At 39.5% G+C, this 53,140-nt stretch overlaps 1 protein-coding gene across 1 annotated transcript; it reads left to right on the plus strand.

Annotated features, from left to right (window-relative positions):
• Positions 1-1,195: 1,195 nt before the first annotated feature.
• On the plus strand, positions 1,196-30,417 carry MARCHF11 (membrane associated ring-CH-type finger 11). The gene is made up of 4 exons (XM_054381902.1): positions 1,196-1,501; positions 3,085-3,240; positions 23,006-23,198; positions 30,095-30,417. Exons 1-4 carry the CDS (start codon positions 1,196-1,198, stop codon positions 30,415-30,417), a joined length of 978 nt encoding a protein of 325 aa, XP_054237877.1.
• The last annotated feature ends 22,723 nt before the right edge of the window (positions 30,418-53,140 follow it).

Raw genomic sequence — 53,140 nt, forward strand, 5'->3', positions numbered from 1 at the left:
TGAGCTCATTGAGGTATACCCTCATCTTAAGACTTACACAGGAAGCAACGGATGAAGAATATGGGTGATTTGATCACACTTTGAATCTAAAAGTGGCTATTGAAGAGCATATGGCTTAACAATTGTTTTTTGATATTTTTTCTTTTTCTTTCCCCACACAGGCTGTTGCTGTCATTTTCACCAACTGAAATGCACACTGATGTTATACTTGATGCTAAAATTCACACCTTCCTTCAGCAGCCCCAGCCAAACTTTAAAGAACTTCTAAGCACAGTAGTGTGGGGTTTTTTAGAAGATACTTGATTGTGATGTTTTTAGCAAATTTAATTTTGAAAATGAAGTGATGTAATGGATACATATATATATATATATTTTTTTTTTTTTTTTTTTTTTTTTTAAAGAAAGCCAGTCACCAAAGACATGGAGGACTGTTTCACAACCAAAGAACAACTGTTGAACATTCCTTCTGTTGTTGTAAGTGCAGTGAAAAACCCAGTAAAGTAAAAAGAGTCCGTTAAAGGACTGGCTCCTCCACTGGCATGCCAGGTTTGAGAAACCCTGTGAACACTGGGGTGCGGTGACGAACAGTGGGATCAGGATTTACGTGGCCGAAGAGAGGAAAACAACAAACAACACACCACTGTTACGGCTGAGGCGAAACACAGGAGCACTCGGATGGCCGCAGGGGAAAGGGCAGTGAGCAATGCTAAGCCGTCCCGGCGAGGGGGTAGGGGTGCCGTGGCCGCTGGCATGTGGGGGAAGCCGGTGTTGATGGGAGGGACGCAGGGAGCCGGCAGAAAGGCATGTGCGACTGTGGCGTCCGGAGGCGGGGAAGGGTTTTCCCCGGGCCGGGCCGGCGCCTGGGTGCTGGCGAGGGTGGGGGCTTCCCAGTCCCGGGCGCCGGCCCGTCGCGCGGCATATACCGCACCGGTGCGGGGGAGGTGCCTCGGCGGCTGCGGGTCCGTAGCGGTTGCCGTGAATGATTCTCGCGGCCTCCGCCCCCGCCGTGCTTCACGCCGGGTAACGGTCCCTCGCTCGCGCTCGCTTGGCCGTTTGGGGGCGGCGGTTGGCGTTGTACCCGACCCGCAGCATTGCCGGACCTGCCTCTCTTTCCTCCGCCGCGCCGCCCCGGCGTCCTCCGTCGCTTTGGGCCGTCACCGCCCCGGGTGAGTGGGTGCCCCGGGTCGGCGCGGGCATGAGCTGCGCCGGGGGGAGCGTCGTCCTCCCTCCCGAGGAACCGCAGCGAGACCGCGCCGTCCCACTGGGGCTGCCGGACGGAGCCGGGGAGGCCAGCGGGGACGCCCTAGAGGACGGAGGGAGCGGCGACTCCAGCGCCAGCGAAGGTCGGAGATGCGGCTCGGAGAGCGGCTGCTCCAAGGTGGGGGCCGCCGCTGGCGACAAACCCGACACCCGCTCGGTGTGCAGCAGCGAGAGCGGCAGCGGCAGCCACCTCGGCGGCGCCGGCCCCATTTGCAAGATCTGCTTCCAGGGCGCCGAGCAGGTAAGGAGAGCGGGGCGGCTCCGCTGCGGGACCGACTCCTCAGACTCCACGCCCATACCGCTATCTAGGGCGACAGGCGACTGAGTGACACGGCGGGGCCCGGGTGGGCCGGCGGCGTGGAGATCAGCACCAGGGACAGGGCTCAGCACAGCTTGCCCTGCTCGTGCCGCCACGCCTCTCACCCGGCGGCCTGACCGCGCGGCGGCAGAGCGGCCGAGCGCTGCCGCCCGCTGCCGAGCAAGGCCCGGCGTCCCCGGGCCGTTCCAGCCCCACTCTGTGTCGCGGCCAGATGGGCACAGGAAGCCTCGGCTCCTGAACGTGGTGGTTCTAACAAGCGCTTGGGGCAATTATGAGCTGGTGCAGAGCTTTAGGAAAATTCATCGGTTTGCTGTGGCTACCTTGCACACTGAACATGTTGTCATCATGCTCATTGGCTCACCCCTCAGGGACTTTTAAACAATGCAAATTTCTCAGGCTTCCGTTAGAATTTAAAATGAGTGTCACTTTACAGGTACTGTTGAGAAGACCTCCAAGTGTCTTCTCTTTACATTAGTGGACAAAATATCTGCAATGGGTCTTTAGCTAGTATTTCATAGCTTATCTTGTAGCTTAGCTAAAAAAATCCCAACCCTGCTTTTCAAGGAAGGAAGAGAATAGCAGATTTGCATATTATAGAAATATGTGAACTACTGAGAGGACTACTTAGTTACATTATTTGAGGTCCTGTGTGACAGCTGACTAGCCAGACCATGCAGAGCCTTGCTGCAAGAGCATGGTTCTCTGTGACATCACCCAATTCTTTCCTAGTAATGACTACAAATAACTGTCAGAGAAATACCACTTTAGGTACCAGTTGACGTATTGGAAAAGGCTAATGCTACTGTTGTTTGGTGCATGGTAATCTTTTGCTTGGTTCACGCATGTACGTATGTAGACCATTATGTGGGTTTGACTCATTAGAAGTGCCTGAGGCAGTTTAAATTTTGAGTATTTTTATAGCCAAAATAATAGAATCATAGAATCAATCAGGGTTGGAAGGGACCACAAGGATCATCTAGTTCCAACCCCCCTGCCACGGGCAAGGACACCTCACACTACATCAGGCTGGCCAGAGCCTCATCCAGCCTGGCCTTAAACACCTCCAGGGATAGGGCCTCAACCACCTCCCTGGACAACCCATTCCAGGCTCTCACCACTCTCATGGGGAAGAACTTCTTCCTCACGTCCAGTCTGAATCTCCCCACTTCCAGCTTTATTCCATTTCCCCTAGTCCTATCACTACCTGATATCCTAAAAAGTCTCTCCCCAGCTTTCTTGTAGGCCCCCTTCAGATACTGGAAGGCCACAACAAGGTCACCTCGGAGCCTTCTCTTCTCCAGACTGAACAGCCCCAACTCTTTCAGTCTGTCCTCATAGGAGAGGTGCTCCAGCCCTCTGATCATCCTGGTGGCCCTTCTCTGGACACATTCATGTATCAAGACCCAAACCAGTTCACTGTTACAGACCTCTATATCTTTTGGTGTTGAGTATATATGTACATAAAATATCCCTTTGAAATCAATGTTTTTGTGTTTCCTTTTTAGGGTGAATTGTTAAATCCTTGCCGCTGTGATGGCTCAGTACGATACACTCATCAGCTTTGCCTGTTAAAGTGGATAAGTGAAAGGGGATCATGGACCTGTGAACTCTGCTGTTACAGATACCATGTCATAGCAATTAAAATGAAAAAGCCTTGTCAGGTAATATGTTTGTTTCTTTTTAAAATATGTTTTTCCAGCCATTTTAAAAACAAAATTATTCTTACATTTATTTCAAGTTTTTTGGAAAATGCTGCTTCATTGGTTAGCACTTGCAGCCACTTGAAGTTAATTTTTAAGAGCAGTTTCATATAAAAATGTACAATCATTCGATTCTGTTACATTCCTGTAGTTTTTCACTTCCCATAGAAATGGTCTTCAGAGGTTGTTAAATTCTGCAATTGGATAAATCACACTGAGATATGACAGAACAGTTTGGATCACCTTGATTCACTTCAAAAATGTAAACAGATCTTTGTAGCTTGTTAAAGGCTCAGTCAAAGGTTGATTTCATTTATTCATCAAGAGGTCAAGAGGAGGGAGGCAAAGAAAATTTCTGATGCCTGTGTATTCATTTACTGTAAAAAAAAAATATATCTTGACACAGTCCAAAGTAGCAGAATGCTCTTTAAGTTTTTTCTACCAATAGTTGTTTCAGAAGCTGAAACATGTTGTAATGTTTTTTACACCTTAAAGTTAGAATGTTATAATGTTAGCATGTTCAAGGAGAGGGGAGGGGAAACCCAAAGTTTCAGCAGATCTGTTAAGGAAGCCTTAATACACATTAGGATTCTTTTTAGATTTAAAATTCCATCCTAGAAATTGTGTTTGATAACATCTGAGGAATACATTTAGTAAGATAATTGTATATTTTTGAAATTCTGATTCTAGGAGCTCAGAGGTGATGGAACTCTCAAAGACTGGAGCACTCAGGTCATTTTTCTGCACTCAAGTTTGATTGGAATTTTACAGAAAAAACATGCCTGGATTGTAATGGCAGGTGTTTGAGAGTGATAAGCATTCCTTGGATGTAGGATGTCTGGAGCATTTGCTTACAGATTTTCCAGTTAGGTGCAAGTATTTTCAGAGCCAGTTGTAACTTCAGGTTTTCTTCTTTATGAATCCATAAAGGAAACTTTCTGATAAGCTTTCCTGGATAGGACCTTTATGATATTAAAAAAATAATAGATTTGTAAAATATTCCAGAAAATGAAGGTGGAAGAGCCTATTTCTAAATAGGCTTTGTATGGTGGCTTGGCATGTGATTCTGTTGGATCCTTCTGACTTTTATTTAGCCTTTAAAAAAATCTTTATTTTCTGTATATCCACAGGAATCTCATAATTTTCCTAGCAAAGGTTAGATTATTAATTTGCAATTATAGACTCTGAAAAGACATGACACAGTTGCCTGCAAGGAGGCACCTAGTACTATTTGAAATGTTCCAATGTAGCCAAAATAGCTACAAGGGATAGCAGATAAGACACAACTTACGAGAGGCTCCAACTACAGCCGGAGGTCAAGTGGGATGTTAAAGGACATCTGAAATGTCATTAGACACCTACCTGTCCCTCTTTGGAGGGACACAGTAATACTTTTCTCATTCTACTCTACTGAGTATTCCTCTTGTAGTTACAGAATCTAAGAGAAATTCTCAAATCTGCAATTGTCTGTATTTTTGTAAGGATGATCAGGCTTGATAATGCCCTCATTCCTCTCCCATACTTTTGAGTGTAATGGTATTGGCTGGTTTCTACAACTGGCTTGGTCTTATTGGATATTGTTTTTGTTTAAATTTTAGGGCATGTTCTGAATCATTTGCTTGACTCCACAAAAGGCTTTTTAAAAATACTTTTTCAGTCAGGTTTGGTAAAAAACTAAGGCCATTTCAATATTCAAGTAGTTTACAAGATCTTCATTGGGGGTAGCTAATACGCTTAAAAGTTCCCAATCAAGCAGGGCTTCTTGCATTACATTAGATACTATATTTGGACAGGAACAGTTCACTGTCTCTACAACTACAAGTCAGCCCCAGTTCATGTTCTCAAAATTATCCTCACCAGTCTTTAACTTACTAGACCTGTATAGGCAGTGTTGTAAGAGAAAAAAAGGATGCTCTTCTCTTTTACCTCATGTATTTATGTAATGTAACAATGTGTAGGGAGTTAAGAAATAGGAGTTTTTTTCTGTGTTTTCTTTCAGAACATTAGAGTAGATGTGAATACTCCAAATTATATTTAATTTTTTTAATGGTTTCTGTTGCTTCATGACAGGGAAAGTTATTCCAAAGCGGTGCCTTTTTGGAGGCAGTATATTCAAGCAACAAAATTTACTATGGTAAATGACTACTCCAATAATTTTTTTTCTAGTGTCACTTTGTATGTATATTTCAGTAACTGCTACTTAATTAAATCTCAGGAAGCCACTCTTGTAAACACATAGAATTTTAATACAGGAATAGATTTTAAAACATAAAAAAATGGCAAATTAACCAATGGACTAAGAGTAGGAGATGAGCACATAAACAGACTGATGATATTTAATATAGTGTTTCACAGGGAAATGCAAATTTGGATTCTTTTTAGTATCCTCAAGATCATATCAGAAAGACATCTTTAACTGTGCACTAACTCATTAATGAAAACACATGTTCATGTTGCTGGCCTTGGTCCTTAGGGTGGGATGGAATTTGATCCAACAATAGACAAGTTTCTGTTATTAACTAGAAAACCCCACCAACTATAATGAGGGGAGATGGAACAAATAATCCTTTGGGCGAGGAGTTTTGAAGGGTTTTTGAAACGATTTTAAAAGGATGATAAAAACTTTAAATGTCTGACTTGGAAATTAAACACATTTAAAGCAAATTTCAGATTAACAAAGAGAAAGAAAGAACAAGAAAGAAGAACAATTGGTTTGCTGAGCTTTATAATTTATACAGATTACTGTCCTATGGGAAATATAATAGTTTTATTTTTCATTGGTGATATTTAATTATTCAGCTGTTAGCAAATTAGTTCACTAAATTTGCAGTTAAGCATGAATGTATACTGAAGAATGTCAATTCTCCTGTGAGATTCAGAGATGATTTTTAAAGGTAGAACACGGTTACATGAAGGGTGAGAAAAGATACTTTGGTGCTAAATGTCTCAGTTTAAGGAGTGAGGCAGGCTCTCTTCAACTCTTCTCAAAGTAGTTGAAGAATAAGACGCTCCACACATGGACTGGGTAGAATTGAAGAGTTTAAACGGAAGCGCTATTCATAACTAATACTACAGTGCAAAGCAGATAAAATACACAAAATCCATAGTCTGGGCTTAATACAGAAGCCCACTAAGGCAAAGTTCTCCCCAACCTCCAACTAACCAGGCCAAAAATCCAGGCTTCTGTGCTCCCCACCTCCCCCACCCCCAATGCCTCTCTACTCCCCCCATACCTAAGGTGAAAATGACACAGCTAGAAATCAGCTTGCCAGCTCTAGGCCCCAGCCAGGCTGCTCCGAGCCCAGCTCCCACACAAAGCAAGATAAGGGAGCCAGCTGGGAAGGGAGAGAGTGAGGGAGAAGAAGGGGAAGACGCAGCTTGTGCTGTCCCCCTTATTAAGGCTAGATGCAGGCATTCACCTGCTGCATCTATTTAGCCTCTGGAAGTCTGTAACTCTATGGTTCTTAAAGGCATCCACATCAAACCATGACCCTAAACCTCATTATTTTCTATAAAAGTGAGCAATAAAAATATTTAGAGAATAGCCTTTTCTAGAGTGTTACTATAGTCTGTCATAAAATAGTATTACATTAGATATTTAAGATATCCTATGTTTCTGTTCATTAAAACATTGTATTCTGGTACTTTAGGTGAACTGGGCCTATTCCAAAAGTCATGCAGTAGATTGATGTGCTAATTTAAAAGTGAATTGCATGTCAATTCACCACCTTTTATGACATCAGGAAATTCACAAAACCATTATTAAAAAAAAAAGGTAAATTCCTAACTACATGAAATTTCTTAACATAGACAAAAAATTTGGGTTTGCTGTAGTATTCTTTAAGCAAGTATGTAGTTATTGGAGGTGGTATGTCACTCTTGATTTCAGTGATTTTCAGTCGCCCAAATTATAATTATTAACACTTGAGACATTCAGCATAAAGACTGTTACATTCAACAGTTTCTGTGAACTACAGCTTCAATTTTTCATGTTTTGTTTATGTGAGTAGTCCTCACACTTTCGAGTAATCTCACTGGCATTAATTTGGTAAGCATGAACAAGACTGTAGCAGACTGTGTATTAAAAAGGTCAAAATTCAAGTTCTTCAAATACTTCAACATGGAGGCCAGTGTTAGAAAAAAATATGTAGTAAATGTTTAGTAGATGGTATTGCTAATGACTATGCTCAGCTGGATGAAAACGTTTTGTAGGAATTACTAAGAAGGGTAAAGGGAGAATGCTCAAATCTCCAATTATACTTTCAAACTATGCTAAGTATTAACAGCAATCTATTAATGTTGTCACTGTTACATTGGCTGTAATGAAGATCCAGGAGGATACATTGTGCTATTCAGTATGTCAACACATGCAAAGAACAAAATGGATTGTCCCAGTCTTGGACAATTTATGAAGAAGTTTGAACAAGAGATAAGGGACAAGTCTGTGGGGATATATAAAACCAGTGGCCTCTGTACACTAACCATCTTTAAGTATAGCTGAGGTTTTGGCATTTCAAATGGGATGAGTTTTATGATGTCTCTTGAAAAGAAAATAATGAAACTTTGAAGGTAAAGACAGCATAGAAGGGCTATTAGAAAATAAAATACTTGGCTGAGATAGGTATCATGAACTGAAGAGAGATGAGATTCAATGTCTGAGTGCATTAGAATGCAACATGCCAGTAAAAGCATGGAAGGATGTAAAAAATCAAGTGAAGTATTTTTTTTTATTTGTTGTGATAAGGAAGACAAGAAACAGCACAGTGGAGAAAGAAGGGCAGTAACACCGTCAAACTAATTGACTAAAAAAAGTTACATTTGAAGTTGTCTTGTGGTTGCTGAGAAAATTACAGTTGTCATGAGCCTGAAAGCTGTGTTACAGTAATTGTGATGTAAGATTTAAATAATGATGAGAAATTAATTTTAAAAATATGAATAGTCTTAGATATGCTGCATAGAAAAGCACCTGCAAGTTGTAGAAATATTGTGAACAGGATGATACTGCTTGTGGAGGGCAGGGACATAAAAATTCTAGAGATTTTCATGAACCTTAATGCACAGTTACATCTGTACAAAAGGTGGTAGAAAGAGATGATTATTTTAATCTTGACAAGATAGAGAAGTATGAAACAGAAAAGTACATCAGTCAGTCATCAGCATAGATGCAGTAGTTGCACTTTTCACACTCACTCTTTTCCTAAGCATCTACTTTTGTCTGCTTCTAGGGAGAAGTTATGAGAAAAGACAGACCTTTTGGTGTGATACACTTCAGGTTGTTTCACTGACATGCACTGAGTAGAAGCTGGTGATCATGACCTGTTCTACATAGTGTACTTTATAAGTTTCAAAAAAGGACAGCAGGGCTGTTGGAGTGGACAATGGTGTTAGGTGTGGGGTTTTTTCTTTGGTGGTACTATATACTTCCTGTGTACCTTTTGGAAAAGATATGAAGGTACATGAGACACTGAAAAAGATAATTGAATTAAGCAAGTGGATTAGGAGGAAGGACACTAGAGTAGAGAGATTATAGAAGAAGAGAGGACAGTAAAAATATACTGCCTGATGCTTCTTACTGTCAGAAATGCATAAATAGAAGGCATCAGAGAGAAAATTCTTTGTTTTCTTATAATTAATGCAGAGAGACTCAGAGATAAAAGTAGAGAGTTAGAAAATAAATGCAGAAAAAAAGGTGTGTAGACAAAAATCAGTGAAGCTTGAAATTAACATTTTGTTAGCCTTTCAGAGGATGGCTAACAATGCTCTAATGCACAATGTTGTTATGGGGCAAATGAGCAGACCACTGATGCACTACTAGTATTCTATGAGAAAAATAAACTCTCAGTATACAGAGCTGAAGGAGTGTAAGATGGACATTACAGTGGAAAGGAGGAACAAAACTGCAGAAGGTTTAGAAGGATGGAGAAAATTGGTAACTAATGTCAGAGGATGGAAGAATCATCAGTACCAATAATCTGAAAATCATAAAATAATGAAAACTAGTATGTGAACAAATGAACTGATTCTATCACAGTGATAGGTAGGGGTAAGAACTAATACAAAAGACTATAATAAACCTAGGTGAAAAGCTAATCAAAACAACAAAGGGACATTTGTTGACTATCAATCTGTCTGTTTAAGGTAGAAAAGTATCAGTAAAAAATTGCTTAGGCAAAGAAATGGTGATTATAGAGATTATAGAGAACAATTTTGTACTGACATGGGGATAGTGATCTTAGGCAGTTCTCTTCGACTTGTGAAGTGTCTACTAGGATAATCAAATACATATGCAAAATAAATAAAACTGTATTTTAGAAAAAGTAACATCAAAGGAACATGAGATTGTGCCCCTCCTATGTTAATCGTTTATTTCCTGCAAATTATTAAAAAAGATGTTTATTTTGTGAATGTGTAAATTGTGCCCACAGTAGTTCGCATGAATGGTGTGAAACAATAATTAGCACAACGGAAACTGTGAACTGTACCTGGAAAGAAAGTTTTAATTACAAGTGTCATCCTAATCTGGTGGAAAGATATATAGATATAGGTATTGACATAGACTTAAAGAGTGTCATGTACTTGGTTTATAAAATAGTGGGTTAACTACTCAAAGGAAAAGATCCTCATGGGGCAAAATTACTACCATGAGACATGGTGCCAGGCTGTTTATCAGAACAAATATATTGAATAACAGTTATTGCTGGTATTTCCATTAGAAAAATACATCCACAAGTAAAGGGCAGTGTGAATGGGAAACAACATTGCTACATATACGTAGGTACTGCCATTTTAAATGGTTAGGATATCTAAGTGAAAAATATGAAGCTTAGGGTGTGTTCTGGGACCTGCATTTGGGAACCTTTGAGTCTTTTACCTTCTAGGCTAAAATTAATGAAATTTATTTAGCCATAAAGATTTGTAAGTATTACAAACACAATTTTTTCCTTTTTGTATTATGTCCAAAATCCTGATTATTCAGTCTAATTCCTATCAGCAGAGATTATGAAAAGCATTGTAACCAAGTACTGATTGTTTCAGCATGCTTCTTCTATTTCTTAATATGAAAATTTGTTAATAAATGATAGTGTACTGCTTTTATACCTCATATTGGTTTAGCTGACTGGCCCCACTACCACCGACAAGGGACGGTGGATGGGGCTGTCCATTCCCCCCACCAGTGGCACAGTGCAAGCTGGATCATACATTCTATACCATGCTAACATTGTGCTCTCTGCATGACAGGAAGGGGTTGGACAGGGCTTATTGGACTTGCAGTATATTCTATAGCTTGTAAAGTTTTCTGTTCTGGGTTTTCTGTGTTTTGGTTCAGTTTGGTTTGGTTGGTTTGGTTTGGATTTTTTTCCTCCCAGCTTTTGGGCAAGGGTATGTCTCTTTTTTCTAGTTTCAGTTTTACTGTTTACATTGTACCTGTTCCTCTGCTGCTGCATACATCGATATTTCAGCTTTCTGATATTCCTGCAGTAGAGTAGTAAATTGTCCTTATCTCAACAGCTCTGCATCTGGGGTCTGGGGATGGGGCTTGTGAGAGGGCTGTGTTAATCCAAGACATACCTCTTGTCTACGATTCCTTAGCTCATACTTATTCAGCAATATAAGTAGCACCAAATACTAGCATAACCTCCTGACTTCTCTACCAGGCACAGAATCACAGAATCACAGAGTAGCAGAGGTTGGAAGTGACCTCTGGAGATGATCTAGTCCATGTCCCCTGCAAAAGCAGGTTTGCCTAGATCAGGTTGCACAGGAATGTGTCCAGGTGAGCTTTGAAAGTTTCAGCTGTGAAGTGCCAATGTAGTTTTTTTCCAAAACTGATTGTTTTTGTCAAAGAAAGTTGTATTAAATTAATTTTGAAACTTCTTTTCGTGGCTTCTTGATTTTGCATGTTTGTCAGTTTGCACTGAAGCATTCCCAATGCCTGGCAGTCATGCTAACTTCTTTCTTAAATTGTTCAACTGGGGAGATAGCTTTTACAGCTATGACACATAGATTTTTTGAAACATTTTTCCCATACATAGATTCAAATTGGATGTTTGGTATTAAGACTGAAGACCGTTTCTTATTGCTTCAGCAATGTGCAGGGGGCAGCCCTTACCTCCTTTCATGCCATCAGTATGCCATCAGTGTGACAGTGAAAGAACAATCTGACCTCAGTTCTTTTGAAGTACTTGTCTGAGTCAGAACACCCTCATTGCGAGTTTATCCTGCATGACTCTTTTTCCATCGATTTCCTTGCCTTATGTTTTGTTTCTTTATTTTCTTTATGTCTGCATTTCTTTTTTCTACTTTTCTGCACATTTCAATGAAGCTGATGGAGAAGGAGTATTCCAGTTTTAACCATACACTCTTTTCTTTCCTCCTGTTATTTACCCCCACCCTGATATTTTTGCATATTTTTCTGGCAGTGTCTTTCCTCCAGGGCAGTATTGAACTCTGCCATTTCTGCAGCAAGCAGAAAAGTCATGAACCTTACCATCATGGTGAAACATTTGCTAGCTTCGTGTATATTTACCTACTCTAGTAACACTGGAAACAGATTATTCCAAGCACTAAAAAAATCTTGAAAAAAGCAAATTCCATAAAATTGTCATCCAGGAAACTGCACCTGGAGAAAATAAGAGTAAACTTCAGTATACCTTCTCTTCTTCTTTTTAAGGAAGCTCCCACTGCTCCCTGGGCAAGAATAGGCAGTCTGCTTCTTAATGGAATATTTTTATGTTTCTGAGTAATCTGCAGTTTACAATCTGTAATTTGTGATTACTCCCAGCACATTGTGTTCCGCCTTGGATGAATAAATTGTGAATCTCTATTTTAGGGCTGCTGTTTCATAGGAGAAAAGCAATATGACATATTTTAGTTGAAGGAGCTGGCATAACGGCTTATGTGATCTCACTGATACATATCAGAAGAACATGAACAGGAGTCTTACACTTGCAGCCTTTTCCTGCTCTTGCAACACTGTCCTCCCCATAACCTCCTTCTTTCGTGACCACAAAAATCATCAAAAGCTCCAGTCATTTTATGTCATCTTCCAAAAAATATACTTTACCTGTGTGTGAGTATACAATGATGACTTAAAATCTCCTTGAAACATAATACAGGCGGCCACCTCCTGCTCAAGCAGCATTTACAGAGTATTGTGTATCAGCTCATTGTTTTCTGAATGCTTGCACTGAATAAAAAATTAGTTACCGATGCCTTCTGATATCTGTCAAACTTAAGGGATAAGACCTTCGTATCATCCACTACACTGTGTAAGGTCAGGGACCATCAAATGCTTCATGGGGTGTCCTGGTTTGAGCTAAACCAGAAGCAATTCTCTGTTAATTAATTTTACTTTTCAACTAAGTCTCTTCTAACTGCACTTTCTGAAGTTAATGGCATCTTTTTCAGACAGTAACTGTTTCTAACAGTGATAATGCTTGACGTTTATAGTTACTGCCAAGGATTGGTATGCAGAAAGGCACTTGCTTACACTTGCTCCTAGAGAAACCATGGTCACAGCTAAATATTTTGTGCCATGTTGGAGTGCCGTAAGTAAAACATCACACTTTTGGGAAGGAGCAGACAGGGCAGGTGACCCACACCTGACCAATAGGCATTCAATTCCATATACATCACATTTGGTATAAAGCCAATTGATCACAAGGGTCAAGTCTGTTTTTCAATGACTGCCATCCAAGGAAGACTCTGTCCGGTCTGCAGGGAAGGTGCTCAGCTGGATCTGCTGGTTGTGAACAGCGAAGGACTTGTGGGTGATGTGACAGATAGAGGCCATCTTGGGCACAGCAGTGATGAAATGGTAGAGTTCTCACTTGTTGAAGTAAAGAGAGAGGTCAGAATGATTGCCACCATCCCTGGGGGTGTTCAAGAAATGTGTGGACATGAGCCTTCATGTTAGTTTAATGATCATGATGGTCTTAGTTTAGCAGTGGGACTCGATGATCTTTTCCAACCAAATCAGTTCTATGATTCTATGATGCTAGGAAATGGGACACCCATCTACAAGAAGGGCCAGAAGGTGGATCTGGGGAACTACAGACCTGTCAGTCTGACCTTGCTGCCAGGAAAGTTCATGGAGCAGATAATCTTGAGTGACACTATACAGCACATGGAGGGCAACCGGATGATCAGGCCAAGTCAGCATGGGTTCATGAAGGGCAGATGGGCAGATCCTCCCTTAGGAACTTGATCTCCTTCTATGACAAGATGACCTGCTTAGTGGATGAGGAACAGGCACCAACATGTCTGGTAAACAGAGTCTCCTTTTGGTGTAAGAGCACGTGTACTGGCCACTGCTGCTCCCCAATCAGGTCTATGTTCCTGTCTTTTATGGCCACAACCTGGCAGAGTCCCATTTCATTGGGTTACTGTTTGCTGGCTTCAGCTGCCCTATTGGCCCAATTGAATCTCAGGCAAGTGATAAACAACAGGCTGATTTCTATTTCTATTCCAGTGTCTCACCACCCTCACAGCAAAGAATTTTTTTCCCAATATCTGAATCCTCCCTCTCGGTTTAAAGCCATTATTCCTTGTCCTATCACTAAACTCCCAGGTAAAAGAATCACTCCCTGCCTTTCCTGTAGGCTCCCTTAAGAGGGAAAATAGTTTTGCAGAATGTTTTATGAAATGAAAATTACTTCATAGAATTATAGACTCATAGAATGGTTTAGGCTGGAAGAGACCTTAGAGATCATCTAATCCAACCTCTTGCCATGTGCAGAGACACCTCTCAACTAGAGCAGGTTACTCAAGGTCCCATCCAACCTGGCCTTGAACATCTCCAGGGAGGGGGCATTCACAGTCTCTTTGGACAATCCATTACAGAGTCTTGCCATTGTTAAATAACTTCATTTTAAAACTCAGATTTTTATGGGAATTTGCTTTGCTCCAAAAGAGTAATTAATTTTCATCTTGTGTTTATTTCCATTAATCAAACAAATCAGTTGATGACAATGTCTGTGTATGCTGGAAGAGCATGATCATACCGCTCAGTATGTCTGTGATGCTCAGCCTCTCTACAGGGAGTTGTGGGTCCACAGTAGCAGCTGCATACCTCTCTGTTGGAGAATTCTGCCACTGGACTTTGGTGGACCATGAGCAGGCATTCAAAAGTGACATTCTAAAAGATGTTCTTCTACTGGAAATTTGCTGAGACTTGTTTTCATAGACACAAAAATGTACCAACCTTTCTCCTCCAGCAGGGAGGCTGCCCACTTATTCCCAGTTCCCTGACTGGATAAATCATGCATTTATTCTTTTGATCTGTCTTCTCCCTTAACTTCATTAACTCTGTGAATTGAGGCTAATATGGTAGAAATGATCCACTTCACTACAGCACAGCAAAGGCTGTCTGGTGTCAGTGTCAGAATACTGGCCATTTGTCGTTTTTTTGTTTTGTTTTGTGTTTTTTTAATTACTATTATTTGTGGGTTTTTTTTCTTTTATGTGTAGTTTTTTAGGATATCGAGCCATATCAATAGTCTCTACTTCAAAGTCAGATGCTGGGTAAGTTACAGTCAGTCAGATCTGACTGAGCAAAGAAGAGTATAAAGCCCTCCCCTTACTAGATGTCTGAGACACATTCCATTAGCTCTGTTTGTAGTCACTAATCTTAGATGCTCTGAATTTTCTCAGCTTGTGGTCTTCATGTTTCTTAGAATCTAGTTACTGAGTAGCAAGAATCTGCCTGAGATGGAAAAACTTTCCCTGCTTTCTTCATTAGGGATCATCCTTCTAAGGATAGTTTGGCTATCAGTAATTTTTTGTCGTAATAAAATGGCAGAACCAGGGGCATTTGAAGATCTACTTGCCTGTTTCTATCCATTCCAGAGAGATCAAGAAGAGCAGGAGTCCATGTGCAAATACTTTCCCAAGTGCATAAGAGGTTGTCTCAGGATTTATTCCTGTAGGAACACTAGATTTTTTTTTTCAAGAGTGCCCTAAACTAGTTTCTTCAGAGCTTATGTGTTATAGTTAATATTAAGGAATCCAGAAACAGTGCTGACTGTAGGACAGAGCAATCTGAGAGCTGCTGTTCTGTAAAGATGACCAATACCTCTGTTACATGTAATTAGCAAATGTAAAGAGGGGACTATTGTGTAGAGACAACAGAATGTGACTGTATTTATAAATGTAAACTTGAAAAATGGCAATTTGTAGAACGGTTCCTTGAAAAGTGTGTTTTCCACATGGACAGCATGCACTTCCCTTCTATTCTCTATTCTGCTTCTTAAATTTGAGAGAAAGTGAGGTTGGTTTATGCCTGTGTTTGTACTGTAAAACATGGTACATGGGTTATGTGTAAGTCATAAATGCACTATTAAGCCAAGAACAATTTATAGCTTGGGGATTTTCAAACACAATAATATGAATGGATATTACAGGTTTTGATATTTATAAACATTGCTGCTTGCTGATGCACAACATAACAAGTCAGAAAACTGGCTATTTTCAGTGTTCAAAAGCATCAGTTATATTGTGCAGTTGGATATTTTTCCAAGGGATTTCAGACATATTCATGATAAAGTCAGAGAGAAACAGACTTTCTGATGTACCATGCACTATAAAGGCAACTATTTCCTTTCTTTACAGATAGAGCTGTCATATTTTATGATACTTAGTATGTAAATTGCCATTTTCTGTAATTAAGTGCTACCTCTTACATTTTTTCAGATCTTAAAAATGGAGTCTTGTAACTAACTGGATAATCAAAACCATGGCCACCCCAAACTATTAGAAAAATTTTTATTACTGATTCAAACAAAAACACCTACTGCTCAAGAACTTGTGGTCCTTCTACATGGTGGCTAGTGGCCAGGCTATTTTTGTGGAAGAAGCTTGTTCTCTCCTTCTATGCTGAGCAATTCTTTTATGCATCTTTGGTGAGTGCATTTGGTGAGTGAGATACACAATCATAGCCTCATGCTCAGCACTTTTTTTCCAGTTAAGAGTATTCACCAGTTTTAGCTAGAATTTACAAACAGTTCCTTTCCCAGAAGAGAAGGAAAAAGCAATTCCAGAACCCTTTTTTTGATGCTTTCTGTTTGTCTCCAAAGAGAAGTATGGAGGTGTATATGCAAACATGGCTAACCCTCTGAAGTGACTAGACAGAATGAAAATTGTTAATATCTCCTTCACACATCTCATTTATAATCTTTCTGAGGCTTACATCCTCTGAGTAAATAGAATGTTGTGGGTTTGTGGGTTTTTTCCTCAGCGTTTTTCCAGGAATGTGGATCTATCTATACATAACAATCTACACCTGAGCTAAGTTTTCAGTTTTGTAGATCATCTTTCAGCTGCAGAGAATGAAACAGCTGTGTCAGGCTTTCATGTCCTCCATTCATTCTTATTAAATTTTCAGGTAATGCTATCAAGAGTGCAGCTAAGTTGAAATGAAACTCAGTATTTCCTATAAAGCTGCAACACAAATGGAGCAGTTCCTACTTTACAGTAGAAATAGTAATTTTTCACATAAAGTAGTAATTTTAATTCTCTGCCTTTCATCAAATATATGCATATCAATGGAATGTTCACAATGCTGATGAATTAGGCCACTAGGCTAAACTTAATTGGCTAGAGTCTCCTATCAGTTATTTGAGAGTAATTGACTTTAGCTTTAAGGATTTCTCATAAATACATCTCTGAAAAATAACATGACTTTTAAGTATTGTGTAGAATTTGATGCTGGTGGATTAACAGGCAATTCTTAATGAAGAGTTGTGCTGGTTTGGGGCCAGACAGATCGTCTCTTGCCCCAAAAGGGACAAAAGAATGAGACTCACACAAGTGGATTGGAGAGTAATGGAAAGTTTAAATGGAAAAGCAATTGGTGAAGCTACAGAGAACTACAAGCTACAAAACATAGTGACAAAGAGTATCCCAAAGCATACAGAACCCCTCACAGAATTCCCAAAGCTTCCCAATCCTTCCCTTCTTCCCACCTGAGGGTAAACCCAAACCCCCCAGGGCTCTTTCTTCCCCCTCCCGCTGCTAGGCAAGTCTCAGGCTGGCCAGGTCTGAGACTGCCCCCCCCTCCATTCTCCTCCTGGCATTAGGCCTAGACAGGCCTAAGAGGCCTTGAGGATACTCCCCCGGCATTACCCGATAAGAGAGGACATCTCCCATGGGAGCAGAGAGGGAAGAAAGAGGAAGAGGATGACTCTGCAGATGGCCTTATAGGGTGCAGGACTTATGGGTAGAAATACGTCGTTTCCTGTGTCCACCCCTGTGGGTGGGCACCCAGGACACCAGAGGTGTATCTCATGCAGCAGTGGCAGGGGGCACCCAGCCTAAACTGCCACAAGAGTGAAATAAAGAATCAGAAAAAACTATTTGGTACAAATAGGACTTTTAACAGTTTTCACATGTTTTTAGGTATTAAGAATACTGTGTAAGTTATTGCACAATGATTCCTGCTTCAAGTATCCTCATTAGTAAAGAGCCAGACTTTCTTTTATGACTGGATACAATTACAATCCTTGTTTTAATAGACAGGAGAGTTAATACAGAGGATTAATATCCTTATTTTAATCAACAGGTGTTTCCAGAAACTCTGAGTGCCTCAAAATGGAGAGGGAGTTCACTAAATATCCACCTTCTGTCTCTAAGAGAGTGAAAGTAGTCAAACAGTCCTGCAGTCTTGACTCATTCCTTCTATTTTTTTGGCCAGCATCAGAAGATAACTACTAATTTGTCAGAGAAAAAAATAATGTAAGACTAATAAAGTTTTCATCACGGCTCTATTTGTGGTCTCAGATCATGACTCTAACACTGATCATAAGATAAACTATTCTGCTTAATAAATAGTAAGATTTTGAAAGGTAATAGAATGAGAAGATTTTGTGCATTGCTCAGGATGTACAGAATACATGTCATGCTCTTAGAATGTCCCATGTAAAATATTGGTACAGCCTTCCAAGCCAATTGAGAACTTAAATGCAAGCCAAACTATCTGTATTGATGAGCTCACTGATACATGAAAAGATGATGGCCTTTATGACTACAGGCACAAGCATTAATGGTGAGCTGCACATTTTGTGGCATTGATTCTTTAGTTACAAAAATAAAACAACAGATAAGAATAGAGGCCTACAGGGGAAAAAAAGCATTTTGAATGTTTGTGTGTATGTACTCAATACATTTCCAATCCAGGCTGGTCAGTAAGTTAGCAATATCACTACATGTGTAAAATCAGGTAGTCAATGTGTGCTGACTGCAAAACATGTTAGAAAACTTAATTATCTACTTATCTAGATGTCTAACATCTAAGATAAAGTAAGGATCAGACATTTCAGAAACATTTTTCTCGACCAAAATTATTGTGTTATCTTGCTTTTTAAAAAGTTTTATTCATAATGAATGACACTAGGAACAAAGTTTTTCTTGTTAGATCTGTCTGATTCTGGAAAACAGAGCAATTAGAGTAATTTAACAAAAACTTTTTCAAGTCAAATAAGTGATATGGGTCTAGAAACCAAGTTTTGTGAGTGGCTGGGGAAACTGGGGCTGTTTAACCTGGAGAAAAGGAGGCTGAGAGTAGACCTTATTGTTCTCTAAAAGTACCTGAAAGGAGATTGTAGCAAGGTTGGTCTCTTTTCACAGGTAGCAAGCAATAGACAATGGCCTCTAGTTGTGCCATGGGAGGTTTAGATTGGATGTTAGGGAAAATTTCTTCACAGAAAGGGTTGCCAAGCACTGGAACAGGCTGCCCAGGGAAGCAGTTGAGTCACCATCCCTGAAGGTATTTAAAAGATGTGTAAATATGGCACTTAGGAACATGGTTTAGTGGCGGATGTGGCGATGTTAGGTTAATGGTTGGATGTGATCATCTTAAAGGTCTTTTCCAACCTAAACAATTCTATGATTCTATGCTATGTCTTCAAATAATCCTGTTATGTTAAAATAGGTCCTTGCCAGCTATTTTTAGTTATTTTATATCAAATCTGTGTTCCAGAATGGCTAGAAGGAATGAGTGGATTCAGTCAGCAGTGTCCAATAATGAGCTGCATTTTTGAGAGTGAAGGGTGAAGTAGCCTCCAACAACTATTTAGTTTAAGGAATTTTGGTGGATTGCAAATTGAAGCTGGTGCATGTTTGGGGAGCCATAATTAAATTTTGTATGTTCTTTATTAAACCTGTAGTTTTCATTGCAGGCATTTTTCATGTAATACATTGCACAAGCACAGTCTCAGTACTGTTTAGTTCACTTTTCTGCTATATAGTGTACAATAAACTTTTACACAACACCATTAAAAAAATCTAGGTTAATATTGATTTCTCTCAAAGATGACAGATCATTTAATGTTATATTTTTCTTCATGTTAATACAGACATGCCTATAGCTGTGTTAACCTTATTCTGTAACAATTAGCCCATCAAAACAATATCCTCCTTTCAACCTTTGGAAGTCTCAACCTTAACCTCAAAAAGAAAAAAAAAAAAACGTTATGCAGTAAAAGAGGAGCAATGTTTCTCAGGTCAGCATTAGAACTACAGTGTACCATTAATGTTCTAGTCTACCAGCTGATTCTTAAAACGAAGAGCAGTAGTAAATAAATTGTAAGAGCCAAACATAAAGAAGTGTCAATAGAAGTAAATGTGTAGGAAGTTTTCAAGGGACAGACAATATTACATTAAAATAAAAAGCATGAATTATATTTTGTTTATGAAGGCACTATTTTCAAGGGAAGATTTTATCACCATTTTAAATTAAGGTAAAATGTGTTCTTTTTATGGACAGCAGAAATCGCATAGTACATCATGACACTGCAGGATTATTAATGAATTTTTGACAAATTACAGTTATTATATGCATTATATTTAATATTTTCTTTCAATTTCCAATTTTAATGGGAAAATAGTAATCTTTCTCATATCTTTTAGTGTCATGTACTTTACAGAAGCTGACACTAAAAGTCTGTATAGATCTTTTCTAACCTGATGAAATCAGCTAAAAGAACAGTTACCAATTATGTATAGTAGCAAACGACAAAAACAAATTAGGAAGACAATTTATAATCATGAGCAATTAAGAGTTGTGAGGCAAATTATATGAAGAAAATGAGAAACATTTCTGCAAGTAATTGATTTAAAATATGACACACTAATAATGAGATCATTAAATTTGGGATGTTAAACAATTTAGTCTGTCAAATACTAAATGCAATTTATCAATACTAACTATCCCTGAATTATTTTTACTACATTATTTTTGTGATCTCTTTAGTGTAAGCTGTTTATTTGACATTAAAAGGTGAAGTGACAGGGCATACAATAACATAAATGATTGTGAGAAATCAGATATGGGTTAAGTGAGTGTTGGTACTCTAAAAAGAATAGAAAAAAGAGTGTCTGAGTGTCTGTTAGAGTATATACACATGCATATTAGTTATGCTGTGAGTAAGACTTCAGGTAGAAGAAGATAATATGATCACAACTGCAGTTCCTTTTCACAAGCCTTGTTATGAAATGCAGTGCTACCAAACAATACAATCCTGTGTAGTTCCTCTGGTTGCCTAATTACTGGTACTGTGCATGGCTAAGTACAGCACTGAACTTTCCAAGCTTACTACATGTGCATAGTTTCATAACTACAGAATACCTTCATTATGTGAAGAATGTGCCAGTCTCAGTAAGGTCTGTTCAATTCTTTTAATTTGTACCCAAACTCAGTAAAACTTATGGGGAAAGAAAATCAAACCAGTCTTTTCAATTTATTGCCAGCTTCTTTCAGGAATTTGACTGTTTAGTATTTTGTGATAGTTAAAGCTTTACTTCATGTAAATATACTTTGTTTTCAGGCATTATGAGCATATTTATTACAGGTCTGTCTCACACCAAGAATGAAAGAAGATAGAAAGAAATACATAACTAATAGCATTTTCAATCATTTTCAGCCAAGTCACACTATTTGGCTTCACATGAGAAATGAAAAAAATATTTTGTGGAACATAACTTTATAGAGTCTAAAGAAAGTTTTATGAATTTCAGTCCTGACATTTCAATCCTGTATACAAGTAATATCTGAGTTATAAGAAGCTCACACCTTTCTGTCATGCATTGCTTGTTAATAACTTTCCTTGACCTTAAAAAAGAAGAATTCTAACAAAGGAAATTAGTATCCATAATTTTTTTACCATAAAAATGTAATATGTAATACTAATAGTCCCATTCCAAACCCTGAAGTTCAATGAAATATCTAGTATGAGCTTAACTTCATTACAAAAGGATAGCATTTCAAGACAGACAATTTACAAACTGTTATACAGCTGTCTTTTTGTGCTATTATATTCAGAAGATTGCAACAGGAGAAAGCATGCAGCACCAGATGTCCAAATTAGGCAACAGCAGAAAAGTTAATGGAAGAAGCTGAAAGAGAAGGGTCAGAGGACCTCACCTAGGTTCTTCACTGTGGTACTCAACGTGTAGAAGAAAGTATGAGTTGGAACAAAAGAAGATCAGATTGGATATAAGAAAAAACAAAAGAACCCCCAAAAAACCCAATAAACCCCAACCTCTTTCAACCTGCAGACAGTCAAGAAGTGAACAGGTTGCTTATAGATGCTGATTTGAGTAGAAAGTTGACCTAGACATGTCCCACAGCCCCTTGCAACTTGAATTATTCTTCATCCTATGGTCATACAGTACTGGGTACCAAATTACTGGTAAAAAGAGAGAGATTTCATAAAGCAACAGGAAAAAGAGAAAAATTATTGCCAGACTGGAAAAGAGGTAATAAAATCCTTACTGGAGTAGCTTTCTCCAGCTGCTCCCTGTTGCAATTTTATAAGGAGCAGCTATGTTCAAAATTAGGAACAGGAAAGATGGCAGTGTACAAAGTCTGCTTTGGAATAGGTGATGGGGCTAGAGTTTGCCCAGCTAGTTTAGACATTATGGCCAAGAATGACCATATATGTTAAAGGTAATCTGATGCTGTGTTTTGCTTTTGTGACTCTGTTTTAACATAATTTTATTTCTATTCTTATCTTGACAGAATTCAGTAAGCATTTTTTTTACATTTAAATCTTGTCACAGCATAAATCTGAGTCACCTCACATATGGAGGATACAATCTTCTCTGGAAAGGTGGACATAATTGGGGTACAAGGAAAATAAATGTTTTTTCTACCTATATTCAGGGCTCCTCCTGAATCTTCAGTTGGACACCTGAGGCTGCAGGTGTCTCTTCCTACTGTTGGCACTGGTTTACACAGAGAAAGCCAACTCCCTTGGTATGTCTGGAACTTCTTTGATGTGCAGCAGGAAAGTGGAAAAAGGCTTCAAGCTTTTAGGGTGTTGGATGGAAAGGAAAGTTGTCACATTAACATAAAACATAATTAAGCTTGTCCTCCCAACATTTCTTTTTTTTAAATTTTATTAATTTGTTTACAAATATGAAAGGCTGTGTTCCATTCCTAAGTCTAAATCAGTTTTGCCTATGTATTCAAAATAGAAATTATTAACTCTTCTGAAGTTCATAGCTAGTTGATGATGATAGTGATGCTGGAGGGGATGGGGAAGCAACTGTTATTTCACTTTAACTAAAAGTGAAATAGGAAAAAAAAAGTCAGTATTGAGGATATTATAAAGATCTATGAAGATATGTATAAATATTAAAATAATTTCTAATTTCAGGAAAAAAATTGGAGTTGAATGTACAATCACAGAAAATAACATTTTTATCTTATACAACTTTGTTTCTTTTTTAGTGGCAAAGCATTACTATAACACTGGTTGAGAAAGTGCAGATGGTTGCTGTAATCCTAGGATCTCTGTTCTTAGTAGCAAGTGTGACTTGGCTTCTATGGTCAGCCTTCAGCCCTTATGCAGTATGGCAAAGAAAGGACATCCTTTTTCAAATCTGCTATGGAATGTATGGTTTTATGGATCTAGTATGCATAGGTAAGCTCAAAAATCTTTAAACAGCACAGACTGTGGTTTAAGAATGTGGCTATATTTATTTTTCTAATTGGTCACTCTAATCGATCACTCTAGTTCTTTGCAGATTTATTCTCAGCTCATACCTTTGGCAAATATTGCTTTTTACAGTGTTACAAATACTGCAAAGAGAACCAAAGAAGCTTTACACTCAGATTCACCAAAGTGTCTTCCCAAGATCTTAGTGAAGAGAACAAGATCAGTTTCGATTTCTCGGAAAAAAAAAAAAGACAGCTGGCTAAGTTCAGGAAGTTAAATAGAATAAAGTGACAAAGACATTATGAAATGTCTAATTTGTTAATTCCACTTTGCAATGGATTGCATCATGAAGCACAGAAGCCCCTGAGGATGCCATCAAACTACATTTCCCAAATTAAGTTGCACAGACTTACGTAGGTCACTGTGCTACTAAGAGAAGAGCAGAGAGGACAGGCATGAGTTCTTTATTTATACATCACAAACAGTTATGAAACACTCTAATAGTGCTAACTATAGTAACTTTACTGTTAAAAACTCTCAAGTCATTTAATTGTAGCTGAAATCTTATAAAAGAAAATTCAAAGTACCGCAAAGCTATTTGGATCAGTTTTGAAATTTCTGCAAATATACTGAATCCAGAAATGTTTCAATAGAAATCTTTCCAGTGTTTGATAAAACAGCCTTGAAATGATTATAAAAGTAGTTGCTATTATTTGCAGAGAAAATTTAATAATCGCAGTAAATATTAAAACACATTCTTAGAATTACAATTCCAAGAAAATCCAGAATTCAAATGTTTTGAGATTTCTGAGTGGTAAATGTTAATGTTATCCCCATTTCATAAATGGGAATTCAGAAGGACAGTACTGAATTCTGCTCATTAAGGTGCAAAGAAAAAAATGGTTCCTAGTACCAAGCTTTTTCTCCAACCATAAAGCCGTGTCATCTTTTATTGAAACCATCCCATTACTGTAGAAGTATTTGAGTTTAATCTGAATCAGAAGATTTTGCAATCATTTTGCAATTTTTATGAGAAGCCCACTCTGGAAAATTTTAGAGCACAGGGTTTTTTTCTGTGAACCCAAATCTTCTCAGACAGAAAAATTAAGAGAATCTATGTCTTTGTTGCTCTGGACAAGTGCTCAGCTTTTAAATGAAAAAAAAGTGCTCATCTACATGTCCTCTTACACACTGATTTCTGAATACTTCTTTTTCCAGCTCTACCCTCAGTAAAAAAACAAGTGAAGACAAAATGTACTTTCAGGCATTCTAAACATTTAATTTATATGGAATTCTGTTGTGTTTTGGGGTTTTCATTTTGTTTTGTTTTGCTTTTTTTTCCCACAAAGATTACTTAAAACTGCAAAAAAAAAATTTGCTTTGGTATGCATCAACTATTGTGAATAGCCAGTTACTTCAAACTATTTCTGTTTCTTTCCATTCCTTTGACTGTTAAAACACCTAAGCCAAATTAATATCAATATCATCTGAGAACATCTGTGGATGATCAGATGATTTATAGAAGTGAACTATTGGAAGGTGAATCTTCAGTTGACTGGTACATGCAGTTAGGTAGCTGCTTTTTAATGCAGCCAGGCTCAAGCTACCTCTGAACTGGAAGCTACTGAATATGTACCTCATATAGTCATAGAGTTCCTATCCTAGCTGGCACTATGCATGAAAAAAGTACATATGCAGCTGTCTTCACCCACCAGATAAACTGATTTGCCCACAATTACATAAATACATATTTTATAGCCCTATCATGAATAATAATTAGAAATATTAATGTAAATTTGACTATAAACCTATTTGGATGCTGTCATGTAATTATGAAGTTCAGTGTAAATAGATCTTAACAGTTTACTAAAGTGTATCTGGAAATTCAGGACACTGTGTAAAGGAGGTTTTGTAATTGTAAAATTTTGATGATCCAGATTTGTCCAGCCCACTTATTCTGTAAATAATTTCAAGTAATCTGCTTTCTCTGAGCTTGTAAAACCAGTTTTATCTGTTTCTTTCATCATAAAGCAAGGGATTGTAAATGGATAGTTTTAGGTTAAAACACTGAATTAAAGTTTTCTAATAAATGGATGTAATTGTTGCTCATGAATGATTTTAAAAACCCCACAACACTGTCTGTTATGCTGATGACTTCCCAAAGGCATTAACATATAATTTGACCATTGCATATTATAGATAATCTCTGCTATCATAAAGTTTGTAATGCTTACAGCCAGACACAGCTCTCAGTATCTCCTCTCATTTGTGTTTAGTCATCCACGACACTCTTGGTTTCCAACCAGATTTACAGTGAGTGAATACCTATACTCCAACTGGACTCTTTCTTTAATTCAATGAAAAATCTATGCAGACATGCAGGTTTTCCTGGGCAACACGTTTCCAGACAAGTGCTCGAGTTATTTGTGATATGACCAACATTTAGTCCAGCTGCCTTCAGTTATGCCTTCCTATAGCTTTGCATAAACAAGGTGAATGTTTTTGGTCATTTGTGAAGTGTAAATAGCTGTACTTTTGGAAATGTTGTGTGGTCATATTTTTAAAAGCAGTTTGCCTAAAGGTACTGAATATTAATATGGCAATTTTGCAAACTCACACATATTAATTTGTTTTCCCAAGTAATTCTTGGTCTTGTTTTACTTGCCACCAGAAGAAATATCCCAAAGATTACAGATGACCAATATAATATGTTCTATTCATTCCAGTGCCATATTTTATTGATATCCATTGTTCACCTTGTTCTACTCTAAGTTTTTTTTTGAAGAATTTCTTCAAACAGGATCATCTTTATTTATCTGTTTTAGTTTCAACAGTACAAGCCACTAGTTTGCACTTTTCTGTATCTAAGCTAGGTATAAAGCTGTTCTCTTTGAAATTTGCTTTTGGTGGAAATTTTCTTCAGGCAAACGTTGAATACTTTAATCAAGTAGAACCATTGCCTGTGAAACCTGAAGCTATTGCAGGGATAGTGCTAGGATCAGATCATCAAAGCAGGGATTAGCAAAGGGAGTGAGTTCATGAGTTAATATGAAAACAGTAATATAAATCCTTTACATAACCTCTGGAGGACAGTACACCCAGCCTTTGGCACTCTACTTAGGAGACATAACAATTCTTGCAACAGTCGAGTCATGTATCTTCACAATCCTAATTAGTAGTCATAAATGCTTCTAACATGAACAAAATCTCCCACACATAGTATCAGCTCATTTGCAATCTCCAAACACCAGAGCAGCTCTTTTAGTGCAGTTGTAACATTGCACCAGAAACATAGGTGGTGCCAGTAGTCCTATGGCAAGGGACTAAGAGATGGGAGGAGCCTGTTCGAGCTGGGAATAGTCATCTGAAAGACTCTTTCTCCCCTGCTCTTGTAACATTCATGTAACACCGTAGTTGTAAAAATATACAAGCTAAAGTTATGTATAATGAACACTAGATGCACTTAATATTTCTATCTCTCTCTCTCTTTTTTTCTTTCTTCACATTAGTGTTTATAGTTCAGAGGAGTTACATTGCTGGTTTTAGAGTGAACGTGTTTTGCTTCAGTGCTTTGAGCAATTTATTGATTTTTTAAATTTTTTTTTTAGTATCTTTTGGCCCCTAGTATGAAGACATGGCATTTTGTCCAGTGGCAAAGTCTGTTTCTGCCAAGCATCTTTTATTCCCTAGTAAAAGCTTGTGATTTTTCTGAGAGGACCATTCCTACATGATTATAAGTAAAATTAGCGTGATAAATGAAACCTATTAGGAACCTAATGCCACAAAACCTGAATGAACTGAGATGAGTTGCCCGCTTGTAGAAACATTCAGTATGAAAAATTTCAAGTGCTCTTGTGACTCACCATAGAAAATCCTTTAAACAGTGAAAGAATCTCATAATACTTGGCAGTAAAAGAAAAAAATGTTGGTGTCTCCATAATCTTGTTGTCTGGATCCCACTACAATCCCCACATTGTAGAAATAAGTCCTGATAGTGAGGTCTTCTTAGAACCTTAGGACACTTTTCCTGGTCCCAAAACTCTATTCCTTGAGATATAAATTGCACAGAATGTCAGAACATCTAACAGTAGTGAATTCTAACAGTTCCTCTTGGGTCAAATAGATACATTCAGTCAGTATTATTCACAGATTTAGCCTTGCTTTCTATTCATATCTTCATTCATTTCCATAGAACTCATTAGAAAAAGGGAATTCTTTGCTATTTTCTTACAGCTTCACACTAGTGATTAGCTACTTACATTTTGAGCATCAAAACTTGTCTGGATCTGAAAATCTCCAGCGTTTTTGGGAGATGTTAATGGCCATGGTGGTGTTAGGTTGACGGTTGGACTCAATGATCTTAGAGGTCTTTTCCAACTGAAATGATTCTATGATTTAATCCTTACCCAGGTTTCACCTTGCTTGTGATCTTGAAACTGTTAGTGGTGAGAGGTTTTCGGTTTTGGTTTTGTTTTTTTTTCCCCTGTCTCCTGGAAAGACAAATGATCTGTTAGAATTATTTCATCTTTTCTACATAGGTCTTTGTAGTTTTATTAGATGGAAAATAAAGCTCTTTTTATGGCAAGAATATGAAAATGCTCCTTTTCTCCTTCAGCACTGCCAAATCTGACAGCTGTATTACAAGTCTTGCAATATTTAGTCCTTTGATTCAGTAGTTCTTTTAGAGAATGTTACTAACAGATTCCATTTTAAAGACAACCTCTCTTGGCATTGTTTTAAAAACTTTGAAAACGTAATTTCAGTGAATCCTGAAAGCTCAAAATCTGTAAAAAACAGAGTTCACTAAAAGAAGTTGTTTAACAACTTTTTCTGTCATAATTTTGGGAGGATATTTTGACTGTTTAAATGTGCTTCCTGTACCTCAGTGATCCATTCTCAGCTGCTCCCTTCTCAATCTGAAATATGTTGTCCTTTCTCAGTGGAATTTAGGCAGGTATCAAAAATCATTTCATTGGTTAAATAGGTTCTCTCAGTTTTCCTTCAGCACTGTCTTGAGGGAAATTGGGCCAAAGAATACAATGATTCAGCAACGAGTGGAGAGAAAATTATGCTCATCTCACCTTTATGCTCATCTCTCTTACCATTCTATAGGAAATTCAAGAGAAAAAAAGAGGGGAGGTAGGGGGCACTAACTCTGGCACAGCAATAAAACCATGGCATATTTGGTTTGTACATTCTGCAAGTGATCAAACACATTTATCCTTTTAAAGACAATATAGCCAGTCTGGAATGTCCACTTTTGTGTTAACTTGGCTGGTTAGTTTTTAGGATGGGTTCCTTTATATATATCTGGAAAGGTGAAGATAGACATCTTGCAATCAAGAAGGTTTTCCACTAAAATTCTATGCTGATACAAAATATATTTATATATTTAACATTTAATTTTATTTTCTATTAATTTTGCTGTATCAGATGCTCAATGAATTCTAGGCAACTTGAAAGCCTTACAGAGATGCTACATTTGCTATCATGTCCTTCTGAAAGCTATCTTTGTGTTTATCCATCTTTCAGTGTAATCATTTTTAAAACTGTGTAGGCATTGCTATCTGCAAACCATTGCACTTGAATCTGAGGTTTGCTGTTCATATAAATGTTTCCATCATCCTTTCTGCTTGTGTCATCTTTCTTTAAACATCTCCTTTCTGGTATCAGTTAACCATGCTAAGAGACCTCAGCCACTTGAGTCACAATTGTGTCGAGTAGGAACAGGTGATGTACAATTTCTTGGGCTACAGGACACCACAGATCATTTTACAGATGTGACCGTGTGTAGTAAAATTTTAGGCAAGAAACACACCAGACAGAAGCATATAAATGTTTTTGGCAGGGAGCCAGAGATAAAAAAGCTATGTTGCTCAGAACCATGTAAGTTGCAGGCTGTTTGAGGAAAAACGTAATTAAGAGGAAGCCTCATTCATGTCCCCAGCAAATCCGTACACATAAAGAGTGTATGTATAAATAAATGTACATTTATAGATACATATGAAAAAGGAAGAGTTTCACTTAAGTGAATTGCTTGAATACATACAATAAGCATGAATATTAGTTACACTGAAGTTCATAAGCAGATTGGTCTGTTGAGGACTCCAGATAATCTGTATTTTCCTTAAAGGGTCGTTTGAAATACTTTCTGGATCTCAACAAAAAAAATATGTTTCTCAACTTTTGTCTACTGAATTTTGAAGAGAGAAGGAAACCTATCATCTTTGCCATGCTCATTGTAGTTGATAATAACATTTAATTTCTTCTTGCTCTACTGAAGCAAGACATGAAAGTCACTATACTTAAGATGTTTCAGGTTTTCATAAATCTTCCATGCTCCCAAGTTGAACTAAGAATGTGAAAAGAGTGACATTTGTTTGCATCTGTGCTGAATTCTACAAAACATTCTTAAACTAATTTAAGACCATCCTGTCCATTGCAGAAGGTCTGACCCATTTAAAGATCTGATTAAACCAGTACAAATCTCAGTAAATAAATAGCACTTACCATGAACAGGGATAACACTAGTGTAAACAGTCCATTTACAAATCTACCAGTGAGGTTCTTATATATTGGTTTACTTATATCTAAATATTTTATTTAGTTAGGTATGCTCTGATTATTTCAGAATTGGCTATGTTGAGTTTTCATTCAGAACAATTTTCTTTCACCTGCACATTCCTGCCTCCCAATCTTAAACCCCTGGATAACCAGTTATGTTGCATATGTACAGTTACAAGTTATTTAATAGGCTCTGGCAGTTGCCACATTCCTTACAATGTGTTACATCTCTGTTTGCTCTCAAAATGGTATCTACTGACATTCTGTACAAACTTCCCCCCCCCCCCCCCGTTTTTCTTTTCTTCTCTTAATTTCAGGACTGATAGTCCATGAAGGTGCATCTGTTTATCGAGTGTTTAAGCGCTGGAGGGCTGTGAATCTACACTGGGATGTGTTAAATTATGATAAAGCCACAGACATAGAAGAGAGCAATCGGGGAGAATCTTCAGCAGGAAGGACATTGTGGCTACCACTGACTGCGTTTAGAAACAGAAGTTTAGTTCATCCAACACAGTTAAGTTCACCCAGATTTCAGTGTGGCTATGTATTCTTGCACCTGTTCAACCGCATGAGACCTCAGGAAGATTCATCAGAGGATAACGGCTCTGGGGAAGTAGTGATGAGAGTGACCTCCGTGTAAAGGTTATGCTCACTGTGCTGCACAGATAATGTGCTCTGATATTAAGGGACTTTGAGATGTGGTTGTGATGAATGGTGAAACCATTAACACTTGAAAAAATATACATACTTTTTTTTAAAAAAAGAATGCTTTTTATATAAGATCAGCTAAAACACAAGTACATTTTTGCTGGGAAAAAAAAAAAAAACCAGTGTCCTGATTTTTATATAGTCTGGTTTATTAGATCTTTTGTCAGTTTGTACCTGGGGTGTATACAATATAGTGTAACTTCTAGGTCTTTGAGTGGTGAGGAAACTGATTTTTAAGTAAAAAAAAAAAAAAAAAGTAAACTTATTTTCATTAACTCTGGCTTTAATACACTACTGTTATTTTTCCCACTTTCTTGAGGACTGGAATGAAAAACCTTCTTCCAAAAAGAAAAGGAATGTTGACACAAGTCAGGTATTCTTTCTGTTCTGTCTTTATTTTGTTGTTTGTAGCTCAATTCAGGTGTATGAAAGTAAGTATGAAAGTAAGGCAAAAAGTCCAACGGGTGTTCTACAAAACATAAGGGAAGATGTGAAATCTTCTCTTTTCTATCTCTCACATGGATGTGCAAGATGTCAGACATAACACAGACAGGGAAAGAGTCTTGCACTTCTTCTAGTCTCTGAGATCTGCAGGGTGCTGGTGCTGTGCCTATGCACAGAAAGGACATGACTTTGCAACTCATGGTGCTAAATGTATGGTGCTAAAAGCTTGTGAATTTCTAGTACCGTCCTAACTATAAGGCGTTGACATCTCCAGAGTTTTTCAGGTTTGTTTTGTTTTATTAAAAAAGAAGAAAGGTACATTACAATCTCTGGAATAATAGTAAATCCTAATGGGAACTGAAGTATAAATAATTCAGAGCCCTAATTTTGCCAAGTAACAAATTGCCTTATTAAAAATGAGCCAATATTCATCTTTCTGGCTCCAGCTGTTAAACCCAAGAAATGTTTCTACAAATATATTAGCAACAAAAGAGGACTACGGAGAGTCTCTGTCTTTTGTTGAATGCAGGGGGGAACACAGTGGTCAAGGATAAGGAACAGGCTGAAGTACTCAATACTTTCTTTGCCTCAGTCTTTAGTAGTAGGACCAGTCGTTTGCTGGATAGCCAGTCCTCTGAGCTGGAAGACAGGGGTGGGGAGCAGAATGAAGTCCTGTACTCCAAGACGAGACAGTTAGTGACCTGCTGCACCACTAAGGCATGCACAAAGTCTATGGGGCAGGATGAAATACACCCAAAGGTAATGAGGGAGCTGGTGAAAGTGCTCACCAAGTCACTTTCCATAATTCTATCATCAGTCCTGGCTAACCACTGGTCTCCATTGGTCTGGAAACTGGCAAATGTGAAGCCCATCTACAAGAAGGGCTGGAAGGAGGATCTGGAGAACTACAGTCAGGGACATGGTTTAGCACCAGACTTAGTAGAATTAGGTAATGGCTGGACTCGATGATCTTGAAGGTCTTTTCCAGTTGAAACAATTCTGTGATTCCTATGATTTATCATGATAACTAATCAAACCTGTGAATTTTGCTGTTTTTGTCAGAAATTTTTCTAATATTTAATAAAATGGAAATAATTTCCAATTTAAGTCTGTTGGAGACTAAGATGAAAAAGTAGGGCTGAAACAACTGTAAGAGTGCTGTCTTGCTTTAAAGTGTTTGTGATCAGTTGACCTTGGCTGGCCCTCAGATCCCCAACCCAGCTGCTCTCACTCTCCTTCCTTAATAGGACAGGGAGAGAAAGTAAGATGAAAAAGCACATGGATCCACACAAAGACAAGGGCATTGATTACCAATTACCATCATGTGCAAAAAAAGAGACAATACAGGAAAAATAATTTAATTTATTGCCAATTAAAATAGAGTAGGATGGTGAGAAACAAAGACAAAACTAAAACATCTTCCTTCCACCCACACCCCATCTTTCCAGGCTCAGCTTCACCTCTTCACTCATGACTCCTCCACCTCCTCCTCCCAGGCAGCTCAGGTGGATGAGGAATTTGGGGCTGCATTCAGCCCATTACAGATCCTCTCTGCTGCTTCTTCCTTCTTACACTTTTCCTCCTCCAGCCTGGGGCGTTCCCACAGGTTACAATCCTTGAGGATAAATCTGCTCCAATGTGGACTCTTCAAGTGCTACAGTTCCTTCAGGGCATATCCACCCCTGATGTGGGGTCCTCCAGCAGCTGCAGTGTGGATATCTGTACCAGCATGGTCATTTCCATGAGCTGGAGGAAATAGCTGCTGCACCAGGATCTCTCCAGTGTGAAGGGAATTTCTTCTTGAGACCATGTGTCCAGCCTCTCCTCCTGCAGCTCCCACCCTGACACCGACGCCCAGTGCACAGATAAACGTTTTTATGTTTCAAAATAACTTGTAAACAATGGCTTAAAAGTTTGAGAGTTAGTTATTACAGTAGCTGGAGTGCTGTGGCTAGAAAATTCCCTCCCATGGACTGACTGGATGGTGCTGGAATCAGTGCATGCTTTCTAAGAAGTTCAGCTGCCAAGACGAGATGCAGGAGGCTTCTGTAACTGCACTTGGAAGGGAGATAGAAATAACTTAAGCACTGAACCTAAGAATTCCTTATATATATTCATAAATATTTAGCCCATGAACTCTACAGAGGGTCCAGCATATGGTCTCACAAGCTCAAATTTACACTTATTAATCCTACAGATAACTTACTGCTCTTTAAACTAATGTGAAAACCAGTACATAGGCCAGGAACAACAAAATGTCATCTCCAAACCAAACCAAACCAAACCAAACCAAACCAAACCAAACCAAGACAAACCAAACCAAAACATTGTATCTCCTTGCATGGCAAACTACCAGAATACAACAGGCAGTCTCACTGAGAAACTACAAGAATCGTTGTCTAGATTATCTTTAAACTATTTCCCAGTGAAGGAATTTGTGGTGAAACAAAAGATAGGAGAAACTATGGCTAGGGAAACCTGCTGTATGGCTGGAAAGTACTTGTTCTTAATTACTACTTAAATGAAGCCCACGTTCCCAGAAGTGTACAACCACAGTCTGAATTGAAGGTGGTGCATACATTAAAAACAGTTGCATGGCAAAAAGTAGAAAGGAAACTCAAGGAGACAGGTCCCTGAAAAGCATAAACACTTTTCAAAGATCTCCCACAGATAACAGAAAAATGGCAATCAGTAGCATAATTTTCTCCTGCTCTGACCAGTCAATCATCCTGCAGGCATGTAGAAAACCATGAGCATCCTACTTAATGAGTCCTTACCTGACAGACTGAAACTATCCTTTCCCCTAAAGTCCCCACATATAGAAACTCTGGCTGAATTTGACCCTGACTCACCATCATTTACTCCATTATTTCAGAAGACCTTAGCAGTGGGTTGGAACGACTGTCCTTTCCATCTGCATAAAAATCTGTAAAATCCTCTGTTATGGTATTAGTGCTCCTCTCCCCTTTCCCCCTCCCACCTCCTCCCTTTCCTCTTACCAAGAGATAATACAGGGAGGGGGGGGGAAACCAGGGATAGTTTTTCTAGTTGATTTACAAAGAATATTAACTCCTCCACTACAAAAGTGTCAGATTGCATCAGACAGAAAGAAAGGGAAAGGGAAAAATTACTGATCAGAAATTCCCCCAAACAAGTGAAAACACCTGCATGCTCGGGACCCAGAAAGTGAGAGAGCAACCCAGAATCCTCTGTCCAGGTTAGTAATGCCCCAGGGCTGTAAATTCAGGATTTCTGGTAGTGGGGACTATCAGTCTTTTTTTTTTTTTTCCCTTTCCAAACCACTACATTCTCTTCAAAATGACATTTGCAGCATTAAGTTGATGGCTGGAGTCAAGCACAAAATATGTTTTAACACCAGTCTGGGCAAACTATGTTGAATCAGGTCCATGCTGGCAAGTTTGTCTGAGTGCCAGAACTCAGATCAGCCATGGGCAAAGACCAGAATTGGTACTGGAGTCACTGCAAGAGCAAGAGTTAAGGTGAATGAAACAAGATTGAACAGCAGTGGCTTGGTGACCCAGAGAACTTTCTCCAGCTTTCAAAACTCCATCCATTTTGCTCTGTCTTACACATGAAGCTGGAAGAGATATAGATAAAATTCTGAGATAAAAAACTATGCTGAATAATTCATCCACAGGTTCCATTTTCTAGGCCTGACCTACTTCTAGAGGAGAGCAGTTCTCCTCTTCCTTATTTTCCACTTTTGCTCTGACAGTCTTGAAAAAGATGGGGCAGGGGCATGGAAAGCAGACAAAACTTTGTTTTTCTAAGGGAGTATATCCAAGTCACCACATTATTCTCCTCCAAATTTTGCTATAATTCAAAATGTTGAACTTGAGCAGCTAGGTCTGCCAAGAGGGAAACCTGAATTCTGCTGTAGGAGACAAATAACGTGAGCCATACTACCCCTTCACCACACCCCTGCAGTAAGGCTTTACCTAGTGCAATACTGCTGCCTGGGCACTGATTCAGTCCATGGGAAGCCTTGGCAAGCTTCATCACCATTGGGTGGCTTTCTGATGCAGGCAGAGGCCTCTGGCCAGTCCTTGTCTACATGCCTGCAGCACGTCTCAGCCTTTCTTTGTCTTTCAGCTCCATTTCAGAGATCCCTGCCAGCCAAACTACCCTGGAGGAAGGTGTCCTTTCCTTCCCCTAAGAGCAGCTCGGCCCAAAGAACTGTGGTCAGGGCTTGACAAATAGGCAGCTGTCCTCTTTCCTGCCCACCACAATTTGTACACCCCACAATAACCTGAATAAGCAAAATAGTTTCACCTTTGGTCACAAACACACAAGCTCCTCCTGCTAAATGCACAGACATACCTGGCTTCATTTTTTCTAATGCAGCCAGTCAAAATAGTAGCTAGAGTCTAGTGGTGAGACAGAAATTGGGTGCCAGCTGCATTTCTCTGAGTAGCTCTGCATGTAACTCTTTCATCTCTCTTATAAAGCAAGCAATTAAATCCAGAAAAGGGCCAAATCATTTAAATGTAATTATGTTGTGTCCTCTTGGACATGTCTTTCCAAACCATGCAGTAGGTCCCTGAGGTACTGATCTAACAAGACAAAGAGATCTATCATCCAAGCTCAGACTGGTTTCATCTGGGTAGTGTTTCCTGTTAGACTTTGATGTTTCTTGTCCCAGGCAGATTCAGATTTTATTAATGAACTTTAGAAAAGAATCCGTTGAAGCTTTTAAACTTTGATATGGAAACTTCTCTGTACATGACAGATATTATCAGTACATTTCAAGCTACATTCTGCATACACTGGGGTGGGGCATTCGTTCCCATTAAACACATCTGGGCTATCACTCACTCCCAGGCATTAAGGTAATTTTCTACATCCCAGTTTGCCACTAATGACAATTTGGCATTTGCCCATTAAACAAGAGTTTCTAAGAGACCTGTTCAACATTTATCCACACATCAGGTGTTTACCATCTTTGAATGACATGACTTTGAGTGTTACATATTTAATAAAATAGCCTTTACTCCCGCAGAGAAAAGTGTGTTTCATGTTGTTTAACAATTAAAACACTTTTTTAAAAATGCAAATGCAACCAACTGATAAGTTACAACTCTTAATGACCAATCCATTTCCAGTAATTCATGAAGAAAAAATAGCTTTCCTATCCTGTTCCCAAATTCTCATGTTTTTTTTGTGACAGTTTCTAGTCTGTCACTCAGGCAAAGCCCCAAACACTCCATGCCTCACATAATGCAAGCTGTATGCTTTGCCTGATAGGACACCTTTAAACATCATTTAGGTCAAACCAGCATTGAGCACTGGCATCTTCACACTGTTGGTGGAAGAGGTAGATGCCAGACAATCTGTTTCCAAGCATCACCCAAATGTGCTAAATGCTGTAGGTAAGGAGCTGCATGCCCCTGTTTCCCCAGCTGGCACGGACTCTGCTCATGATGCAACAACCTCCAGAGCTGGGACACATTGTGCCTTTCTGAGTATTCAGATATTTAATGAATTGTTTTCTGTGGATTCTCCAACTTGTTGCTACCTTAACACTGTATAAAACACTTGCTTCTCTAGTTTCTCAGCAAAGAAATGAAGCTTTGTTAGGCATTCTATTAGAAAAAGATTTTGCAGTGGGAAATAGATGTAAGCTACCAAATCACATCTCTTCATACACAGGAAAACTTTGATTTTGAAAAAGTTCTTTACCATGAGGGTGGTGAGACACTGGAACAGGCTGTGGAAGCCCCATCCCTGGAGGTTTCTAAGGCTAGGCTGGATGTGGCTCTGAGCAACCTGATCTAGTGTGAGGTGTCCCTGCCCATGGCAGGGGGATTGGAACTAGATGATCCTTGAGGTCCCTTCCAACCCTAACAATTCTATGATTCTATCATAAGTGAGGTTTTCCAAGAACTACCAGGCTATGAACCTAATTTATTGTGTGGCCCTAGCCCTCCAATCAATAGTATGCATTAAAATACAGAGCTACATGAAAAAGGAAGAATTTTCCATAGCGGAAGAACCTCCACTTTTTTAAAGTAGGGTAGAGGGCAGCCAAATATAGGAGCTTTCAAACATGTGGGATTTCCAGACCTTTCATATTTGCCTTTTTTCCTTTCCACTTTACTCTGTTTCAAGTACAATAACACAAATCTTTTGGAAGGCAGGGTGATTCATCTTGAGGCCCAATTGTAACTTAGCTTTTATTGACTGATGATGTCTTTACCTGCAGTTTGTTTGCAGCTGAGGAACACATACTAACTGCATGGTGAATAACATGCCCTACACATCTTTCTAGATAAGAATACTGCCCTGAAGAGCCACGTTATTGATTCTGGGTATTTACAGATATTGTAAAGATACCTAGATGTCAACACTACAGAGTTGGGAACCACTTCTAGAAGTAGAGCCTGAGTAAAACCAAATTGACAGTAAGTTTGAAATGGACACTTGGGATTATCAGCACCCTCATTTTAGGGATAAATATTAACGTTTTTTAGGCTACTATAGAGCATCTTCCTGAGTACTTCACTACATATAAAGAACTGGGCAATTTGTTAGAGGCTGTTTTGCTGTTGCATCCACTTATAACAGCCTCAAAATGAAGATTTGTTTTTTTCTCCATGTTTGCAATTTTCAGCATGTTCACCCTCCTTTTAAAAGCCTTTTAAAGCCCACCTAAATGTAACATAATGTAATATAACAGCATCCTCATTCACCAGGATAATACTAAACTTGTACTTACAATGAATCCAGCATTTGATGATGGCTTGAATACAATTAATTTGATAATTAATTGTAGGAAGTGTAGGAAAACACATGCAGATTCAGTAAGACAGATTTACTGTTTCCAGGAAGTGTTTACAGAACCACACAGGTATACTGAGACTCAGGTTCTAAGGCACACATTTCAATATGATCATTTTGATTGAGAAGCGGGCATTTAAAAATAAAATATAAATCCAGTGATTAAGGTTTTGAGGCCAGATTTGGTAAAAAGAGCCTCACCAACATTTTAATAGTGTCCTCCTTTAAAAAAGAAAAAAAGTATTTAAAAATATCATCCAGATTTTACAAAGAAACTGAAGACCCTGAAGCATTTCAGGTTTTGCCATCCTGGGCCTGTCTGTTTACATGAGGTCTCTTTCAAGCTGAGCTGCTATTTGCTCTTTCAGATTTTTGTTTTTTCCTTTTATCCTGTTCAATTCAAATTCTCAAGTGGTTTCACAATGACGAAACCCTTCTATTCAGCCAAAGTGGAGGACAGCCAAAACACCCAGATAAAGAGATTTTCAGATGAGTTGGGGGGAATTCATTATACTGAAGGTGCAACATTACTTTCAGTAGCATGTGGTAAAGAGGAACAAGCAGTAGGTGATTGTTAATCATGGAAACATTAGCATTTTGGCTCCTCTATGCAACCTTCTCTACTATGCTCTTTGTAGTCACACTTGCTCTGGGCTACTAGTCTTAGACTTAATCACAGAATCAATAAGGTTGGAAAAGACCTCAGGGATCATCAAAGTCCAGCCTGTCACCCAAGACTCATGACTACTAAACCATGTCACCAAGTGCATACTCTCTGCATCAGTATGTGGAAGTTTCTTCCGCCAAACTAAACCCAGGGCTGTTGCCATTGTACAAAAGCAAGCAATAATGTTATTTGAACCCAGACTAAAATTGTTTCAGTCCACAGAGCAGAATTGTGCTGAATAATTTTTTCCCCTCACTTTTATAAAAAGAGAATCCATTCTCACTTACAATCTAACCTTTCCTTGGTCTTATCTGCAAGTTAGAGATTAACCTTGATGGTAGCAGGAAAACAGGATAACTACTTGTGAGCTGTCCCTTATTTGCTCTCTTCTGCAGTGTAAAGCCTACAGATTAATACCAGTGAGCTGCATACTGCTGTTCAAAGGACAGAGCAGAAAAGAGAAACATTACAGAGGAAAGGTTAGATTTTTCTGGTGAGCCTCTCTTAAATAACAGTATATTTAACAGCATGTTTTATTTAAAGAGGTTCAAGTAGTGCAGAAATCCACCTGTAGGAACTTGAGCTCAAAGCCACTCTCTGACCATGAAGAACACAAAAATCTAATGCTAGTTTCCCTATGTGCACATTTCAAACCCACCCATAATTGCTGGGTATTGGTTTTGGAGGAAGTGCAAGATTAAAAAACCTGGATTTAGAAGATCATAATGGTAGCATGTACCAAAAAGGAAACAAAATTACTTTCAGTAGTCACAACAGGACACAATTCTGGCTTAATTAACCCAGAAAATGCTCCAGTTTGGCTTGCTTACCATGTCAACCATCTCCAAGTGTCAGAGAGAGCATCATCTGTCCCTGCTGCAATGAGATCAGATCTTAACAACATTTGCCAAGCACATTGTAAAAATCCAGTCACCTGTACACCAGCTGCTTTGGGACAGTGAAATACTTGCTCTACATTAACTACACTTTTTAGACTGTTTGAACCTACTTACAGTAATCCTCTAGCAGTCAAGATTACTAGATCTAGACTGTAATTGCTATTGTAGCACTGAAAGTCTATTCTTCTTTCAGATGCAGTGGTCAGAGACTTGTTTGTTCCTGTGGAGCTCATGTTTTAGTAGAGGAAGAGAAAAATCAGTAAGGGTAGATGTGCTGCAGCCTTCCTCCCCTGCCCCCACTAAACAAGCTGTTTTAAACAATTGAACACTAGGTAGTATAGATACAAATTTTGGTACAGATTATAAGGGAATGGGTAATCTTCCACAAAAGTGCTCCCATTGTTAATATTATTTCTGAATCAAAGTTCAGGCTTTGCAGTCTGCAAGCAGATCAGGTTACTTGATGACTCAGGGGCTCCTCATGAAATCTGGACTAGGCTGCCAGTGAACAAGCACATGTATGTTTATGACTGAAGTCTGAAAAAAATCTGCTCTTGATAAACAATATCTTACACATTCTGCAGTCATTTTGCCCGAAAAGAAGAACTAGATAACTATTGACAGTGATGAAAACCACAGCATCAGAGGAGGTGTCCATAAAGTAAAAGAAACTGTATGTGTGCTCAGCTGCTGCATAATACAGAGACTGGAATCTAATGCTGCAGATAAGAATTTTTCAAATCACAGCAGGATTGTTTCAGTTAAGACAAGAATTCATTTGCCATTTTCTTTTGTGTTTGTGTGTGTCTGTGTTTTCAGGTTTTTGTTTGTTTTTTTGTGGTTGTTGTTGTTGTTGTTTTGGTTGTTTTGGGTTTGTTTTTTTTTTTTTTTGAGGGTTTTTTGGTGGTTTTGTTTGTTTCAAATTATGCTTCTGGATGACAGCTCTGTCTGCTCTCTCCATTTAAGAGTGAAGCGATAAGTAGTGATGCAAAGACCTGTAAGAAAACCAGCTCCTCTCTGCGCTGCATCTTGACATCCTGTTGTGCATCGATACCAATGTGCATGTCTCAGAAGCAGGCAAAGTGACATCCAATTTATCTGATAGCTGTTTTCTCATCTAGAGACAGATGTAACTGAATACTGGGTGCATAAGCAATTTCACTATCTAAATTGCATACAGTTTGTTACTTAAAAAGAAGAAAATTGATTCAATTTTGCTGTTGCACAATGACCTCTTCAAGCTGGGTTAATCAAGCCAGTACAATTACCAGTTGTGCAGGGAGGAGTTTTTAAATGCCTGGAACAAGCAGGCCAGGGAGATTTGGGGGTTATACTTCTTAGGATGATCAGTTAGAAATGTAAATTCACAAAGACAGTTACTGCCTGTCTGCTGTGATTGAACTTAGCTTGACGGCTGGCCTGCCTAATGGTTAATGTGCTAATCACATTAAAAGCACTGCAACTAATCAGCACAGGCAAGGACATGGTGTTAACAGTACTGCAAGCAAGCAAAGGAAATCTTCATGAATTACAATACATACTTTTCTTCCCTAGAGAGCGTTTAGGATATTTATTTTGGAAGTGTTTACTCCAGTAACACTGAGGGGGGAAATGGTGCAGTGACACTGCTAATGGTTATGGCCTTCGTGTTTTACAAGTTAAGCAAGCAGTTATCTATACAGAGGAACAGCAGTAAAAGTATTTCCTACCTCTGATGTGATGAGTCTCATAAGAAAACAAACCTGAAAAGAATACAGAGTATAATTCAGAAACTGACCTATTACACAGCAAGGAAAGAGATTGTTTCCTATTAAAGTCAGAGAGAATTTCACGTGACTAATAATTAGAAGATATCTTTTGGTCAGCTGTTTTAATCCATGAAGTTAAAAAGATTGCTGTTAAAGCATAAGAGTTTCCTCTCAATAATTTGGGTAAAAAGCTACCACTTTTATGCCTTAATCTTACACTCCTGAGAAGCTTTTTATTTTTGGTGGAAATATATCATCTACTTAAAGAAAGAAATGATAGCCTGGGAAGCTGCAGTTCAGTATCAAACTCCCGGGCAAGTTACCAGTGTGCTCAAAAAAATATCTGGATGGAAATGCAACATGTGCTGCAGCCCTTTGTGCACACCCTGAAGGCAAGCCCCTCAATGTACATGTGTGACTGTCCCCTGACTGGCCAGCAGCTGCAGGCAGCATTACCAGGCCAGCCAGCAAAAAGATGACTGAAGAAGAGGAGCAGCATGGCCTCCTAGAAAAAGACAGGGAGTTTGCCTGGGCTTTTAAGGGCTGGCTTTACTCTGCTGGCACAATGCTGGCCAGAAGAGGTTTGAAACTGAACATCCTGCATGCATTCAGTCCTGCTAGCTCTAGATTTTGCTGCCTATGGCTACAAGAACACTTACTGACTTGACAGGTTTGTTTTTCTCCAAAAAGATTACACAGAGCAGATTTACAGCAGTGTCTCAGGCTTCACCCAGAGTCACTGAATCTTGGGCTCACGCTAAGTCATTTGCCAAGCTATGAAAGGACTCTTATGTGAGAAATCATTGATATGGATTCATAACTTATAAGGCCTGAAGGACTAATTTTCGCAAGTCGGGTGGGTATCCTGCAAAGCTCAGACTGCAAAATACAGGGCCCATAGGGGAACCCTGAAGGAAACCTCATCTCTCTTTTATTAATAAGCAACTGAGCTTGGACTTTCTGAAGAAATAAAAAAAAAAAATCTCATTAAGATCATCCAGCATGGTAAAGTGTTGGACACTTCACTAGCTGATAACAGCTATGGAGTGGAGGTCTTTCTCCTCAGGAATACACCACTGTCATTTTCACAAAGGCAGAACAGACCTCAGCTGTCAGTGAGATACATTTCTCCCTTCCTAAGCTGAGGGATTGCACTTTGCCATACATGAACTCAGAAGATGAGAGCTTGCAGGCAAATTGCATAAGGCAAATGAAAAAAGTAATGGGGAGCTGCCACTGGATTGTCATGAACAAGAGCTGTGAGAAAATGTTCACCCTGCTAGGCATCTCCAGGAACATCAATGTTAAGCTACTCTCCCACCATAACACTACCTAGGAATGCCAGCTGCTGCTGTGCTGACATTGGACAAGAGTCAGCCATGGCAGAGGTGTGTACAGAAGATGGTCCCTCTGACAGGTACAATGCCAAATGCTTGCCTTGCTTGTTTCTTGTAACTTGAACATGGATTCAGAGTGTTAATTTTCCTTTGTGGGCTTTGCAGGCAATGCATTTTAGCAAAACAATAATTCACAATGCACATGGAGGCTTTTCCTCTTCTAATAAGGATGCAGCAACTCCGAGCGAGGCTTCTGGTCCTTTCCCTGCAGATGGAGCCCGTGCTTAGCAAGCGGAGTGTGGCTGCTGAGCTCCGCCCAGGGGAAGCCACACTGAGCAGGGCTGGGTTTGTATTGCTCAGTCCGGTCAGACTGCCACGGCTTTTTCACTCTGGGAGATTTGTATTAATTGACATGGGTTTGTTAGAACATTCCAGGAGAAGAAGTCAGGATGGTGGGGAAGTGTAGAGCAGGACAGACAGCTTAGTGCTGGCCTAATAGGGGGTCAGGATCACAGTGGGACTTGTATATAAGCAGAGTTGTCAAGTGACCATGAAAGTTGTTTGTTTTTTTTTTTTTTTCTTTCCAGGAAAAGATCCCATTCTGCTGGAACCTGTAAAATCTGACAGTGTTTTTATCCCATTTCCTATCATTCCTTGTGATTAGAAGTTGACCTTTCTGTAGGACCCATTTATAGATCACTCTGTGCTTCCACCGGTGAGCTGTGTGTTATAGTTTGCCATCTATACAAGAGGAACAATGAATGGCTGAGCACAGCAAGCTATGTCTCCTGAAAAGAGCCAAGGTAAATTTGCAAATGCCATTTCTCCCTAAAATAATGCAGGTTTCAAATTTTGGTTTATGCTGAACAAAGAGAAAACAATTTAAATAAAGTGTTCACAAAATAGAATTATACAGCCAAATGAATCATGCTAAACACAGTAAAATGATACAAGTTGATGAACTCCAAATGTTTTATTTGGAAGCTGCCACCATTTTACTGAATTGTTTACAAGTTTTCTTATTTGAACAGCAAATGGAAACATTTTTGGAGGGAGGCTAGTCGGGTTGGGCAGGAAGCAGGTCAGACTCAGATGGATGAGAATGCAACACAGGTTTTATCCAACCCAAGATGAAAAGCCCAGTATTTAAAAAAAGTTTTTTTTTAAATTGCTTTGAAAATATTTTGATCCTCTCTCAGTGAAACTGATCTCATTTCACAATTCATGTTGAATTAAGTGGTTTCATCTATTTTTTTTTCAAGAACAAAACCAGCAGTGTTTTTGATCCCAAAGCACCACATTTCTTGGCTGTCAGTGCAGCAGAGGACTAGATAATACTCAGACAGATGTTATCAATAATAGTGTGCCAAGCAAAAAGTTCGTGTCCCAGTATGAGAGTCCTCTGTATTTTGAAGATAGTCAGACTGTGAGGAAACACAACAGTAATCCAGGAAAATCAAGAGCTGTGACAATAACTAATGTCACTGCTCAGAAAATATGATGAAGATAAACACATGTACTCAATATGCTGCTTTCATACAGAGTGAGCAATTAAGTCAAAGCCCCAAGCTTTGTGAGATACTACAAAAATATTTAGTTATTTATGGTACAGAACCACAAACTCTTCATTGATTTGTAACTGAATCTCTCAGGGTCTCACCTGGACCTTATCGTGAGTGCGTGTGACAAAAGCCACCTACTCATTTTTCTCTAGAAACAAAGAATTCAAATGAGCCACTGCAGGATGACACATCTTTAGCAGAGGAAAGGTTTTTTCAGACTGCAAGGATGTGCTGAAGGACCACTGTTTCCAGCTCTTTGGAAGAGGTCTGCCTTGCCTCTCAATAGGTGCTGTTTTTCTCGTCAAGATGCAGGCCCTCAGACCATCTTTGCAGGATGAAAGAAATATAAACAGTAGAATCTGATTTTCAAAATCTACAGGAACACTTAGGAGCTGTGGAATCACAACACTTCTTGTATCTATTATAGTTCCAATTTGACACTTGATGTTTCAAATATAAGGCATTTTTGCATGGGTGACATAATTTTTCGTAGTGATTTAAACTTCTCAATATGAGAATGGACTGTTACAGGAGCCATAATTTTTAATAGTTTTTAATCTAACACTGTTGTGATGATACATGGCTTTGTTGAGGATAATTTAACAATGTTGTGACAATATATGGCTTTGTTTAGGGTAATTTCTACTACTTAAGTGAAATTGAAACATGATCACCTTGTTCATTAAGATACTTTATTGAAGGAGAGATGGGAAATATTTTCTGTGAAATAAAGTCATTAACAACTCCTTCTTACAAAATAAACCAAGATAATCTTTTGCATGTTATGAGACTAGAAAAGAGATCCTTTTTTAAGTAGGCACTGTTGCTTAGCAACAAGAGCTGATACTGCCTTCAGTGAGTATCACAAATAATGTGATTCAAGACAAACATATATCATTTTCACAAGAATCTTTCACCTTGGGTAATGATCCAGGATGACTGTTTTGCAGGAAAACATTCATTCATGAACAAAACAAAATTTAATTTTATGCTGTCAATAGTCACCAGATTTTTACACACAAACCAGCCTTTACTTGCAAAGAACCTACCAACTGTTGTAGCTACTGAAAAATACCCCAAAACATTTTGGGGGATGGCTTTCAGCAGGTCCTCTTTAATACATGCAGCTAATGGTTTATGGTAAAATCTTCCTGGTTTGGCCATCTGAGGGAAAAACTTAAAAGAAAAAAAAATTAGAAAAAAGAAAAGGATTTCTGAAGGACTTTCAGGGCATCTGTTAGGTGGAGAGAAAATATGCTTATTTTAAATCAAAACTATGCAGGTAGGGTGTGAAAGCCCCTGCAGAAGCAGGAAGGATAATGATGAGGAAAACTCCAGAGCAAAAATACCCAGGGAACAAACAGACAGACAGAAGAAAGACTACTCAATAACACATTATTTAGTGCTGATAAATAGGCAGCAGTGCAAATTGTCATTCCCTTGCAGAACATAATGCAGGAAAAGAGACCCAGAACAAAACTTGCACTTTTTTAAAATGTCCAGGTATGCTGCAAACAGGTGTCACACAGGCACTAATAGCAAAAGCCCCTCAGCACTGGAGCCTGTGCTACAGTCCATGCTTCAGAAATTCACCTGGGATTCAGGTCTTCACTGTTCCCCTTCCTCTGCTCTCTACTCACACCTGGAATGTGTGGAGAGGAAAAGGGGAGGGAGGAAGGGAAAATGAACCTTCCTAGAGTTTGCCATGTGGAGGGAAAATCCTGCCTGACAAATGTGGTAGTTATTGTGATGGGGTCACAGCATAGGTGGACAAGGGAAGAGCACTGACATCATCTTCCTGGATATCTTCCTGGTGCAACGTGTTCAATATCATCCTTTATGTCATCTTGGTCTGTAAATTGGAAGGACACAGATTTGAGCCTCACTTTGAATATCTCCAGGGAAAGGGCCCCAACCATCTCCCTGGGCAACTTGTTCCAGCATTCCACCGCTCTCATAGTCTCCTATTCTCCAGGCTGAACAATCCCATCTCCCTCAGCCTGTCATCGTAGCAGAGGTGCTCCAACCCCCTGGTCAGTTTTGTGACCCTCCTCTGGACCCAATCCATCAGGTCCATGTCCTTCCTATATTGAGGGCTTTAGACCTGGATGCACCACTCCAGGAGAGTTCTCACCAGAGCAAAGAGGCAGAATCACCTCTCTGGATCCGCTGGCAACACATCTTTTGATGCAGCCCAGGATGTGATTTGCCTTCTGGGCTGCAAGTGCACAGTCTGCTCATGTCCAGCTTCTCATCCACCAACACCCCCCCCCCCCCCCAAGTCCTTTTCCACAGGGCTGCTTTCTAACACCTCATTCCCCAGTCTGTATTGATAGTGAGGATTGTTCTGGCCTAGGTGGAGAACCCTGCACTTGTTGAACCTCATAAGCTTCACCTGGGCCCACCTCTCCTGCTTGTCACTGAACAGTCCACCCATCAAATCTATATCTCTCCAACTTGGTGAGCAGGATGTTGTGGGAGACTGTGTCAGAGGCCTTGCAGAAGTCAAGATAGATCACATCCATAGGTCATCCCTTATCCACTGACGTAGTCATTTTATCATAGCCACTAGTTTGGTCAGGCAGGATTTGCCCCTCGTAAAGGCATGCTGTCTGTCTTGAATCACCTCCCTGTGCTCCATGTGCTTTAGCATGGCACTTCCCTGAAAAGCAGGCCTGGTCAGCATACTGGCCCTTCCATTCTCCTCAGAAGTGAGTCATCTCTGTGAGCTGGTGTAATAAAAGGTATTTATTTTATAATTAATATTTCCTGGCAGTCGTATCTTCAAACACCGCCATACCTTATTCACACAGTATATTTACAGGTTCTATTTGGTTGTGGGCATTACATTCCACACATAAAGACAGTTGAATGATTTAAGCACAGATCTAGAATTACCAATACAGCAATTCAAATTGGAAATACAGGTGCTATGATCTGTGGTTTTCCCACAAATGGGATTTCATGGCAGATTAGCTGGGTACTCATGACTTGCTCCTCTGGCTGGTATCATCCCAGAGGCTGTGGCTATAATCTGAACAGTCCTTGGCTCGGAGAGGGCTAGGGAGCCTCTCTCTTGTGTGCTCCATTGCCATGTTGTAGCCTCTTCTGGGATTCAATTGTCTTGGAGCTTTTCCCCTTTCTGCCTTGGTCCAGGTGCAAGGCCTGGGTGTAGTTGTTGCCTGTTAGGACAGGCTCTTCAGCTGCTGTCAGGCAGCATTTGGCTCTCGTCCCTTTTGGGGTAAGAACAAGGCTGGAAGAGCAGGGCACACCCTGCAGCTTGACACTTGGGTGGCAGTGTGATCAGACTGGAGTTCTGTCTGGGAAACTACGTCGGCCCTCATGGGTGCAGAGCACAGGGAAGCTGGGGCTTTCTGCTGGGTGGGTACCATCTCTCCCTCGCTGTGTCTCAGTGCCCTGCCCGTATGCCCTGCCCATGCAAACTGCCGCACTACATCCCTCCTGATACACCAAGTCCTGTTTGCCCATCCTGTTCGTGGCACTCTGGCTTGCTGGCACAACCCTGGGGGCATTTAGTTAGCCTGCAGTTGTCCCTGGAAATGCCCACTTGGCGCCACGTCAGCCTCGCTCTCTAGAGCTCCTGGTGCTGGCGGGACTGCGTACTTGGACACACAGGCTGCCTGTTACTGGACAGCCCCCCTAATACTGGAAATAACACATAAGATTCATGATCATAAAGCAATCAGCATCATTCAAGTCCAGAAATAAGCTCTATTCTTCAAAGCATCTTTACAATAGACAAGTAGCAGGAACTAGAGCAAAATATGGGTGTCAGAAATACAGAATTAAAAAAAAAAAAAAATCAGTTATTCTGATAAAAAATTAGGGTATATCTTCTATATGACCAGTGATAAAGATGTGAAAACACTTGATAGGGCAAGTTATAAACAATAAATTAAGTACATTTATTTTTTCATAAGTAGAAATTTATTTTTCCTAAAGCTCTGATGTCTATCTGCAGAGGCAAATGTGTGAATGAAGTACATTCAAGAAGTAATGGAAAATTCTCAAGAGTGGCCATTTACTTAATTAAAAAAAATTGTAGAAGCCATCAAAGAGAGATAATGCAACATGAAACTGTTAAAAATATTCATTCCTTTTGGCACAATCTCTCTTTGCATTCTGTCTCAGCTTTTTAAGATGAGTTTTTCCATCTCTATCATTTACATCAGCTTGCAGCTACAGCATGCAATGTTCTTTTAAATAAAAAACAAAGGAAATTAACCTATTCTAATCCAAGGAATGCAGTATCTTTAGTGCTAGAGGGAATGGTTAGAATTTCTGTTCTGCATTAGGAGTATCAGGGCCACTTATAAAAGCTCTGGCCTTTTTTATTTTTTTAAAAGATTCTTCCTCCTGGTTCCTCTGGTTCTCTGTCTGGGGCCTGTTTAGTCACTTTTATAACAGCTTAATTTGACATATCTGTGGCCAACTGGACTTTTGCACTCATACTATGTTTTTTTAATTTGCATTAGCAGAGTCTACTTGAAAAGATTTTCACTAACCAGTTTAAATCTCAGACATGCTTCTACAATCATCCAGTGGACAAAGGAAAAAATGACCTGATGTTTCTGTCCAGTTTTGAAAGAAGACAAAAGTAGAGGGAAAACCTGCTCTGAAGCATTCAGCTGTCTGGCAGGAGTGTGTGAAAATAAACATAGCTCAAGAGTTTTATAGAGAAAACCAATTTAGTTTGTTTAATACCATGCAGTAATGCTGTTCAGTTAAATATACTTCTGTTAAGCGAGGTCTGAATTCTCATGTCTACTGCCTGGCAGAACTTGAACCTATTATTATTAATTATGACCTTTAAAAGTCATCAAAAGGGCATGAATTTGGCTCCACACTGATGCCTCCACCTTACTAAAGCTGAACAGATGGTGTTGCAGAAAAATAATGCCAAGGAAGAATAGATGATTATTCAGTCTCTTCTCATCTCAGTCCCAGTTTCCTTTGCCCAGGAAATTTACTTCTCCTTTTTCTTGTCCTAGTTTTCAAAACTCCATCTTTCAACTCTGCCCTGACTTTCCAGGCAGCCTCCATTTAATATACGTAATTTCCTCCTTCACACTGCCAGAGTGAGAAACACCTCTTAGCTTTGCCAAATCTCAGCCTCACCAGCCTACAAGCTCCAAAAGCTCATAGAATCATTAAGATGGGAAAACACCTCTAAGATCATCAACCATCAATCAAAACCACCAGGGCCATTAAACCACGTCCCAAAGTGCCAGGCCTACATGTTTTTGAGCGATAGTGACTCCACCACTTCCTTGGGCAGCCTGTTCCAATGCCTGACCACTCCTTCAGGAAAGACATTTTTCCTAATGTCCAATCTAAACCTCCCCTGGTGCAACTTGAGGCTATTTCCCCTTGTCCTATTGCTAGTTCCTTGGGAAAACAAACACCCACCTCACCACCACCTCCTTTCAGGTAGTTGTAGAGACCAAGGAGTTCTCCCCTCAGCCTTTTCTTCTCCAGACTAAAGCATCCCAGTTCCCTCAGCTGCTCCTCATAATAACCATTCTTTAGAATCTTCACCAGCTTTGTTGTCCGTCTCCGGACTCAGCCCAGCAACTCAGTGTCCTTATAGTGAGGGGGGAAATAGTTACTCTAATAAATCTGAGCATGCCCCTTTTCTCATGGAGTCAGAGATGTTCAGTCTCATGTAATGTAGCTAAATTTGGGTGAATTTGAACTTGGAGATCAGTAAGACGCTTCCTTGTCCCAAAGCTGACCTCCTAGAAGGCTCACACTTTCACTCCTGAAGGCCTCAGAGGTGATGAAGAACAGTGAACAATTTTCAAAGGAAAAGTCACCATGAGAAAGTGACATTTCATCCTAGATTTACAGAACCAGATGAACCATTTCAACTAACATTTTCAAAGCTCAGGATGGGGGAAGTTTCAGCAGGAATGGCTAAAGTGACAAAATTATGACAGAGGGGAGGCTACTTTCCTGGGGAACACTGGGGAAGAGGAGTCATGCACCAACTCTGTCAGAGAACTCTTCCCCTTTAAAATAACACTGGCAGCCAATCTGCAGTCCAAATGGTTACTGTATTTCTTTTGAATGAGAATTTGGACCTGCTTCAAGCCTAGTGCTAAAATAAGGCCTTTCACTAGCTTTGTAATTTTCCAGTTCAAAGTCTAGAAGTTGTCAAAAATCAAATAACCCACTACCAAAGACCTTCAACAGAAGCCAGTTTGCATTTTTAGGAAGCTAGATGAGTGTAGCCCAAAAAGGCAAAAGTGTTGCACTTCACATTAATCTCCTGCCACAAACTTTTATGAAAGCCAAGGGAATGAGAAAGATGATTATCTATATACAGAGCTTTGGTTATAGTCACAGGATATAGTAACTTAGATGCTAAGGGGCCTCTCTCTACAGAACACAAACTATTCCAAAGCCCTAAATAACGTGCCAGCCTGACGTGATTCATCGTTGCTCTCTTTGATGAGATCACCACATGCTATTGCAGAGCAGAAGTGTCAGTGCCACAGCCCAAATTTTATGGTTCAAGACACAACAATGCTTTCACTCAGAAAATTTGTAGTCTTTGCCAACTGCAAACGGGAGCAAAGACATACCAGTCACATGTTGCAACCTTTCCAGCAAACTCAGCTCCACTTGCACTATTTCAGTTTCATTTCCAGTCATGTCATTTTGCAAACGGACATAGGAAAAAGGGTAACAGTCAAAACAGGCAAGCTGTATCAATAAGTTAAATTCAAATTTTCTTGAAACAGTAGCGGTCTCAGAGTACCAAATGGGATCATATAAGACTATATACCTAAAAATGTTTGGCTTAGAAAAATTGCATTTATTCATTTTGCACCCATGCTCCCCAGAGTCGGTTTTTCAGAACATTCAAAAGGCAGCACTGCACTAGTATGTGCTCTACCCTTTCAGTCATTACACTTTTCACATCAAATATGTTAACTTGCCTTTAAATCAATGCATCTCCTGAATTTTTTATACATCTGCTTCTTGTATTCTTTTTTTTTTTCTTTTGCCTACATTTAGAATCATAGAACTGTCGAGGCTGGAAGAGACCTTTGAACAGGCAGCTGCTCGCCTAGAGCTCACAGTCCCAACACTCCTGATAAGCTACCACCAGTAAACCATGTCCCTAAGCACCACATCCATGCATCTTTCAAATACCCCCAGGGATGGTGCTCCCCCACCTCCCTGGGCACCCCATTCCAATGGTTGATAACTCTTCCTGTGAAGAAATTTTTCTTAATACCCAACCTGAACCTCCCCTGGCACAACCCAACACTGTTTCCTCTTGTCCTGTCACTTGTTGCATGCAAGAAGAGACTAACCCCCACCTCTCTCCAACTTCCTTTCAGCTAATTAGTTGTAGAGAGCAATGAGGTCTCCCTTCAGCCTCTTCTTCTCCAGACTAAACTACTCCATTTTCCTCAGCTTTTCCACACAAGACTTTTGTTTGAGGCCCTTCACCAGCTTAGTTGCTCTTCTTTGGACATGCTTCAGCACTTCAGTGTCCTTCGTGTAGTGAGGGGCCCAAAACTGAGCACAGTACTAGAGATGTGGCCTCACCAGGGCTGAGTAGAGGGGGACAATCACATCCCTAGACCTGCTGGCCACACTATTCCTGACACAAGCCAGAATACCATTTGCGTTATTGGCCACCTGAGCATACTGCTGGCTTATATTCAGCTGGCCATCAATCAACACCCCCAGGTCCTTCTTCTCCTAGCAGCTCTTCAGCCACTCTTCTCCAAGCCTGTGATGCTGCACAGGGTTGTGCAGCACTCAGCACTTCACCTTATTGAACCTCATACTGTTTGCCTCAGTCTATCTCTCCAGTCTGTCCAGGTCTCTCTGCAGAGCCTTGCTACCCTCCAGCAGATAAACACAGCCACCCAACTTGGTGTCGTCTGCAAATTTGCTGAGGGTGCACTTGATCCCCTCATCCAAATCATTGATAGAGATGTTAAACAGAACTAGGCCCAGTACTGAGCCCTGGGGAACACCACTTCTAACTTGCTGTGAGCTGGATTTAACTCCATTCACCACAAGTTTCTGGCTGGCCACTCCACCAGCTCTTTACCCAACATAGTGTGTGCCTGTCCAAGCCATGAGTAGCCAGTTTCTCCAGGATGATGCTGTGGAAAGTATGTTGAAGGCTTACTAAAGTCAGGGTTAGGTAATACTGACAGCCTTTCCCTCATCCACCAGGTGAGTCACCTTGTCATAGAAGGAGATCAGATTGGTCAAAAAAAATTGCCTTTCATGAACCCATGCTGACTGGGCCAAATCATCTTCTTGTCTGTGCAACACATGACATCACTCATGGTGTTCTGCTCCATGTCCTTTCCTGGCACTGAGCAACTTCCAGTTACTGATTATGTTTCAGGGTGAAGAACCACATGAGGAAGAGAAATTTTAAAGAGATAGATCGGTAAGGTCACAATCTCTAACTTTTTTTTTTTCCCTTTTTTTAGTACTGTTATCTACCTACCTGATATGCTGATGGGCTCATTCACTGCCCTAACTTTCAAGAGAAGGTTTGCAATTATTTAACCTTTTCTGGTTTTACCAGGAGTTAATCAATTAGTGCAAATGATGAATGCTCATTAGTTACCAATATATTGCTTTATTTCTTGGTAGCAAATTAAGGCTTTATAGTGACGTTTGTACAGTACAGACCAATTTCAACATTAGAAACCTTAAAAACCTTGTAGTACTATTCACTCAATTTACCATAACCAGAAAAGTAGCTTTATCTTTTTGTAATAAACAGTTAAATGTAACTAATGAGGCCTTATATTTCATGAGTGCAAATGGCTCAAAATCCCACCATCCTCAGGAAAGGGCTTAACATTTCATTGTCCTTGGGGCCATTTGAGATAAAGGATAAACAGAGAGTATAGCTGCCTCAAATAAAATATACTGTATTACTTGCTGGAGAAAATTCTCTAGTTTTAAAAATACAGGAACATGATAGCAACTGGCCAAAGGATGGTATCAACCCCTATTAGTCACTGACCAGTAATAGTAGCAATGACAAATTTATTTCCCATGGCCCTCTTTGCTTTAGTACAATCTGAATTATAATTCAGAGTTGATGACATCCTGTATGTTGAGCAACTCAAAATCAGAGAACACACATAAATTACAGGAATTTTTGCAGCAGCAGGATAAGTTCCCTC

The sequence above is a fragment of the Indicator indicator genome, chromosome 6, assembly GCF_027791375.1.
Source record: "Indicator indicator isolate 239-I01 chromosome 6, UM_Iind_1.1, whole genome shotgun sequence".
In the NCBI taxonomy this organism is placed as follows: Eukaryota; Metazoa; Chordata; class Aves; order Piciformes; family Indicatoridae; genus Indicator; species Indicator indicator.

Bases quoted from the DNA above. Each gene is read 5' to 3' on its own strand.
- MARCHF11 (XM_054381902.1), top strand. From the start codon at position 1,196: ATGAGCTGCGCCGGGGGGAGCGTCGTCCTCCCTCCCGAGGAACCGCAG. The intron at 3,241-23,005 runs GTAATATGTTTG...TTTCTTTTTTAG, and splicing joins AAATGAAAAAGCCTTGTCAG to TGGCAAAGCATTACTATAAC. The intron at 23,199-30,094 runs GTAAGCTCAAAA...TCTTAATTTCAG, and splicing joins TATGGATCTAGTATGCATAG to GACTGATAGTCCATGAAGGT.